General features: G+C 38.6%; 1 protein-coding gene across 1 annotated transcript; it reads right to left on the bottom strand.

Annotated features, from left to right (window-relative positions):
• Positions 1-14,102: 14,102 nt before the first annotated feature.
• LOC149227920 (uncharacterized) lies at positions 14,103-65,982 on the bottom strand. The gene is made up of 6 exons (XM_089380621.1): positions 65,661-65,982; positions 64,792-64,948; positions 64,359-64,448; positions 14,648-14,713; positions 14,489-14,554; positions 14,103-14,108 (listed from the first exon to the last, which is right to left on the bottom strand). Exons 2-6 carry the CDS (start codon positions 64,816-64,818, stop codon positions 14,103-14,105), a joined length of 255 nt encoding a protein of 84 aa, XP_089236747.1. The 5' UTR covers positions 64,819-64,948; positions 65,661-65,982.
• Between the last annotated feature and the right edge of the window lie 6,107 nt (positions 65,983-72,089).

Raw genomic sequence — 72,089 nt, 5'->3', positions numbered from 1 at the left:
GAGAGTTTGCAAACACCTAAGTTACAGCTCTTTCAAACACAACTCTAGAAGCCCACAAATTGAAAGATGTGAAGGCCAGACATAACATCGTGAATGTGTGAAGGATCATGTGATCCCTCACATATTAGATAAGAATAGTGCCCACGAGATGTGGACCACTTTGATGAACTTACAGTAGAGTGACAATCAAAATCAGAAAATGGTGTTGAGGGAGAAGCTTAGGAACACCAAAATGACTTAATGTCATCATATCACTAATTTCAACAAGTTCAAGATGAGCTTGGAGTTGTTGGGGTAGCCTTGCTAGATGATGAGCTATTAAGGATAACCCTAAGCAGGGTTTCAAAACCTTGGGCTACCTTTGCGACAACCATTCTAGAAAGAGAAAAGCTACCAGATTGGAACAGACTATGGGATGACCTCACCTAGAAGGAGATATGGGAGAAATCATTGTCTAGAGGACAGCAGAATAATGGGGATGATGAGAGCCTTGCTCTTGCCAATCAGGCAATGAGCAGCAAAGGTTCGAGTAATAGGGTTGAGGAGTCAACCTCACAATCCAAGAAAAAGAATGACTTAACTAAGGTCAAGTGTTTCCCCTGTCATAAGACAAGACACTATGCATCACAATGTGGAGGAAGAAAGAGGGAAAGGGCACACAGCCAATTGTAGTTGCATCGAAAAAAGCTCGGGAGGAGTTTGCTAGGAAATTCGAGGCCAAACTCATAGTTTCCTAACATACCTCAAGCACATTACCAGTGGATGTGTGGTTGCTAGATAGTGAAGCCAAAAGGCATATGATAGGAGCAAGGGATCAATTCAACAGCCTGACCAAGTGGGACTCAAAACTGCATGTAGAGTTTGGTGTTGATACCAAACCTATAGTTAAAGGAGTTGGAACAATGATATTCCAACTTGAATCAAAAGGCAGGATGGAAGTGAAGGATGTCTTGTGGGTATTGGAACTCAGGTAGAGCTTGCTCTGAATATCTGTGATTGACAAGAAGGGGTTTTGTGTTGCATTCCTGGATGGGAAAGTACTAATCAAACCCATTGGATCTAGCTTTGATGAGGGACATGCCATAGGAGTTAGAGAGAATAACAAGTATAGGCTAAAGGGCCAACCTATTCGAGCAATGGCACAAAGCAGAATAGTGAAAGAGAACAAAGAGCGAGTAGCTTCAATGGTTGAGCAGCCTTAGAGGGAGTCAGCCCTCAGGTTCAGGACGGGAGGAGCAGTCAACAAATTCCTCCAAATCTGTCAAGGTATCCTAGTATGAGATGACCTTAAAGAATGTTCAAGAGCAAGAGCTTCTAGGTACCAGGGAAGGAAACAAGATTTCAAGGTTGATTCTAGACCAAATGGCAGGGAAGCCTTCCAGTTCAGAGGGTGCGGCCATGGCAGCAGATGTACTTCCATAATCGAAGTTAGTTCCAAGTGGCAGAAGTACCTCCCCCGCTAAGAGGGAGTGTTGATGTTTGTAGCTCAGGCAGATACTTTGCACAGGCATAAGTGTCTAGGGATGCAAAAGTCACCCACAGTCTCCTTAGAACACTTGCTCAAGTGTAAGCAAGTTGCTATTGTATCTTAGCCTAAGTTAGACTTAGGAAAAGCACATAATTATTATGTTGGATTTTTGAGCTAAACTAAACTTAGGAAAAGTAAATTATTTACTTTCATGATTATGTTTTAATCATAGCCATTGATCTCAAAGTGAGGCGTTGATCTAATCTCGGTTGTCAAACACTTTGGAGATTAGGGTTAGGGATTTATCTCAATGTAAAGTTATAAAAGCACAGCTAAGGAGGGGGAAAAGTGTGGAATTCTTAATACTGTTGCAATTATTGGTTATTATTCACCTATCTGTAAAAACTATTTGTCTTCTGCAATTTTATATGGGGCAAATACTGAATAAAACACTACTACAACTTCACAGTAAAAGAAATAAACCACAGGAACTGAGAAAATATTGCACCCAGACACACACAATATAATGAACATCAATATTTTTGGACAAATGTCCCTGGAAAACCCCAAAGGGAAAACCAATGAAGCGGATGAGGATTTTTATTATTATTCTTCAGCAAAATCTGATTGAAATTATACAACTGCTTGCCATAAATTGGCAAAGCTCCGATAATTTATTTTCTCCAGTTAATAGCACATAAAAATACCTGAAAGAAACTCAACCTCTTGTTACCCACCACCTGTGGACAGTGTTGATTTCCGATAGCATCGGATGTGCTCTAAGTCTCAAATTTTGCAAGGAGGCTTGGGCACATGTATTCCAAAAAACCCAGAAAGCGTTTTGGGAAATTCCATTCGGAGACAGTTTTATTAAAATAGTTAATTATTTTTAATGGGTCCCTAAGTCTAAACTTAGGAAATTAAAATAATTAATGGGTATTAATCTAATTGCGGGTGTAACTTCTAGAAGAAGATGGGAATCAAGCAGAAATGATCTTAGCCATTGATTAAGATCTAATCTGAGTCTTTGAATGTCAACGAGGAGATTATTTATGAAGGCTTGAGGGTCAATTGGAAAACACACCGAGAGAGATCAAGAAGATCAAATTTCTCAGAGAGGGTAGCACAGCAGTTGCTAGAGGAATGATCGAAGTGATCTTTTGCAGTGAGGGGAATAGATAGTATCTTGAAGAAGGAAGTCTTCCTGGGCCGGAGAGTACAAGGGAGAGAGGGAAGAATGACGTCCATAGAGACGCAGACGCTGGCCCACGTAGAGCTGACGCAGTGGCAACGCAGGCCTTAGAGGGAAATCGAATTCTTGCTGAGGAAATCGAGTTTCAGAAGCTGGGAACCAAGGTGTGAGACCGGGATGCAGAAATTCGGAATTTCCAGCCAGTAGAGGGTCCAAAGGAGGAGCAGTGTGATTCCCAGAGGGGTGACACAGAGACTGCATGAGGCTTATGCAGTTCTGCGCAAAGGCCACGCAATGGGGACACACAGGCTCCAGTCCAACGTGATCAGACTTAGATTCTTCTAGTGACAAGGTCAGAGCATCTCTCTATTTGTTTTGTCCAATTTCTCTATGTACCGGATTGCTAGTTGAGCATCCAAGGAATTGTACGCAAATTTACTACTATGTCAGCTTCTGACAGAGGACTAACTATGTCAGCTTTTGAACGAGATCTGGTATGTTTAAAAGGTGCCAGCTTGGGAGTGTGGAGTCGCCTAGGTGAATGATTTTAACCTTTCTAAACCTTTAATCACCTTTAAAGGAAAATAATGAATGAATATCGTTGTCCCAAGGGAAACTTAAATGAAATTCGAATCCCCGGCAACAGTGCCAGTCTGATGTTGTACCTCTGAGATAGTAGTAGGTCAGCTACCAATGCCAGAGCATCTAAAATAATTGTTTTGGGGTTTTTGGTTTTAGTTTTGGAAGACCAATGAATGAAGACAGATGTAGAATTGAAGTAATTAATCCTTTGGGTTATATTAATATCTCAGCAAAGGGCTGCTATAAAGCTTTACATAGTGATATAGGTCAAAATAGTGGTGAGAAGAAGACAGCAAAAAATATGATTATCACAGTTTCCAGACTGTAAAACAGAACAATCATAAGTGTGAAAACCTTCTAAACTACATTCCAAAGGTTCAAGGCAGTATACTTAAGCTTACACAAGATGTTGATGATTTACTGATTAGAGGGGATTAGCTAAACAGACAGTTCATTAATCCATTCTCTTAATAGATGATCACTTCAGGAGCTTATAGGAATAAATTGAGACACAATTCTTCCTACCTAGATATCTCTATAAGTCATAAGCATATGAAGAAAGACATAATGATTGATAACTGGAAAAACTTACAGGATAACACAAACTGTGTAAAACCAGATTCAGAATCCTCTGCTTTGTATTAAGGTTCCAGAAAGACTGAGTACATCAAATGTCTACAAAAGATTCGATTCAAAGGTGGCTTCCAGGTTCAAAGTAGAATTGACAGTCAAGACTTAACAAGCAATGAACAATGAATCTTGAACTTCGAACCCATGATAACTCGAGAAGAGAGTTATTTATACAATAATGAAACTAATAAAATATCCTAAAACTGATTGAGATTTATTCTAGGAAAGGAAAGATCTTCATGCAAGAAGATAGGGGCAGCTGTTGAACTGCTTCTTGTTGTCCCTTTTATTCAAGTTGTGTTGGCTTTGTTGTTTGATATTTTGCCCCCTTAAGTTGCTTGATTGTTTGAATCCTTTGTGTTGGTTGACTCCTTCATTTGATCTTTGATCTGATACTCTTTAAACTCTGTAAATGTCCTTTGACCCTACTGAGTAACCTTTACTGTGTTCTTTTACCTTTACTGTGTTTTTCAACAGTAAATCCTTTTAGATTTTATGTCACATGGTAAAGTAATCTGATATAATCTTTGTATTTGTCTTCCAACTGTACGCAGGCTTTTTCCTTTGTAAGCCTGGAACAGGAGTCTTTACCTGCAAAACACAGAAACTGTTAAGAAAAACATAGGTGACAAAAGGTCTTCAATGGCTTTACTGAGCTTGAAAGGACATTGGAAGGAGTCTAGAGCGTATCGGAAGGTAAAACAACGACTCTATTTGGTCGTAGAGGCTTATGGAGGGTTTACTGTGTAAAACAGGCAAAACAGAGCAAAATGGTGTTTTTTGCTTTTAAACGGAAAAACAGTTCTTTTTTGAATTATGGCGCAAAATGAACAGTGGCTATTTTGTCATTATGCGGGTGGCGGTTTTGGTTTTCATCACACCGCTTATAAGGCATGGGCGATTTTGGGAGAGGTCACCCGATATGGTTTAAAGCCTGACACGTAGCAAAGGAGGATGGTGGAATACCACTTTTCGGGTGGGTAATGCCCATACAGAGAGCCAACCCGAAATCATTGAGGGTCGTTGGATTTGAATGCCTTAGATCGGACGGTGGTGGAGCAAAAAAGCAGTACGGAGGGGCTCAACGATCAATTATGGCAGCAATGGCTTTATTATGGGTTAAAACTGAGATTAGCGGGGTTTTATAGTTAAACAAAGGTTTAGGCTAGTTCTTCGTTAAAATCGTAAAAAACATTTTAACAAAGAAAACCTTCGCAAAACAGATATGGCGGACTTGAAATAATATGAACTTGGGCAGATAAATGGTGTCGGGTCCGGGTTCCCATCGCGATCGAAGATCGCAATGGCGGAGGGTATTGCTATTAACCGGGTCTTGCGATGGAGGCGGATGCAATATGGCATGAACTGTAATATATATTGCGTCAGGTTCGTCGCGCATCGCATATTGCAATGCGAAGGGTATATGTTATAGCTAGGACTTGCGATGGAGACGGATGCGATATGACATGAAATATGAAATATACTTGCGTCGGGTCCAGGTCCATCGCAATCACATATCGCAATGCGGGGAGAGTGGATGCACGTTGAAGGGCTTGTGATCCGCCGATGCGATGTTTTATTAAATATATAGTTTTTATAATAAAACTAAGGGTTTCGGGGTATTTTAATAAAGGGAATTAATAATATACAAGAAAAGGACCTTTTAGGGGTTTAATACTATAGTTAGCGTTAATATGAAAAGATGAGCGGAAAAGGGGAAATATAGGCAGAAAATCGAAATACACCAAGTATTATGCTTTTCAATAAGTTATTTGCCTTCACATATATATATCAATACCTAGGCTAAACCCCTTTTTGTGGGTTTTTTGGGTAAAAAGGGATTTTACATGGTAAAAAGGAATTTTACATGGTATTTTTCACTTTTCTTAGGTAAAAAGAAATTTAACCTGAGGAAAAGGGGTTTTTTATGGAAGATGAATGAATATGAATGTATGAAGGTAGGAAAGGGAAATTAGTAAATATAGGAATGAATGGGGATGGATGGGAAGTTAATTAATTGATCTTGTAGACCTTCATTTGCTTTGTGTAATTGAATCATGGACATAGAAACATATGGTAAAATATGATAATGTACCTTTTGCCCAATGAGTCATCAAACTTCTGCAACCTTTTTCTACTAACCCCTTGCTTATCCTATTATTTTTTCTTCACTTAATGGGTGCATTTAAGCTAGCAAACCCTTTTCCTTTCTTTTTATTTTACAAAAGCAAACTATCTAAATCTAGCCTCATAACCTCCAAGGGCTCAGATTAAACTGATGAGCACCTTACTATTCTCTACCTAACCATTGATCTGCCAAGATTAAACAATTTGGCCAGATTTTTATTCTCTAACTATAACATCAAATTTAAAGCATGAAGCAGTCAAGATTAAACTATTTGACTGTCATGGGTTGTGGCGTTTAAGACAAGCTGCACACAACCATTATTTTGCAGAAAAATAGTAGTGGCATTTAGACTTGCTTACTTTCAGAGTTTATTTGTTTTCTTTTCTTTTTAACCTAACATTCTCTTTTTGTCTTGATTTTTTATGACATCTAACCTAACATTTTCTTTGATATGAACATCATCATCAAGATATATTTTTTCAAAAACATTTTATTCACTATTGTTATGTCCATATCCTAACTTAACATTTTTTCAAATATTCTATCTTATCAAAACCAAAAAATGCTACAACATCACCATTAAGGAACATCACCTTGACATCCATGTGATGCATTTGCCATCCCGTTTGTGCTTCTAATGAGATCACAGCTCGTATAGAAGTATACCTAGCCACAGGAGCAAATGTCTCCTCATCTTCTATCCCCTCCTTCTGAGAGAACCCCTTGGCCACAAACCTCACCTTGTATTTTTCAATGTTGTCATTTGCATCGTGCTTGATCTTGAAGATCCAGCGTGATCCAACCACTGCTCTATCCATCAATCTAGGCACAAGCTCCCACACATCGTTATGCATGATTGAGGTATATTGCTCAACCATCGCATCTCGCCATTGTTTTTGTGCAGCCTCTTGATAGTTGGAAGGCTCACTATCAACTAACTAAATGACTAAAGCCATGTAGCCAGTGTACCTCTCTAGTTGTCTCCATTGCCTAAGGACTGTCCTAGGAGCTCCCACAAACTCCTGAGCATCCCTGAGTGTCTGTTGAACCTCACGGTTCCTCCTACCAACTATAGATGATGGAATATCCACCTTTGTGTCCTCCTGATGTATCTCTGTGATCTGTAGCATTTGTTGCTCCATACTCTGCGAACTCTCAGGAACTCCTGCACCTGAGCCTGTGCTCGTACTGGTAACCATACCCGTGGTTGTCCTTGATCTTGTTGCTCAAATCTAGGAGCTTTTGCTGGCTGCTCACTCTAATCATCAGCTGTTGACAAATCTCTAAACCCCTCTTATGCCTTGTCCTCTAGGAACTCGACATCTTGTATGACTATAATCCTCCTAGCCCCTAGAATGAAAATTCGATATGCCTTAGAGGTCTCACTGTACACCATACAGTACCCTCTCTCTGCAGTCTGATCTAGTTTGGAACGTGTATCTCCCAGAATGTGACAATACACTAGGCTGCCAAATACCCTGAAATGACTAACATCTAGCCTCTTCCCTGTAAATTCCTCCTCTGGTGTTATCTTGCCTAGTGCGTTATGTGTGATCCTGTTCTAAATGTAGACGGCCATACTACATGCCTTTGCCCATAAGTAGCGTGGCAAATCCTAGTCATACAGCACTCATTTCCTCTGATACAGAATGATTCTTCCTCTCAACAACCCCATTATGTTGTGGGTTGTAAGGAACCATCTATTCTCTCTTGATTCTTGCCTCGGCACAATACTCTTTATTGTGTACTCCCCTCCATTTTCTGACCGAAGAACCTTGATCTTCCTGCTTGTTGCATTCTCCACTAGATTTTTAAACTCCTAAAAGCGACTGAAGACCTCATCCTTGGTCTTTAGGAAGTATATCTAGGTATTCCTGGAGAAGTCTTCAATAAAAGTAGCAAAGTACTCATATCCCCTGAGAGACTTTGTCGACATCAGTCTGCATATATCTTAATGTACTATATCAAGAACACCCTTCGATCTAGTGTCACTCCTTGGAAAAGTTGCTTTCACGAACTTCCCAATACACATCCCCCTGCAAACATCGTCATGCTTTGTGCTCACCTTCTAAACACCTGTCACCATCTCACGAAGTAATCTAAGTGTTGCATGATGTATATGGCCCATCCTCCTATGCCATAGCTCCCCCTGATCCCTCAAATTACTGTTGCTAACCAGTGCCTTAGGAGTATCCATCTACAACCTGTACAATTGGCCGCTCCTAACTCCAATCGCTATAGGTGATTTCAAATATTTGTGCCTAATCAAAACCTACGCCCCTCTAAAGAGTATATCATACCCTTTATCTTGAAGGATAGATACGTAAGTCAGGTGCATACCCTATCTTAGCACATGCAACACATCATGAATTAGAATTGGCTTGCCATTCTCCCTCTGAAACAAAACAGTCCCTCTTGCAATTCGGTTGCATTTGGACTTGTTTTTTAAATTTAGGTATGTTCTATGCTTAGCGCAATTTACTTCAATTTTTCATATTAGCCCAATGTCAATATTCAGATTAGCAATCAAATTAGCATGATAGTAAAGTGCAAATAGAACATAAACATAAACAACAGAAGACAATCCAAGACAAGAGGACACAAGATGTGGCACCAGCCAGGGACAAACCCCAATGTGGGGAAACCCTTGATCAATTCTTCTTATATTCTTCAATAGTTCAGCAGAGAGAGAGAGATAGTACAAATATACAAATCTGAGATTTTGTGACAGCAGTAGTAAAGCCTTGACCAGAGAGGTCAAACAGGACTGAATCTTTTATCCAAGTGGCATCAACAGGATGCTCATCAAACTGAGCCAAACATAGTCAAATCTTGACCCAAAACATCTCCCAGAATTCTGATGTCTTCTTGTTGCACTAGTTGTCACTGCTTCATGAGATAGGACTTCAACATTCAGTCCTCTTCCTTCATACAGTCAACAATGCAGGTCTTCAAGGTGAGGCTCCACCACTTGTGCAATCCTTAGAACAAGCATTTGTTGTTGGCTATGGCCTACGGCCTAGCCCAGCAACAAGATAGGCCTATGATCTTCAACAATCAATAATATCAACGCAGCAGTCTTGACCCAATCTGAATATACTGATCTGATCTTGGACTAGGACAAATTTCTTCAATGTAATGACTGAGTTTTGCCAACCTTATAAACAAACCTCATCAATAGCCTCAATATTGCACTGTCACCATACTTCTAGGACACAGTCAATAAGAGCCTTGATGCTATCAACATGATGACTAGTTAGGGCACTTCTTGGTTGTAGCTTAGGGATCCAAATAGCCCTTAAACAATAGACCCTAGCTCCTCCTTTTTGAGGATTCTTCTGCCCCTCAAGAACAACACTAACATGCCCAAACAGTCCTCAAATAGGCCACGCTGTCACCTACAGCAATGTGGCATTATGGCAGCAGCTTAGATGACTGTAACTAGATCTTTTAGAGCTGCATATAAGGGTTTCTCCTACTGCGGCTTAAGGCACAACTAGACAACTGCTTGAGACCTCCATTTGTTGTGGCTGGAACCTCCTTCTTTGACTGCGGCTAGGGCAGATTAGGACTGTGGATTAGGGCCTTCATGAATTATGTATAGAGCCTCTTACTTGCTGCTAGTTAGGCCTCCTTAGACTCGGCTAGGGCACCCTTAAGTCTGTGGATTATATCTCTTCCTTAACGCTGCTAGAGCTCTCCTTTAACTGTGGCCAAATCTCTCCCTTACCTGCGGCTAAGACTCTTCCTTACTGCGGCTAGGGTAAGGCAAGATCTCCCTCCCTTTAGGACTGCGTATAGGGCAGCATTAGCCCTTCCTTGACAGCGGATTAGGGCACAACTTAACAGCAGCTTGAACTCCTAGTTTGGATTGCGGCTAGGGCATCTTATTACAATGGCTAGGTCTCCATTAAGACAGCGTATAGAACCCTTCTTGACTGCGGCCAGACAATCTCCTTTCCTCCTGCATCTAGGGCTTGATCATCTAGACCTCTCTTGCCACCAAAACCCAAAACGAGTGGAGAGAGGTCATGAGTGAAGTAAGTGACAAATGACTTGAAGTCCTCTTCTATTTATAATAAAACGTTGAGGATAGGTTGGGGTAATTTGGCTGCTGGTCAACCTTGATGAATTGTCACATGACACAAATAAATTCATATCGCCATGAATACATGTTGGAATCGGATGATCTTTAGATCAATCCTACACCTCTCGACGAGGAATCCAAGAAAAATATCAGCGACCATAAATAAGAAGACCCACATGAAGTTTGGCCCTAGTTGCCAATTTTAACATTGTTCCCCATCCGAAATCTAATGTCCTCCTCCCAATGTTATCAGAACCGAACCGGTGATCGAACCAAAAAACCTTGTGGACCGAGAACAGGTCAGAACCGGTAAAAAACCAATTAAAAAAACAAAAACAAAAAACAGTTTTACCAGAAACACATAAAATATTCATATTTTAAAGAAAAACATATATATTCATGTGCATCCATCTGAATCCAAACCATTTATATACAAATATGCAAAAGTTTTCATTTACATAGCATGTAAGGGTGCACATAACCAAGATAACATCGAGTGCAATCTATCTCTGAACCGAAAATACATCAACAACTATGCTCTAGATGGCCTCTAGCATCTAAAAAAATCGTGCTACAACAAATGCCCACATATCATCAAATCATTGCCTATATTTGGGTCTTCGCCATCAATATATCCATTTAGGCATTAAAATAAGATAGAAAAAGCGTAGCATGTCATGTCAAGATTTTGTTTGAGTGATGGGTACATTTTTAGTAGAGTCATGGTAGAGGAGTTTGACAACCAATGCCACTATCATCAAAGTACATAGAGGGTTTGGTGCTCTTTACTAAATACTAGCTACATACCTTCGTACATGACAATCCAATGGAAATGTTGCAACCCCCCAATCCTGAAATCTTGAAAAATTGTTAAGTCTGCTAGATTTTGAGTGAAATCTAAAATTCGACTTTCTCCATATGAAATCCAACAAAGTTGGAACCACTCTCAAACATCCTGAGTCATTTCATGGTAATGTTAAAAATTTAAGTAAAAGGATGAAAATGAAAATTTAAGGAAAATGTCACTTTTACTTTAAGAATTTAACATTACCATGAATTGCATAGCAATACTAGGGCCATAGGCTTGATTATTAGGCTGAGGGCCATAGGCTTGAATATTAGGCTAGCCTAGGGGAGAGTAAGAAGTGTGCCAACTAACTAAAAAATAAAAAAAGGCAATTTTTTTTGCACAAAACCAATCGGTTCAGTGAAATAGGCCGGTTCGGACTGGTTTTGCCTCCAAACCGGTCGGACCAGCTGATTTTTTCCAGAACCGGTTCGGTTGCGATAACACTACCTCCTCCTAATAGTTGGAGAAGTACTCACTAACTCCTGTCATATGAAATGACGCCCCACTGTCTATGACTCTATATACCAGAGTCCCTATGAGGTCGAGCTAGATAGGCAATCAATAAGTTTGAATTCTTGATCGATCCTGCTGGAGAGCTCATCTGCACTCACTAAAGTTGTTGCCTACTTCTTTCCCTTCTTTGCAATCTTCTTCCTCTGTAGACAACTGCTGACATGGTGGTCGAGCTCGTGATAACCATAGCATTTGACCTTGGAAAGGTCATTCTTCTTCTTCTCACCTTTTGGGTTCAATCCCTTGCTGGACCCCTTTTTCACTTTTTCTTTACGGGCCAGGGCCATGTTCTCCTACTACTCCTCAATCTTCTGAGTCCTATTGTTGCTGCCACTAACAAGACTAAGTCTCAGCTCCTCCTGAGTGAAATCGCTCCATAATTGATCCCAACTTGATAAGGTGTCTTGTCCATTAATGACTTGAATGAAGATATCCCCTTGCTTCATGAAGCCAATAAGGGCTATAAGGGCTATACACACCATCTCGTCATCATCTAGTTTATCTCCCACTGTAGCTAACTCGTCCTTTACCAATCTAATCCTGGTGAGGTAACTTGTAACATCTTCACCCTTGTTCATCTGAGCGATATGCGGAACTATATGGTCCTTGACTCCATCAAGGATTATCCTCCGTGTTTTGGCATCTTCCTTCTTGTATGTTGCAAGTTGTGTTGGATTTGTTGGTACGGCTATCACACTGGTCACATACTCCTTGAGACCATTTTCTTCCAACAAGGTAATTTTGGCTTCCCAGACACCAAAATAAGAGGCTCCATACAATTTGTTTTGATCTTTCAAACCAGCTGAGGCCATTTTACAAACCCTCAAAAATATAGTGAAACCCAAATAAACTGAAGAATATTATTAGGAACGAATTTGGTCGCTGAAATTTAATTGCGGGAGACACAATTACACTTGTAATAATATATATTTTATTCAATATTCAGATGATGGATTGCAATCCCTCGAACGGTATGCCTAAATAGGCAGTGACTGGTCACGAGGTTGATTGGTCACAACTTTTGACCATAAGCCCTTTCATAACTAATATTAATAAACCCTCGGCTTTTCTCTTCCTTTGTCTGCACAGAGCCTTCTTCTGCCCTCATATCTACTCTAATACCATGTCAAATTTTTAATATTGTTGCAGTTACTGGTTATTATTAAGCTATTTGTAAGGATCATTTGTCTTCAATTTTATATGCAGCAAATATTGAATAAAGCACTACTACAACTTCAAAGTGAAATAAATAAACCATGGGAACTGAGAAAATATTGCACACACACAAAATAATGACCACCATCGAACAAATGTCCTTGGAAAACCCCTGAAGGGAAAACTAGAGCAGCAAATGAGAATTTTTATTATTATTCTTCAACAAAATCTATGATTGAAATTTTACGACTACTTGTTGTAAACTGGCAAAGCTCTGGTAATTTATTTTCTCCAACTACCGGCACACAGAAATACCTCGAAGAAACTCAGCCTCCCTCTGCAAGATAACTCGGCCCTCCTAAGATAATTTGGCCTCCCTTTGCAAGATAACTTGGTCCTCCTAAGATAATTTGACCTCCCTCTGCAAGTGCATACGGCCTCACATGTGCAGCCCTCGCTGAAGGAAATTCAGCCTCACGACCTCTAGTAAACTCAGCTTCCTCTAGCAACTAAACTCGACCTCAACTCTCGGCCTTCCTAGGAAGAAATCGTGCTCAGAAACTACCTCTTTCTCCCATACGTGTGAATACAAACTCGACCTCCAAAGACCCTTGCGCACCAAGATAAAAATTAAAATTAAAATTAAAAAGATCAAATCAGCCAAGGAGGGCTCGATAATCTAGATCAAATCCAGTTGTTGTATGCATTTCCTTAGTTGGGCCATTTTCCCAAGAAGGGAGCCCGAGTAAGTCCTAAATCTTAATGAAGAACTATGATTGGGTAGAATTTGATGTGTCACTTATTTTGTAATTAAGATTGGTATATTTTGCTTTCACTAAATTTATTGTGTTAGGAACCTAGCTATGCAATTAATCAGTAGATTTGTAATCTGCTAAGAATTAAGTGTCGGGAGATAGATTTGCAGGAAATTCTAACAGATTGTACTCTTCTTCAATCCCATTGACCTACTTTTGTGGTCGTTTGTTGGAAATTAATGAAATTATCTTATCTAACCTTATCACACTAATGGGAGATTTTATAATTCTTTTGTTGGATAAGGTAGTTAAGAAAATTATGCCATTGATTTTGTGGTATTTATGACTCTCATTGCTAGTGCTTATGGCAGTTGCTCTTGAGGACACTCTTTTGTTCCATAAAAAGCTCATCTACATATTATGTTTATATTAAATGTTAATTAAAACATGTTTTACCAAAAGGGAAATAAACAATATTGCATTTGATTAATGACAATACATTTCTTCAAGGGAAAAAATCATCTCAAACAGGTATATCATGTATTAAACCTAGATGACTTGCTATAATGAAGAAAAAGTGCTCCTTATCTCATATTTATAGTCAATGTTTGGTTCTGTCTTTATCACCCTTCACCACACCTCTTTTTGGCAGTTGGTGGTCCCTTTTGATGGGCTTTGCATGAGAAGCACAAAATGTTGGATACTTAAAAAAAACTTAATTGCAGGTTTAAAAGCATACAACTTACCACTGCAAAAAGGACAAACGATATGGCATACAAGAATTTAAAAAATATATAAATGGAAGTTAAAAGTTATTTAAAAAAAAACATGTTGGATTTGGACAAAATTTCATAATGGCCATTCAAAAGTGGAATAAACAATGATGTCTTACTTTGTAAAATTTTATAGTAACATTGGTGGAATTGTCATATGCCATATAAAACTTGTATATAGAGTAGAGATAAATCACACAAGAGATGCAAGACTAATAACTATCAGCCACTATTTATCAAACAATTGTGCTTGAGAACGAATAAGATGAGATTTAGTGTTTTTTGCTAAAATAGCTCCAAGTAGATTATGAAAATGGTTCTTTCAAAAAACAGTAAGTATTAACAAATAAATTACCTTTGGGGTTGCTATTTTGACCTCAAGAGTCCTCCCTTGTAAAACATGTTGACCTGCCATTGCTTTCTACAGTCATTTGAACATATCAGTAAGAGAAATCATTTGCCAAGAAAAAATGAAGCTAGCAATGGTTAGAAATTCTCCTATGCAATCCCTTACCTGTGCACCTTCGTAAGAGGAGAAGGTAACATATCCAAATCCACGAGATTGTCTTGATACACGATCCTTATTAACACAGTAAACACAATACTTTTAGCTTTACAAACTATTGAAAATCAAAATGTTCCAACATGTCATAAAAGTAGTAATTCACATTTTGAACATGGAACATCAAAATCTTAAATTAACTTTTGTAATAGACATATTTATCTTGTAATGAAGTTTGCCATACCTTATCACATTACTATTTTCCCTTTTTTGGTAATTATCAAATGTTTATTACCATATTCCATATATTTGCCCATGGTGTCTTGCATACAATGTACATTCTGATATTGAAGAAAACTAAGATATCTTGTGAGCACCATTCATTTATCCTTGAAAAATGTGTTAGCAACTCTCAAGCAGGGAACTCCTTAAGCAATAGGCATTCAAACAACATGAGGCACAATTATCTCATAAACAAGATATAATCCTCTATCGAAGACAATAAGCCTAGTCTTTGTACTTTTCAAGCTGTGGGAATCCATAAGCAATAGACATTCAAACAACATGAAGTATCCTTTGCTCATAAACAAGATATAAGCCTCCATCGAAGACTATAAGCCTGGTCTTTGTACTTTTCATGACAAAAAAAAAATGACTACAAGAACCTCCCATAAAGAGATTGAAGAAAGATGAAGGCTCCAAAACGATCAAAGGCTCAAGTTACCTGTTGACCACACTTTGTCAACAATCCAAGGAAGCAGGGTACAAAGAAGTGAAGAAAAATTTTCGAAGATCAAAGTCATCAGCGAGCACAATCATATCATTCTAAACCCAATTTCTGCAAGTCGTATTGTAAATGATGTTAGTATGACCATTTAATTATGTAACAACACCTAGGTAAGCCTCTAATTTTGGCAAAGAATTTCATCCTAGGAAGTTTTTTAACCTCACCGAATTATGTGTGTTTCTAAACACGGATAATCGACAGAGTTTTTCTTCCAGCTTAAACCCCAAAGCTAGGGTGGAATTCATTGACAAGGTCTTAGGTGAGTCCTAATGTTATATCGAGTCTATTGTAAAAGTGTGTTTGGGAATTATTTTAGCACATTTGACTAAATTATTTTATTACAAGCACACTTGGTTTCATACTAAATCATATTGTGTCGCAGAATTGGGTAAGTTATTGAGGGTCTAGGTCTAAATGTGTATTTCCCCTTATAAGGGTTGAATTGGTAATTACTTGATGTAAAAAATATTTTAGTGCATGGTCCCTCACAATCAGAAACCATGGCTAAAATATTTGAAGGTCGAAAAAATTAAATTCCCTCTAGTGTCTATTAATTAATTTTTCTGGCTAAATTAAATTTAAATCCTAAGCCAGAAAATTAATTAATTTTGAGGCAAAAAAAATTATAGAGAAATCAATTTCTTTCCAAGTGGAAAATAATCAAAAATTCGTGGGTCAAAGAGAAATCAATTTTTGGAGGTCTCCCACCAAGGGAAAAATGGATATTTTAAGAAAATTTGAAACATTGAACCTTGGTGATTAAGTCAAAGTCAAAATTTTTAGGAAATTGATCCAAAATATTAATTAGTGGATTAATTAAAAGTGGGTTTTAGGAAAAAATCGAATTTTTCCTCAAAATAAAAAATTCAACAGTGGAGATTAAAAGATGATCAAGATATTTTCAACAGTCAAGATTATTTTGACAAGGATCAAGCCAACTAGCCGTTATTTTCCACTTAGAGGGGTTTCTCTATATAAAGAAGTCATTTTGTTTCTATTGAATATCTTTGGATGATGTAATTCTTGAATGTTGGTATTGAACTGCTACTCTGCTGGGAACATTTTGTATCATAATAGAAATACTTTGGGGTTCAGTTCATGGTGTTTTTCTTTTGTTGATCTGTGGTATGTGTTAGTTATGTGTGATCCTATATTGTGTTGAATATTGCTAAATAATTGTTATTTCATTTTTCGGTGATAAGAACATTCTATTGATACATGCTATCTTAGGTTTGATTCACCATATGATCTAACAATTTTCTTTGAGAATATTATAGATAATTGCAGGTACACTAACCCTTGGTCTCCAAGTTCACAAACTATGGGGAAGAGCTGACTATGTTTGGGCTTTGAGATTTCTTTATGGTATTTAATTTTGCAAGAGGGTTTGGCCAATATCTATTTTTCTAAATATATTCATCCATTGCCATTTATCCAAAATTATTTCTCCAAAAATTTACTATTTTGTAAATATTGTAAATGTGTAAATAATTTGTAAATTATTTCTAATCCATTTGTTGTGCAGCGCTTGGGGTTTTATATTTTGTATATATATTTGGGGTTTGGTATTCTTTGATTCATTTTTGTAGGTGAACTTCAAGTTGATCAAAAGAATTTTGTTGGGGTTTTGAGGCAAATCTAGGCCTAGGAAGGCTAGATCTAGCCTCTAAAATCAGTGTCCAATCCAAGAAGGAAGTCGTCCAACCCAATAAGGAAGTCATCCAACCTTTTTTGCAACAAATTTGTAGAAAAAAATTGTTTGCAGGGTTTCGAAATTTTTTTAGGCCCTAAGGGGCCTAATTGTCTATCCTTTTCTAGCCTTGTGGCCTCCTAGGGCCCTCGGCCCTCCTTCCTAGCCGTCATCCCCTCCTTGGACCTCTTTTCCCCTCAATCCCTTTGGTTTGGCTAGTCGCAGGCCTGAAAAGGCCTCGGCCTCCCTTGTTTAGCTTAGCCACAGGCTTGGGGAGCCTTCTAAGGCTTTCGGCCCCTCTCAAGCCCCTTGTTGCAGCCCCAAAGGGATCAAACCCTAGCCGTTGGCCCTTCTAGAGCCTTCCCTAGCCTTGCGTCAACCTCCAAGGGCTTGACGTCAGCCCTTGTGGGCTCATCTCTGCTCATTTCCCTCTTTTTCAGCCTCATTTGTGTTATCTTTGCCCTTCTTTGGCCTTTAGCCTTGTCTTGTGCCTCTTCTAGCCCTAGTCTTAGGGTTTCCTCGCCTTCTAGCCCTTGCCCTAGCCTTGTATTCAGTCATCTCTGAATTTTGCATTGTTTGAGTGGGCTAACATTGTGGTTTTGCAACAATATTAAAGCTAACTTGGTGGTTGTAGGTAGCCAAGCTCATTAACGCTCAACTAGGCCTTTAGGCTTCTTGGTTTGCCTCTCTTCCCCTCATTATCTTATCATCTAATAAATCACTTAACTTAATTGGATAATCATTGAAGCTTATTTGGTATTGATAATTTGGCATCTTGTTGGCTTATGAAGGATTGAATCATTAATTTTCTGAGTTGTTGCAAGTCTGATATATGTTATTTTGAGGTCTGATCTGAACATTAAAAGTCTGATCCATAGCTTCTAAGCAGTCTTATAATCAATTGGATATCATTGGGAAATTTAATGCATTGATTTTCTAGCTTATATTTGATATCTTGCATTGTTTCTTGACTGCTGATATAAATTTGCAAACCTCTGAAAAGGTTGCAGCAGTAATAAATCACATGTAAGTCTCTAAAATTGGCTAATGAACTTTTATAATTTATAATGATTTATGGTTGAAGTGATTTGGACTTAAAATTTGGTCATTGGCCTCTAATTGCACCTCTTGCATTCACACACAAAAGTGCTCTAATTGGATTGGTAATTGTTGATGAAATCTGCTCTAAGTAACATAGTGATCTTGCTTCTCATTGCTATTAACATTATTGGGTACATTGTTCATTATTAAATTGGATATCTCTTGTGGATGCTATTTTAATCATAGTTGTAATAAGAAATCTGAATCTCTCTCTTGTGTATCTAATTGGCATATTGGTGATTCATTGACATAATCTTGAATATTACTAATTGTCTTAAGAAGCATTGATCTTGTCGTATTTATCACTTGAGCAATCTGTCTATTGGCATTACCGGCAACATTTTCTGGCACCGTTAAGTTGTGCACTTTCTCTTGTGGTGAAGATTATCATTGTTTTCATTGTTCATAATTGAAGATCATTGTAACCAAATACTTAAGAAACTTAATAATCTAACCTTAAGAGCACTCATATCTTGCATTTGCATTTTAGGACTAGTCTCTTGCATTAATTAATTAACTTCCAAGCAAAAGCTTGGTCGATAAAGAGATAGGCCCACCTTTCTCATCTAATTTGAGGAGTCTAGCACCTCTTTAGCAGTTAACACAGTGACCTTGCAGCCGTCAGAGCCACAGTCTCTGCAGCGCTAGAGGCATCGGGTGGTTAGAACCTAAGGGGAGTTATCGTTAATTAAGCCTTAGCTTGCTTCCCCTTGGCTTCTCTCTCACGACCTACTCTAAAGAGTAAAGACTAAATTCGAAACAATTAATAGGAAGGGTACACTTAGATAGACATACAACTTAAAATTAACCAAGATTCTACATCTCATATAGAGTGTAGGATTTGCATTTCATATAGGATAGTGAAGCATCCATGAAGCAACAATTGTTCATTCGGTGACTTGGTAAATAATTTGTCTTAAGCAAGTAATTGACTCCATTTAAGGCACCTGTCTTCCATGATAATTTAATCAAAATCATTTAACTTGCTAATTCAACCAAGTTGCTAGACCATTCAATTGTGTATGCCGGACTTGTTGGTTGCCAACGAGTCTCCCATCTTCACATTTCATAGGGACTACCCCCCATAGCTTGTTGTAGGGAGACAGCTACAACGAAGAGGGAAGCAATCAGAGTGACAACCCCCACCCTGAACGTTGCCGCACATCAACTGTACAATTTCAGTGACAACATTACCCATTATTTACTTATGGATCATTTGAAGACATGACAATGGGGATTGTATTGTGATATGGCCATTTAAATAACTTAAAATAACTAGTTGGTAATAATCATTTACTAACTAGAGATACTAAGGATATTTGAATTGAGTAAGAACAACTATAACATTGTTGTGCTAATGTTTGTAGCTCGAACTAGTACTTTTGCACAGGTCTAAGCATCTAGACACGTGGAAGTTGTCTAATTGACTCTTAACCTTAGCAATTATTTTAATTATTAAAGTAATTAGTTTTATGAGAAGAGTTAATCTAATGAAATGCAAAGGTTATCTACATGAGTGAATTAGATATATCTCAACCAGTGATCTCAAGTGATGTTGAGATGTAATCTCACTCGTCGATCACTTTGGAGATTAGGGTTTTGGATTTAGTCATAATTTAAACTTATAATAAGAAGGTTGAGCTAAGGGAGAAGACACATCTTTGAGCACAAGACACAGTGAGATAGTCAAATCTTAGTGATTGGGTGAAGAAAGACTTGCATTCAAGCGTGCAAGGCTCGATGAAGAGTGCAAGGGGCAGCAAGGGAAGGATCCAAATTGTGAAAAATCAATAAAAATATCACTTATTGCAATCAATTGGAAATTATCCAATGTATTTAATTTTGAACAAAATTATTTTAGTGCAAATACTGAATAAAAACACGATTGAATATTCACAAAAGTAAATTGCGATCTAATAGAAAAGTAATCACAAAATGGACACAATTATTATTAATCTTCAACACATTATGCAATTGATAAATATTACAACTGCTTGCCAAAGCTCCGGCAAAATATTTCTTCACCTCCACGAGTTGATATGACCACTGGAAGGCTTACAGCCTTCCTCTGCAACATGACACAACCTTTCCTGCAATTTGCACTGATTTCCTACAATTCGCTCTCCAACTGGAAATCTCAATCTGCTAAATTGGCAACTCGTATGGCCTCCTCCTGGAAATCTCGTACAGCCTCCTTCTAGCAATCTCGGCCTCTCTGTCTACAGAATAACTCTGGGAGAACTCCTCCTCCGAATCTCAGAAACTAAAAGAATACTGATGAAAGAAAACTCTAGAAATATTTACTGCTTCAATTGTCGCTGAAACCCTCACTGGTGTCAAACCCCACGCTATCATCACACCCTCTTCACTGCAATAAATGATCTCCAAGACTACCCATCGATTTCCTTTATAATCTCTCGTTGATAAATCAATGACCAAGATCTAGATCTGAAATGATCTAATCGATGGCTAAGATCACTTAGAAACTTTACAAGAAGTCTATAGAGAAAAGCGACCATGTCTCAATTATCATTAATTAATTAATCTAGTTCCCTAAGTTAAAACTTAAGAAAATAATTAAAAACTGATTAATTAATTTAATTAAGACATTTCCATTCAAAAGAATAACTTGGGCTTGGAGATGTTTTTTTCTCTTGTGTTCCTAGCCCCGCTGACACCACTTGAGGCTAGAACACTTGTCCAAGCTACATCAGTCAGCACTCCCTCTTAGCGAGGAAGGTGTTCTACGTTAGACACCATCGTGCTTCGTACTCACATTTGGAACACCTGTCACCTTGAATACCCCATGGCTCATTTCACTACGCCACAACTCTCTCGGACTGTTGTTGCGAGCAATGAGTGCAAATTCATCCCCCATCTAACTAGAAAGCTCATATGCGACTACCGCAATCTGCTTCTTGCCCTTCTTGTCACCTTTCTTCTTGGGCTGGAAATTGCTACGGTAATGGCCAAACTCATGACAGCCATAGCACTTGATCTTCGATGTGTCCTTCTTTTCCTCCTTGGAGTTAGACCCTTTACTGAATCCCTTCTTCACTTTGCCCTTGCTAACAAGAGCAATTTTATCGCTATCATCTCCCTTTTGCTCAGAACTATTGCTAGTAGTAAGTACCAATGTTGCCTTTCACAAGGCTCAGTCGAAGCTCCTCCTGTGTGAAATCGTTCCACAAGCATTCCCAAGTAGGAAAATCTGATCTTCCTCTAATCACTTGCATGAAAACATCCCACTTCTTTTGAAACCCATTTAGGACTGATCTCCCAAGCTCTTCGTCCTCAACCTTCTCTCCAATGTCTACTAGCTCATCTCTGACTATCCTATTGCAGGCGAGATAACCGACAACGTTTTCTCCTTTATTTTGGCTAGTGCTTCTCAGTGTCTCTCTTAGGATCATTTTCTGATTCATATTTTTATCCTGGAAAAGTTGTTGATGGCATCCCACATCTTCTTGGTTGTATCTTCTTTTGCTAAATGTGGAACTATGTGGTCCTGGACCCCATCAAGAATAACATGCATGGCTTTGGCATCATCTTTCCTATACTCATGCAACATGATAGGATATGTTGGTACAGCAATATGTGTCGTAGCAAACTCTTTCAATCCATGCTCTTCCAAAATAAGAAGGCACTGGATTTTCCAGACACCAATCTTAGATGTGCCATCCAACCTATCTTGATCCCTCAATCCTTCTGAAGCGCTCTAGAGAAAATAAAATAATCTCTTCTGCCAGCTAACAAAAGTATCTAGAAAACCTCATGGTCTCCCCCTACAAGTTATCTTGACTATTATTGGACATCTCGCACTTCCTCTGTCAACTTGCACTGGCCCTCTCAGAAACTTGCACTGCCTCCAGAAAAACTGATCTGGCAACTGGAAAAGGAAACTATCTCTGGCAACACACACTGGTAAACTGGTAATTCGCACTAATTAATTCGGCCTCTTTCTTGCCAAAAATAACACTAGTAAAATTCCTCCAAGTAAATCTGAAGCAAACTGAAGAAATCGATCTGGGTATTAAACCCTTGGCTTTCTCTTCCAAACCCTTGCATTGATCTACTGCAGTGAACCTTAGCGATTCAGATCTGCTCTGTTACCATGTGAAAAATCGATAAAAATATCGCTTATTGCAATCAACTGATAATTATCCAATGTATTTAATTCTGAGCAAAATTAATTTTCTATAAATACTGAATAAAAGCACAATTGCAATATTCACATAAATAAATTGCGGAAACTCTGATAGAAAACCAACCGCAAAATGGACACAATTATTTTTGGACAAAACGTCCCTAGCAAAACCCCGAAGAGAAAACCAATTCTTCAAATCTGAGGGTTTTATTATTAATCTTCAACAAATTCTACAATTGATAAATATTACAATTGCTTGCCAAACCATGGCAACGCTTCGACAAAATATTTCTTCACCTCGACAAGTCTATCTGACCACTTGAAGGCTTAGGGGCTCCCTCAACAACCTCACACAGCAATTCACTCTGCAACTGGAAATCTTGATCTACTAAATTGGCAACTCGTACAGCCTCCTCCTAGCAATCTCGACCTCTCTGTCTAAAGAATAACTCTGGGAGAATTCCTCCTCCAGATCTCGAAAACTGGAAGAATAGTGATGAAAGAAAACTCCAAAAATATTTACTGCTTCAATTCCTTCTAAAACACTCATTAATGTCAAACCCCATGCTATCACTACTCCCTCTTCACTGCAACGAATGATCTCCAAGGCTGCCCATTGATTTCCTTTATAATCTCTCGTTGAGAAATCAATAGCCAAGATCTAGATCTGAAATGATCTAATCAATGGCTAAGATCACTTAGAAACTTTATTAGAAGTCTCTAAAGAAAATCGACCATATCTCAATTATTACTAATTAATTAAACTATTTCCCTAAGTTATAACTTAGGAAAATAATTAAAAACTGATTAATTAATTTAATTAAGACATTTCCATTCAAAAGAATAACTTGGGCTTAGAGATATTTTTTGCTCTTGTGTTCCTAGCCTCACTGACACCACTTGAGGCTAGAACACATGTCCGAGCTACATCAACCAACACAGATAAGCCAATAAATCAATGGGCAGGTCAAGGGTTTGATCAACCCTATGTTGCAGGAAACGCCAAAAATGGTGGCATACCAGTACTGAGGACAGCGCAAAATGACCTTGAAACAGGGCCGAAACGTTGTCGGTCGTACTGTATGGCGTTTCATGATTTCGAAACATTGTACCGTACAGGCGGTGGTGTTTTAGCCGCTACAGGCCAAGTTTTGGCCGCTGAAAGCAAAAAATAAAAAATAAAAATTAGACTTTTTGGGCCATCTCAAGGAGTGGAAAAAATGTGTGGGCCCCATCTAACACCAAAACACACAAATAAACCATTTTTAAGTGGTTGTTAACTAAATTTAATAAAAAAAATACAAATGGAATTCTCTAGAAAATGAAAAGAATAGAATTCTCTAGAAACCCTATGAGCCTCTTCTTTTCTTTAAAAAGGCACTTCATTCATTCATTTCTCACACATTGTTTTGCAAGAAGAGCTTCCTATAGCAGTAGCAAGGAATTTATTTGCCTTTTGCAGCGTGGGTAGCAAGAGGAAGAGCGTGGGCAACAGTGAGTTGGGTGAGTTTTTCATTTCCTAATTTTGCAGCATTCATGGCTTCTCAAAGTTGTGTTTCAAGTGCCCCTAAATTGGGTGAGTTTTTCATTTTGTATTATTGTAATTTTGCAACATTCATGGCTTCTCAAAGTTGTGTTTCAAGTGCCCCTAAATCCACTCAAGCAACCAGGGAGCAAGAATATTATCCTCTATGGAAGTATGTTACCAAAGTGAAGCAAATGGGTTCCGGTGGTACATGGGAATGGAAGTGCAATTTATGCAAAAATGAAAAGACCTTCAAGGGCTCTTACACAAGAGTGAAGGCTCACATTTTGCATGAAGAGATAAAGGGTATTGATGTGTGTGCACATACCAAAAATGTAGAGGTGAGGGCTATATTCAAGAACGAGAGCGATGATGCTCAAAATTTGAAGGAGCAAAGAAGCAAAATTAGCACGGGCACAGGCACTGGCAATCCTCGCATGTCTGATAGCATTGAACCAAGGATTGTTCAGGAAGCAAGAAAATGGAGGGCACTAGAAGTAGAAGCAAAGTTATCAAAGCCATCATCTACAACTCAAGAAAGTAGATTGTTGAAAATGCTTGATAGTCAAGGGAGAGAAGAAGTTGACTTGAGAGTGGCAAGGGCCATCTTTGCTTGTGGCATCCCTTTTAGCGTGGTTTGATCCCCATATTGGCAGGATTTGGTGAGAGTGATTAATAAATCTCCTCAAGGTTACAAGTGCCCAAGGCCCCAAACTATGAAAAATTCAAAACAGTTTTGTTGAAGAAAGAGAGGCAACTTCTTGATGATGTTCAAAGAACCAATTCATAACTCATGTGGTAGTACAGGGCTTTCCATTATCTCAGATGGTTGGACCGATACAAGACGTGGGCCTTTGATTAATGTCATTGCATCATCACCAAAAGGAGCCATGTTCATCAAAGCATAAAATTGTTCGAATGAGATAAAGGATAGTAAGTTCATTGTTGATATTTTAATTTCTGCTATTGAACAATTAGGGCCAGAACAATGTGGTGCAAGTTATCACAGATAATGCATCTGTTTGCAAAGTTGTAGGCTTGATTCTTGAGAGTAGATACAATCACATATTTGGATTCCTTGTATTATCCACAATTTGAATCTGATTTTAGAGGAGATTGAGGCAAAAACAGAATGGATTAAGGAGGTCACAGCATAGGCTAGGGAGATTATAAAATTCATCACCAACCACCACCAATCTCAAGCAATATGTCATCTAGGCTTCCTGCAGGTTTAACAATAGATTTGTCTACTAATTCCAATAAAGTTTGAGTGGGCCTTAAGCCTTCTAGCTGCAGCTTTTGCATGATATCCACAGTCATGACATTTATTGCTGCACCTAGATCAACAAGGGTGTTTGGTAAAGAGGTACCATTGATCTATATGGTCACTACCGGGTTCCCAGGATCAGTGTATTTAGAAGGCATCCCTAACATGGTTTCCGATAATTGGCCAACTAGCTTGATAACAGGGGGATCCTTCCTCTTTCTTCCTAGATTTTTAATGCAAAGGTCCCTTACAATCTTGGCATAAATGGGAATATATTTGATGGCTTGTAACAAGGGTATCCTCACACAGACATTTCGTAGTTCGGCCTCTAAGTCATATTCTGGTGGGACCTCAGGCTTTTTAACAAGCAACCTTTCTAGGTAAGGTGGCTGAGTAATTTCTTGAGATGGTTCAGGTTGTGTAGTAGAATTGATTACTACTTCAGGAGGGTTTTCTTCTTCACCAAGAGGAAAATCTTCCTCTTCATTTTCAAGAGGTGAATTTGTTGGTTGTTCTTCTTGAATAATGACTATAGGTCCTATTTTGTTTAATATCTTCCCAGATCTTAACCAAATCTCATTGATTGGAACTAAAGTGATGGTATAAGTAGGGAAGGTTTGCAACTCCACATTCTGCACAGGTTGAGTTGGTTTATTATTAGGGTTTGGAATAGGTTGTGCAGGCAATTGAGTAGGTCGAGGGGGATTTGGATTCGGTGGTACTTGTTGTTGACTCGGATTCATGGGCAGAGCAAGTTGTTGTGGGTTTGGGTTCATAGGCAACTGTTGTTGAGGAAGTGGATTCATGGGTAGAGCAGGTTGTTGTGAATTTGGATTCATGGGCAATTGTTGTTGTTGTTGTTGGAACGAAGGTAAGAGGGGTGGATTAAACCCTGGCAATAGCTGAGAAATATTTGAAGGATATTGTGTGTAGTTTGGATAAGAGGGTGCTTGGTAAGGTTGTGGAGGTATGTGTCCATACATAGTTCCCCTCCAACCTTGTTGCCAAGAATTTCCTTGTAATGATTGGGGTCCCCATTGAGAATAAGGCATCTGAGGGGCCCATTGTTGTTGAGTGAACTGCATGTAAGGATCTTGGGACATGGAGGGGTTTTGTTGCCTCCATGGTCTCCTAGAGGGATAGGATGAATCTTGCGGTTCTATCCCCCCTTTGTATATAGCTTGCAATCCTGGTAACGAAGGACATTCTTCAGTTGAGTGCTTATCCGTGCAAATTCTACAAACCTCTAGGGTATTAAGGGGACATTCCTTTTCAGGATGTTTCTTCCTACAACGAGGACAAAAGATAGCTAAAGCAACGTTTTCCTGTTCTTGCTTCCTTTTTCTATTGAGGGTATCTAGTTGGTTACTAATGGTACTAAGGATATCAGTTTTAAAATTGTCCAACAAATTCCCCAATTTTGTCCTAGTTACCCCACTTGTGGTTGGTTTGACAACTCTACTTGTAAGTTCTCTAGGACTTTTTCCAGCTTTGGCTTGACTGCGGGAGTACTTTTTACAATATTCAGCAATCTCGGCAAATAATTTTTGATAAACATCACCCGAACTCATAAGGTTAAGTACTTCTATGCAATCATCTCGTACTCCTTTTAGAAAAATGGTCTTAACTGTGGCTAGGTCAAGAGAAACTTGTTTGGATTTTTGGTAGTTGTAAAGGAACCTTTCTAAATAGTCTTCTAGGCTTTCATCTTCAGCTTGTTGCATTCTAAAGATGTCATTCTAGGCATCCCTAGGTCTACAGTAGTCTTGGTATTTTTGCAGAAAGGTTGATTTCATATCATCCCAAGATGTAATAGTATGCTCCCCTAGACTCATAAACCATCTTAATGTAGAGTTTTTTAAGGTGGCTAGGAAAAGTTTCAGTTTTGAGCATTATCTGTATAATTATAACTTCTACACAATATATCAAATTCAAATAAAAATGAATCAGGATCTTCGGATGTCATACCATTGAAATGAGGTAATGATGACAAGGGAATGTTCTTCATATTGACATTCCTGGTAATGTCAAGGATTGGAAATTTGAATGTTTTTGGTTCATTGTTTTCCGAGTTGTCGACTCTTCCTTCTTCTCCTTCCATTGTTCCTTCCCACACTTTAAGATTTGTGGCAGTTGGAGATGTCTCACTTGCAGAAGATGATGGTTCAGTCACTAGATTATTTGCAATGTTCCAAGGTATTGTCCCCACTACAGTCTAAACTTCCTCTACCACTGTCTTGATTTCTGTTGATGTCTCCTCTGCTACTATCACCGAACTTTCCTCCTTTAGTGTTTTCCTTGCATAACAATTAGCAGAATTAGTTGGGGTTACAATTTTAGGACCGTATATATTTTCTGTGGTTTTAGATGAAATAAATCTACCTTTCCTATCTCTAATTCTTTTCATAAAAACAAAATCATCAAACTTTAACTACTTACCAAAAGAGAGGACAACTTAACTTTGGAGTGACCCCACCAAAGTGGATGCGCAGGTTCTTACCTCTCGTCTTACCGTCTTCTCTCTGCCCTTAGGTCATCCTCAATATTACTCACAATCCATCAAACAAATCTATCACCATTTACAGCTCCCCGACAACGGCACCAAAAATGTTGGGGCAATTATATGAGTATATATATATAGGTATAAGTGTTTGCCTCAATACTTAATTATCGACTAGGGAATCGTAATCAGTAGAGCTGATGCACTATATGTGCCAATAATAGATAAGTTTTGTTGTCTGTTGTGTATAGTCTAGATAGTGAGTACTTCAAATTAACACTTCATTCTACAAACTTTAATTCATTTCATCACACAATTAATGAAAAGCCACACAATGCTCAAACACTGTAAACTGAATATTTTAAATCAGGTAACGAGTTCCTCCATTTATAGGCTCATGAAATAACAAGATGGACTTAACTTTGTTTCCTACAACTATTAATCTTAACCAAATCAATTCAATGCATTCAATTATTAAACAAGGCAATTGTAATATTCCTAATTAGCCATGGCTAATTGGAATATTCGATTTTGCTCAATTTTGCCTTCTATAGTTATTTATAAATAAAAAGGTGAGGAAAGGGGGACATAACTCACTTTTGAATAAAGTCACTCCCTAGTAGCACAACGTTGTAACTTAAAAGGGGAGCCAAGGGGGGGCCAAAGGACCACGTAGAGAAGGGGGCCCACGTAGACACTTGGAGGGACTGCGTAGATGGAGAGGAGCACGTGGCAAGAGAGAGGCTATGTTGGAGGAAGTGGGCCTTAGAGTTTTGAGAGAGGCCAACGCTATAAAGGAGAGAGGAGCCTCCTCATTTTGGCATTCGATTATGTTGCATTTGAGCTAGTCACTTCGACTTAGAGCACGCTGGTTGTTTAGCCTGTCTGCAGCACTGTTTAGTGCATCGAGTGTCTCCGTTCGAAGATCTCACCCTTAGCCCCGGGGGACTTCGAGTGCCTGCTCGGGCAAGGTAGTTTCATTAGTCTTTTGCAGGAGGATCGATCTTTGGAGTTGAGGAGGAACTGAGCATTTTGATGACTGCGCAGTCTTGAGAGAGGAAGATGCAGTCTCTTTTGGTAGGAGCTCCGGATTGGGTTTATGTGGAGAACAGTTCTCCGGCAGCTTGGACGCAGTTCAAAGAGAGGCCATTTCCTTACCATTCTGAGTGTATTTCTTCACTTGCCTTGTGCAAGTCGAGGTGTTATCTTTCTGATCACCTCTTGTACTCTTTCCATCACTCAGTATAATAAAATGGCATAGCATTTCTCTCTGCATTTCTGGTGTATCTGTTTATATTCCATGTATACATTATTATATGTTGCACTACTGTTATTCTAGATAACCGGATTCATCCTATAGGCCCCACGAATCCCGAATCCATCGTGTCTGACACGATTCTCTCCAGATTCATGTCCAAAAACCATGACACGTCGTGTCCTATTTTGACTCGTCGAATCCGACTGCGTGTCACGATTTTGGCAGCGTGTCCTGTTTTCAAGACTCGTTAGGCGGCAAAAGTGACCTGCACGGGTATGAAAAGGTCGCATTTGGTCATTATAGCCACGCATATTTTCATTTGGAAAGCGTTTTGGCAGCTTAATGATCAAGTCTAGGCCCTAGTATTGATATGGTATTCATGGTAATGTTAAATTCTGAAAGTAAAAGTGACATTCTCCTTAATCTTCATTTTCATCCTTTTACTTAAATTTTTAATATTACCATGAAATGACTCAGGATGTTTGAGAGTGGTTCCGGCCTCATTGGATTTCATATGGAGAAAGTAGATTTTAGATTTCATTCAAAATCCAGCAGACTTATCAGTTTTTCAGGATTTTAGGATTGAGGGATTGCAATGTTTCAGTGTTGCGGGGGAGCGCTCCCCCCCCTCGCTCCCGCTCCCAATCCGCGCGGGAGCGGCTCGGGAGCGCACTCCCGATAAAAAAAATTGTGCTCCCTGCCAATTTAGGGAGCGACATCGGGAGCGTCGCTCCCGGAGCGAATTTTTAACGCTCGGGAGCGATCGGGGAGCGAACGCTCCCGAGCATTAAAAATTCGCTCCGGGAGCGAATCGCCCGACGCCGAGAGCGATCCGGGCGGAAAAAAAGCCGCGGACGCGAAAAAAATTTCCAATTAAAAAAAAATAAAAAATAAATAAATAAATAAATGTTTTAAAAGCCCAATGGGGCAAACAAACATTTCATTATCACTTGAATGAGAGCCAGAGCAAGGAGAGCAAGAGCAAAGGAGCGAGGGGAAGCGAGGAGCAAGGAGCAAGCCTGCAGAGAGGTAAGTAACTTAGTAATTTAGTTAGTTTAGTGAGTTTAATTTAGATAGGCAGTAATTTAGGTAGTTTAATTTAGTTTATTAACTACATTTAGTAAAAAAAATTATGAATCTAAATTAAATTAATAGATTAAAAATATTAAATTAATTAATCTAAATAAATTAAATTAATTTGCAGATTCAAAAGCCTACAAATATCAAACATCATGGACCTGGCTATATTTCTTGGGATTTTCCTCTACTTGGTCCCTTTTATGGTTATTATGGTGCTGGAGAGTAGGAAACGGAGGGGCCAAAATGAAGAGGGGGATGAAGAAGTTGGAGAAAGTGGATTTGATGAAAACCCCGGTGAAGAGGAGTTGGAGGAGGGTGAACATGACTCTCAAAAAACTAAACAAGACCAAACCCCATTGTGGAAATATGTTAACAGGCCTAAAGCAGGGAAAGGGGGTGGAACCACTAAATTTCATTACCCCCATTGCAACAATGGTTACACAGGTTCATACACCCGTGCCAGAAAACACCTCTGCGGGAAAAGGCCATGGGATGGAGAGAAACAAATAGGAATCAAAACTTGTCCAGCGGTGTCAGCAGCAGATAGAGCCAAATACATAAAGGGAAGAGGAGGAAGCCCAATACAAATCAAAAAAATCAAGGGGTTTCTTTGAACCAAGCTCACAATCACAAGCACAAAGAACTCCTTCAGCGTCCTCCCAAGGCAGTGGATATGGAGGCACAGGGTCATCAGGTTTAAGGCATAGAACCATATCAGATTTCCTTGATGAGGGGTGTAGGAATGATGTGGATTCAAAGGTTTACAGGTTTCTCTATGCATGTGGGATACCATTCAATGTTCTTCGCTCACCTTATTGGCACGAAATGGTTTCTGCCATAAATGATGCCCCTAAAGGATACAAGAGCCCTGGGTATGACAAGGCAAGAACTGTTGGACTTGATCATGAAAAAGTAAAAATATCACATTCTTTGAATAGAATGACAAGTTCTTGGACTGACCATGGGGTGTCCATTGTATCTGACGGATGGACAAATGTAAAAGGCAAGCCATTGATAAGTGTTCTTGTTGTGTTTGTTAGTGGTGCCATCTTTCTAACTGCACATGATTACTCAGGCAAGTTCAAGACTAGCATCAACATTACAGAAGCATTACTTGAAACAATTGACCGTATTGGGCCATACAATGTCATCCAAGTCATCACTGATAATGCTCCTAATTGTAAGGCAGCGGGAGCAATTATTGAGGATAAATACCCCAACATATTTTGGTCTGGATGTTTGGTTCACACATTGAACCTTCTAATGCATGATGTTGTCAAGAACAAAAATGCACAATACCAATGGATTGGTGATTTGTACAAGAAAGACAAACAAATGATAAAATTTATTACAATCATAGCAATACACATGGCCTTTTCCGCAATCACTCGAGATTGGAGTTGTTGAAGATTGCGAAGACCAGATTTGGTAGTTATTACCTCACCTTCGGGCGCCTTTTGAAGGTAAGAGAGTCATTGGCTAGTATGGTATCAAGTCCACATTGGCAGGTATAAAAGGAAAGGGCTACAAATGCAGCTGACAGGCAAGGTTTTGAACTGGTCGAGGAGGCCGCTCTTGATGGTCAGTTTTGGACAAGTGTGAGGCAACTGTTGGATTTCACCAAGCCCATTTATCACATGATTCGGTTTGCAAATATAGACAAACCAGTGATTGGCGAGGTGTATGAGCAGATGGATAACATGTTGGGGCAAATAAAAGATATTGTTCATAACAAAGATCCCGACTTGTACAAAATGATTCACGATTTTGTGTGTGTACGGTGGAATAAACTTAATCTTCCACTACATTGCTTGGCGTATATCCTTACGCCAAAATACTACTCTACATCTTGGTTGGGCCAACCTGCACCAGGGGGTGGGATTAGGACCAAACCCCATTTAGATGCAGAGGTAACTAGTGGATATTTGCAAGCATTGGAAAAGTTGATACCTGACAGGGAGGAATGTGCAGCTGTGCGCCTTGAAATAGGCAGATACTTCAGTGGCACTGGTTTGTTTGGTACCTTCCATGCAATGGAAGACAGAGACAGATTTGATGCTCTCACATGGTGGGAAACATATGGCGGCCATGGACTTTTGCCAAAATTGGCAAAAAAAGTTCTATCACAGGTTGTGAATACTTCTTCTGCAGAGAGGTGTTGGAGCACCTACAGCTTCATACACAATGTGAAAAGAAACAGACTCAATGAAAACCGAGCAGAAAGCTTGGTTTATGTGCACTACAACTTGAGGTTGTTGAGTCATTACTGTGATCAGGCTTATGAGGATCCCACATATAGAATTTGGGACAATCACCCAGAGGATGACAATTTGGAGGATGGTATAGTGCATCTTGAAGAACTGGAAGAGGAACTTATAAGGGATGAAGATGAAGCAGCTGCAGCTGCAGCAGCCATGCCACCTCCACCTCCACCATCCAGTAGCAATGCTCGAGGTCTGAGTCTTGTTCCTTTGCTATCGCCAGCTCCATCTACACCCTCACGTGGAGGGCATGTGCCTTCTAGTTCTGGTCATCGGTCTGTGCGGGAGACTCCTAGAAGACCACCACGACCTGCTTATACTCCTGGAGACTCTCGTGGCAAGGGCCACATGTAGATTTACAGTTTACTTGTCTTTTCTAGTTTCTATTAGTTTTCATAACTGTTGAGTCTTGAGTCCTTGACTCTTGACTCTTGACTCTTTCATATCATAATGATATTTTTTGTAAACAATATATGACTGTGACAATGAAAATTTGAAGTTTGAAGTTGGCAATTATAACTCATTGGTAATGATTGTGAATTATGAATATGATGCTTCGTGAAAGACTAAAGTTGTTTCATTTCATTTCATTATTCATGTTTCATTTTATAACATTTCATTTCATGTTAACAGTTAGAAGTTAGGACTTAGAAATATCTAAGATATTACTTCTTGTAATGGTTAATCGTTAAACTTAGCTTACAAGTACAACTTTGGTGATCAATGATGATAAATGTTATATATTGAATTTTCAATTTTGAAAGCTTGAAGTTGAAACTTTAAGATTGAATTTGATGAATCATGATTCACGAGACTCATTATGTTGCAATTGTAATATGTATTTTACTAACTTGTGGACATGGTTGATGAAGATTATAATTTCTAGAATCTAGATGATTGATGTGATATGGTTCAATGATCAATCTATGTTTTTTTTATGTTTTTTATATCTAATTCATCATTCTACATGTTTTTGTTGACATATATGTATCAAAAATTAAAAAATATTAAAAATATATATATTTTTAAAAAATCGCTCCCGAATTCGCTCCCAAACTGGGAGCTTCTGAAAATGGTCGCTCCCGCTCCCCGCTCCCAAGTAACATTGCAATGTTTCCATTGAATTTTGTCATGTATTAGGGTATGGAACTCGTATTTAATCAAGAGCACCAATCCCTCTATGTACCTTGATGTTAGTGACATTGGTTGTCGAACTCCTGTATCATGACCCTCCCAAAAATGTACGCATCACTCAAACAAAATCTTGACTTGACATGTTATGCTTGTTCTATCTTATGTTAATGCTTAAAGGGTGATATTAATGACAAAGATCCCTATACAGATACAGAGGTAATGACAAAGATACCTCTAGATATTAATGCTTAGAGGGTGATATTAATGACAAAGATCCTGATTTTCCAACAAGACTAAAAAATTAGACATTTCTCGTGGTGACAAGAGGGCCAAGCATAAGAAATAGATAATAGATTGACATGTATTTGAATTTTGTAGGTACTATGCATGCTAATAGCTATAGATGAAGATCTATATTTGAAATCAATAAATTTGTATCATTAATTAAAATTTGTGTAAGAAATATCTAATTTTTAATATATATATATATAACGAATCCTACGTGTCCTGTTCTGGGGGGTCAACGTGTTCGAATCCGACACCACGAATCCCGAATCCCAGTGTCAGGTGACTTCGCTGTTATTTTTATCTCTTTGAGCTTCCCAGCTACTATACCACTTGTGTGTTTTTCTTCTATACTCTTAGACAGAGTCTGGGAAGGGCCAAGTAGCCTCCAGATCTCGTCCTCTTTTCAGATGCGACATATCTGGTAAACACCCTCCCAGTCCATCTCTGGTTGGAGTTTGCTTGTGTTTGAGGGATATTCCTGAAAAGGGATATTACAACAATCAAAACCAGTACAGGAAATATTTGATAAGAGTCTTCACTATTGGCACATGTAGGTGAATGGTGAGATCTCAAATCTTATCCTTCCTGTGCTTCAAACAATCAATCATTAAATTTGTAACTCAAATACAATTTAAACTAAGAAATTATCACTCAAACACTAAACTATTTAATAATTTAAAAAGAGGAAAACTTGCCTTGATGGCTTCAGTGGGCCCTTGTCGAGCTACCAAGGTAAGCTTGAAAACTTATAGAGCTAAGAAGTAAGTTAACACACTGATCTTAACAACTGTTGCTCATATTATTAATCAAAAAGAAGGATTACAACTTAACAATTCATCAACATTACAAATCTCAGAGTGCTAGTGCTCTGTTTCTAACTCTTTGATTCTCCAACCTAATCTCTCTCTGAAGACTAAAAGATTAAAAGACTAAGAGATTAAAAGATTAACTTAATCATTCGACAGACCTTTCTTTTATAAAGAAGAGGTTGTTACAATCAAAGTTACAGGAGATAATCATCAAATCTGTATAGTTAAATTGGGATTACATTTGTAACTTCGTCCTCATGACACGAAGTGCATGAGGAGGAAGTGAATCTCGACTGACTAAGTAAGGGAGATGTCTTCAACAACTTTCTTGGTTCCATCGTAGACTGTTTGTTGAAGTACTAAATCTAGAGATGCAACATCGACAAGGAAGAAAGGAAAATTTGGGAAGTTTGAGCCTGCATAAGAGAAGTCAGCCTACAAGTAGTGATAAGTCAACCTCATGAACAGTTATTTGACCACCATGAAGAAGCTTATATATAAAGAGCTCGACCTCATTTGTAGAAGGCATCCAACAAGTTCGTTGAAGTACAAGTATAACCAGCGAAGGAGAGAAGAATAAAAGAGGAAGAAACCAAAGTTTTGTATGGACTATTTGGGCAAATTCATTCCACACGTGTGAAAAGTTAGAGCATCAATTTGTTGCAAGAAGACCAAATTACAGACCTACTTAGAAGAAGTCAAAATCTGGAAGCAAAAGGATCAAGGAAGGTAGCCGAGTTGTTAAGAAAGAAGAAGCTCCTTGAGCGAAGGAAAGAGAAGGCGATTTCAGCCACTAATCCTCTCACACATGCGAAATTGAAGAAAGTACAGGCAAGCCGAAAAAGTGTAGTTCTGAAGGAATGACCGAATTCTAAAGTAAGGGCCGAAATTCTAAAGTGTAGATGCAGTTTTGACTAGCGTTGACTTTGTGGAAGAGTAGCTCATCAAGAAGAGGTTTTGACTTGGCCTTGGAGCGGTCTTTTTCTAAGGTCATAGTTCTTGGAATTCGTCATCTAAACATTCTATAAGAAGAGAAGAATTCTTGTGGGTTTTCCTCTCAGGAGGAGAGGTTTTGGCCTTTGCTAGCAGCCTACATTTTGTGTCCTTTTTTCTCATTGATTTTCATCGTTTGGTAGTTGTTTGATGATAAAAAACACAACAATAATCAAGTGAAAGAAAAAATTAATAGCAAGAACCTCAAGTTAAGTAAAATAACATCACAAGCATCTATCAAAGTAAGAGAAATCACCTAATCTAGCTGCTCCTATATTTCTCAACATATATCTAGTATCATTGGTCTTCATGTTTTGATTTGATGATTGTTTGATGAAAAGAAGATAAAAGAACATAAAGAAAGTTAATAACACTACAAGAATATCACAAATAATTATCAACATAAGAGAATCTTTCTGCCTTTCTAATTTTCTAACATGGTATCAGAGCTAAGGTAAAGGAGGAAAGAAAAAGGCAACTTGAAGATCTATTGAAAGGGTCAAAGAAAAGGATCATATAAGAAGAGGAAGGCCTACTATCTATATCAAGAAAAGACGACATTGTAAATTCTATGACAACCTCAATGAAGACAGAAAATAAGCTAGAAGGAGCCTCCAACTATAGGGAATGGAAGAAGAGGATAGATCTCATCCTTGCTAAGCACAAAGTATTGGATTTTGTTCTAGGAAAAGTTGTGAAACCAACAAATGATGCAGGAAAGGAAAAGTACAGGGAAACAGACATCTTGGCCATGAATCTAATAGTAGATGGAGTAAAGGACAATCTAATCCCCTACATATCCAACATAGATACTGCTCAAGAGATGTATGAAGCTCTCTCCAAACTATTCACCATCAAGAACATTGGACAAATAGCCAGTCTCAAGAATGAACTAAGAACAATGAAGATGAAAAAAGATGATATTGTTTCTTCATATTTTGTGAGGATCTCCCAAATAAGAGATGAACTACAAGCCATTGATGAAGCTATACCAAAAAAGGAACTTGTGATTGCTGCACTATTAGGTCTACCAAAATCATGGAGCTCTTTTGCATCAAGTATTAGTAGTTGGAAGGACACACCATCCTTTGAACAAATGTGGAATGCTTGCAGTCAAGAAGAAGCCTGCATCTCATTAGCAAATAATAAGAAGGAAGAAGATGAGGACAACACCTCCAATGCATACTCTGCTAATCACAAGAAGAAGGGAGGATATAAGAAATTCAAAGGACCAAAGAAGAAGGTTGATCTATCAAAGATTGAATGCTACAATTGTCATAAGATGGGACATTACAAGAGTCAATGTCCTGAAAATCCAAGGAATAAAAAGAGAGAAAGAGAACATGCAAATGTTGTTGATGAAGCTCCACCAAAGAAGAACAAGACTGAAGAATCTGAAGTCAAAGACTTATACTATTAAGTCTTTCCTTGCATCTAAGTCACTGGGTTCGCCGAATTTTGTCCTTGGGATTCGAAATTCACCGAACCTCAAACGATTTCAAAAAAATTTGATTGTGTACGCCAAACTCGAACTTAATGCCGAATTTGAACCCGAACTAAATGCTAAACTCCAACAAAAAAAATTAATTCAGTTAAAAATTTGTTTAGATTCAGTTAATAAAATTTAATTCGTTAAAAATTCGTTTAGGTTCAGGTTAGGTTTTTCGGTAGGTAACATTATAAAAAAACGAGGTAAAAACCTGGGTTTTCGACATACAGTATACCTTCACTACTCAACACTTGACCGATGACCATCGACCCTCCTACTCAATGCTCGCTCGACCCTCATTGCTCCTGCTTGGCGGCTCAACCGTTGACTTAGCTCAACCCTCCTGCTCAATGTTCGGCGACTCGACCCTCCTGCTCCTGCTCAGCGGCTCGACCGGTCCCTCACTGGTTCAATAGTCAGCCCCCTCGGCTCAACCCTCGTTGCTTCAACACTCACGCTCACAATCTCGAGTCACCACTCACCAGTCTCACGCTCACGCTCATAGGCAGTGGGCACAGCCGCACAACCACAGCACACAAGCTCGTCACCCACACGATGTTATGCAACATAGCCACGCTCACAGTCACGACTCAGTGTGCTCAATTTTGTTCCAACTTCCAGCCTCCAGCTCCAAGTAGCCAAACTACATTTTTTTTAATTGGTTAATATATATAAATTAGTAGTTAAAATTTAGTTTTTTTAATATATTGTGTATGGATTGTCAGGCATCAACCTTAGCAGATCCAAACTATTTAAAATTTAAACAGCCTAGATCTGCTAAGGTTGATGCCTGACAGTCCAAACACAATATATTAAAGAAAACCCTAAATTACAGTCTACAAAAAATTCTGCAAAAAATTTAAAACTAATTCAAATGTAAATTAAAAAAAAAAATAAACTGCAGAAATTTCAGGCTTCACTTCAGCAATCAAAACCTTCAAATTTCAATGGCACGCCCAAAATCAACTATTGTAGCATGGAATTTTGTCAAAAAATAAGGGAAAAATCTTGTGTTAGTTGTGTGGACATCACTTCACTGGCTCTTTAACTAGAGCAGTGGATCACCTTCTTAGTATTAGCAATGGAAGTGGAAGTGGCGTTGAAGGCTGCACTAAGATCTCTGACGAACAAAAAACCGCAGTGGAGAAAGACTATTTCACTTCAAAGATGAAAAAGGAAAAAATGGAAAATAAGAGTCAGCGAATTGAGAGGGAGATTGCCATGTCTTCCTCAAACACCATTAATTCAATCTTAACCATTGGTGGATCAAGTTCTACTCTAGCAAAAACAGGTGGAACCAAAACATTAAATCAATTCTGGAAACTTGTGGAGGGACAAAAAGTTGATGATGTTGTTGCAGAATTCTTTTATGCATATGCAATTCCCTTTAATGTGATCAGGTGTCCATATTTTAAAAATATAATTAAAAAGGCCATTGATTTTGGGAAGGGCTATGTTTCTCCTGGATCTGAAGCTTTAAGGACCACTTTGCTAAAGAAAACAAGAGATAGAGTGACAGAAAAGTTGGTTCAAATTAAAGAGTCTTGGAAGCATATAGGATGCACAATTTTGAGTGATGGTTGGTCAGATTTGTGTCATCGCCCATTGATCAATGTGCTTGTTTATAGTCCTCAAGGGGTACTTTTATTGAAGGCAGTTAATGCAATGGATCGAGTGAAGACATCAGAATTTATTTTTGGAATTTTGGATGAAGCAATTCAAGAGGTTGGGGAGAAAAATGTGGTCCATGTTATTACAGATAATGCATCAAATTGTGTTGGTGCAGGGAAGATGATTATGGAAAAGTATAATCACATTTATTGGACAACTTGTGCAGCTCACCACTTGGATTTAATGTTGCATGATTTAGCCAAATTTCCTTGGGTCAATGAGACAATCCGAAGAGCCAAAACAATTGCAAACTTCATCATCAACCATCGTCTCACTTTGAGCATATATAGGAAGAATGCATCTAAAGAGTTGTTGAGGCCTTGTGATACAAAGTTTGCCACTTTTTAAATTACTCTAAAAAGATTTGTTGAGGAAAAAGCAAGCCTAACAACTGTTTTCTGCAATACTGAGTGGGAGAGATCTCCCCTTTCAAAAGAAACTAAGGGGAAAAATGTTGAACAAATAGTGCTCAATAATGGCTTTTGGTAAAATGCAAACAAGGTTTTAAAAATATGTGGCCCAATTGTTAATGTGTTCTGCATGGTCGATGGTGAGATTACCAGGAGATATGGAAGGTAATTGATCAAAGATGGAAGATGATGCATAGTCCATTACATGTAGCAACATGTTATTTGGACCCTAGATTGTTTGGGTTATCAAGACATAGGGATGAAGAAGTCATGAATGGACTTATCCAGGCTATTGAGAAGCTAAATCCAAATACAGCAATAGCAGGTTTGGCCAGATGTCAATTGAGGGCATACAGGTTAGAAGGGTTATTTGGAACACAATCAGCAAAGTATGATAGGAGCATAAGTGATCTAGTAGTATGGTGGGAATTTTATGGATCAAGGGCACCAAAATTGCAAAATTTTGCAATTCATATCTTAACCCAGGGATAAACTGCATCAGCGTGTGAAAGGAATTGGAGTTCTTTTGACCACATTCATTCCAAGAAAAGAAATAGATTTCTATCTAGAAGATTAGAAGATCTTATTTATGCTCGTAGTAACTTGCAGTTGACTTTGAAAAATGTGGCTAAAGAGTCATTAAATTCCTCTACTCTGTGGATCGATCTTGTTCCTAATGCATCAAGGGATGAAGCTTATTTTTACATTGATAGTGACATTGACAGGGAATTGAGTGATGAATCTGATATTGAAGCATCTAGCAGATTCACAACCCCTATTGCTCTTGATGATATAGAAATTTTTGATATAACAAGTGGCCCACAAGAACATCAAGAATAAAACTTGTGTTCCGTTTTAGACTTCTAGTTTACTTTTTGCATGAACAATTTTCTCAAACTGCCAAGCTACTTTAAACTTTAAAGTTCATATATTTTGAATATTTTTTTATCAGATTGCTTTTCAATATATGAAATCTGATATGGCCCATGGTTTTGTTGAATTTGATATGGGTGCCAATGTCTACGATGAATTTCTCACCTTGTTTACTATGTATGGAAGTTGGTTCTTTATTGGCACTCGCTTTCATGGTTTATATGTGGAAATGATTTAAATGTTTGAGCAATAATCCTATGTGTTTGCAATGTGCATTATGGACTTTGAAAATTGACATGCCACAACCCACCTCTGCATCCTTCCATAGCAACAGATTTGTTATATAAATTTATGTTTTATGAGAAATAAACATCTATTTGATTGATGTTGGATAGTTTGTAACTTTGAATGTAAAATTTCACAATTTCAAAATTTTCAATGTGCTCTAGCAGCTAGCTGTCATAAATTTGATTGATGTTTGGCAAATTTCTCTAGCTCTCATAAATTTCATAATTCTTTTTATGGAATAGTTCTTTAAATTTTTATGCAAATTTTTCGAGTTGTCATAAATTTTTAGATTCTTTGAGATATGCCCAATGTACATACAATAGAATCTATAAAGATGAATTGTAGGAATTTACAGGGTAAGTTCCTTATATAGAACACCAAAGGACACCGCTCACAAACAGATCACTGATCAATACACTAATATTCTTGACGTGGTTAAAACTCTCAAAGAGGGAAACAGTCCACGACCTGAGCCAACAAAGCCACTTTAGGCAATTTATTAATATAAAAGAAAGAAAATTTACATAAGCTTCTCTCGTGAACGGTCACCTAACAAATGACCCTCCATGCTCTTTAAATAGAGATCATGGACCAATCGGGTGTTAAGCCACAGATCAAGTTTTGGTAATACCAAGGAGAGAATGAACCATCGGATCACTTCATGTCTAGAACATATCGTGACCGTCGGATTGTAAGTTACAAAAAGTACATACTAAAGAAACACACTTTACCTAACTATACACTAGACCAAGTTATACTTAATTATTTCCTATGTGTCAGAATATCCTAACATCCCCCCTTAAGAACAACTTGGGATAGGATTGAAGGATGTACAAAGATGACACAATAGGAGAAGGAAGGAGGCATTAGATCCTATCCCCCCTTAGTGACAACTTCCTGAACTCCAACCATAAATCAAATTTTAGTAAACTTCATCTCTGTGAGAGCCTTTGTAAAGACGTTTGCAACTTGATCATCTGTTGAACAATATTGCACTTCAAGAACATGGTCATGAATGAGATTTCTCATGAAGTGCATGTGTAGTTCAATGTGTTTGTTGCGCTGATGTTGGACTGGATCTTTGCATAGTTGAATGGCACTTTGATTATCACACCAAAGTGTAGTCAGATGTTGTTGTTGAAAACCAAACTCTGACAAGATCTGACGAAGCCACAGGGCTTCCTTACTAGCTTCAACGGCGCCACGATACTCTGCTTCTGCTGAAGAAAGAGAAATGGCACCTTGTTTTTTGCAAGCCCGTGTAATAGGTCTAGAACCAAGAGTGAAGACATAACCTGCAGTAGACTTCCGATCATCAGGGTCACCAGCCCAATCAGAATCAGTGAAACCAACCAATAGAGGAGATGCTTCTGCACTGTAATGAATCCCAAACTGAATTGTACCTCGAACATAACGAAGTATTCTTTTAGCTACTTTCCAATGAATTTCATGTGGGTTTTTCATAAACCGAGCAACAAGACCAACAGCAAAAGAAAGGTCAAGACGGCTATGGGTCAGTTACAAAAGTTTTCCAACAAGCTGACGGTATAACGTAGCATCAACTTCAGGGGAAGTACAAGTCACTGAAAGTTTGGCTCCAAACTGAAAGGGAGAAGAGGCTGGCTTACAGTCTTCCATGTGGAAGTGGCGTAGAAGATCACAGGCATACTTGGACTAGGAAAGGAAAATACTTTCTTTGGATTGCAAGACTTGAAGACCAAGAAAATAATGCAAGTGTCCTAAGTCTGTCATTTCAAACTGTTTTTTAAGGCTGGACTTCACATGGTTTATAAGGTTGGGATCACTACCAGTAAGGATAAGATCATCAACATAAAGAACAAGAATGATAAGCGACTTACCCACTTTCTTGGTGTAGATAGTATTGTTAGAATGACACCTAGAAAAGCCAGTATCTAAAAGAAAGTTATCCATTTTGGCATACCAAGCCTGAGGAGCTTGCTTGAGACCGTAAAGGGATTTCTTAAGACGACGTACAAGGTTGGAGTTTGTTTATATAAATCCAGGAGGTTGTTCCATATAGATTTCTTCATGCAAGTCCCCATGCAAGAAGGCGGATTTAACTTCCATCTGATGGATTTCCCATTTGAAAGAGGCAGCGAGGGAAAGAACATGGCGGATAGAGTTCATTTTGGCAACAGGGGAAAAGGTTTCAGCATAGTCAATGCCTTCAACTTGTGAAAAACCCTTAGCAACAAGACGAGCTTTATGTTCATCAACTTTTCCATCTGGTCCAAACTTGGTTCTGTAAACCACATTGCATCTAACAAGTTTTCGTCAATTTGGAAGAGGTACAAAGTCCCATGTATCATTTGCCAATAATGAACGATATTCTTCATTCATAGCTGCATCCCAATCTGTATGACCTGAAGCTTTTGCAAAGGTGTCAGGATCATAATTCCCTAAAGCTTGAGCCAGTAAAGAAGAGGCTCTATCGAACTGAGAATGTGTACAACATTGATCTGTAGAATCACCTGCAAGAGCACCTGCTGCATCCTGAGTAGCGCGGACCCATTTTGGAAGGTGAGGAGCTGAAGGAAGATCCTGAGAAGGTGGGGGAGGATTGTCATCCTCGCTGTCATCATCTGAAGAATAAATATTTTCAGAAGTAGAAGGGATATAGAGAGGTGGCACATCCGATGAACTAGGCTCATAGGCTGATATATTTTCAGCAAACTTTACATCTCTTCTAATAATAACACTTTTGGATTTTGGTTGAAGAAGTCTATATCCTTTGACATCTTCAGAATATCCAACAAAAATACATTTTTCACTCTTAGGTTCTAAGGCTTTATGTTTCTCATCTGGAATATGGACCCATGATTCACTTCCAAAAACACGAAAGTGACTTACATCTGATTTAATTGAGCTTCATGCTTCTTCTGGAGTGATATTCTTTAATACCTTAGTAGGAGTGCGATTTACTATGTAATTTGCAAAGTTAATTGCTTCTGCCCAAAATTTAAGAATAGGTCCTTTAGATTGAAGCATACAATTAGCCATTTCCTTTTAGGTGCGATTCTTCCTTTCAGCTACACCATTTTGCTGTGGAGTATATGGAACAGAATGTTGCAATTGAATTCCATGCTCAGTGCAAAATTTGATGAATTTGTTGTTACCATATTCTCCGACATTATCAGATCTTAGCTTAAGAATTTGATGTCCAGATTGTTTCTCAACAAAGACCTTAAAGGCCAAGCACATGTTAAAGACTTCATTCATGAGTTTTAAGAAGTACACCCAAGTGCATATGGAGAAATCATCAATGAAAGTTAACAAATACTTATAGCCAGAGAAAGAAACAATTGGAAGTGGACCACGTAAATCACTATGCACAAGCTGTAAAGGGGCTGAGGCATGCCAAGAGGTGCATTTTTCAAAACTATCCCGATGATGTTTTCCAAATACACATCCGGAACAAACATCATCTCTGCAAGATACCATAGGAAGACTTATCACCATATTTTCTTTACATAGATTTTGAAGGGAGCAATAGTTTAAGTGACCAAATCGTTCATGCCAAAGTTTGCTCACTTCATCATTATGAGCAACAAATACCGAGGGAAGAGTTGATGACCCAAAGTTGTTAAACTTATACAACCTTGTAGAATCATCAACAATGCCAGTAGCTAAAATCTGTCTAGGATCTCTTAGGTCCTTAATTACAACATCATGAGGTGAAAATTCAACGGTTTTACCTTCACCTGAATGAGTTATCTGATATACAGATAGAAGGTTGCAGGATAAGGTAGGAACACATAATACATCATTAAATTGACCATTGTCTAGATGAATAGTTCCAATCCCTACAACACTAAGAGATCTATCATCACCAACATAGATATTTTTGGTGTTACAATCATTTAAAGAAGAAAACATGGCTTTGTTTTTGGCCATGTGATAAGAAGCTCCAGAATCAATGAGCCACTCATGAGAATGAGAAGAAGAAGATACATTTAGTGCATAACCAGACCGAGATGCTTGACAACCACATACAGAAAGTGCTATTCCTAAAGATGAAGTTGAAGTTGGAGTGCTCCAAATGGATGTTATGCTTCATCATTCTTGCTTCCAAGGCTTCCATCTTTTTAAAGCATTTGGATTCTAAGTGGCCATCACGATTACAAAACTTGCAATGTCTATCAGTCTTCTTCTCTTTGCTTTTATTTGTCTTATCATTTTGTTGAATTGATTTTTCATTTTGAGACTGAAATTGCTTAGGACCCTTGTTTCGTTTAGGACCATTCTTTTTAGGATGTTGCTTCTTAAAATTCTTTGAACTTGGTTGTTGTTAAGCTGTTAAGGCTTTCTTAGAAGAGTTTCCAGTATTAAGAAGACCAAGATGTAAGAGTTTTTCTTGCTCTCTTATTAAAGAATCACAAAAGGCATCAAAAGAGGGGGGCTTGTAGTCTTGTTGTTGAGAAATAAAGGTTTCTCTAGTAGAATGGAAGGTGGAAACAAACACAAAGCAGGCTGGTCTTAACTTAGTAAGAATGGAATAGACACTGTCTTCTTTCTTAACCTTAACACCTTCCAAGAGAATTCTAAGGGTCTGGAACTTGGACAGAAAATCTTCAATGGAAGAAAAATTATTGGGATCTAACGTAAGCAACTCATTTTCGAGTTGATGGGCTCTAATTTCATTTGTAATTCCAAAACTTTATTGAGTTGTTTCATTGCTTCATCGAGGGTATCAATTTCTGCAATATGGAATCTAAGGTCTAGAAAAATAGACATCCCTATCAACCAATGTTGTGAAAATCGCGATTTAATGAAAAAATCGCGATTTTTTCCTTTTGTCGATCAAATCGCGATTTTTATACGAAAAAATCGCCGGTATTTTTTTTGCCGATTTTTACTGAAAAAATAGCGATTTTATGAAAAATCGCGATAAAAGCTTAAAAAATCGTCGGGGGTCGCGACAACATAGTTTTATAACGTTTTTTGGGGTATTTTTCATGCAATTTTTTTTGAAAGAAACAAATAATTTTTTAGTGGGGCAGCTTAATGATCAAGTCTAGGCCCTAGTATGGATATGCTATTCATGGTAATGTTAAATTCTTAAAGTAAAAGTGACATTCTCCTTAATTTTCATTTTCATCCTTTTACTTAAATTTTTAGCATTACCATGAAATGACTCAGGATGTTTGAGAGTGGTTACAGCCTCATTGGATTTCATATGGAGAAAGTAGAATTTTAGATTTCATTTAAAATCCAGCAGACTTATCAGTTTTTCAAGATTTCAGGATTGGGAGATTGTAATGTTTCCAGGTGACACCACCTGCCCGGGCTAACCCTGCCACCAGTAGAGGACGTGGTCTACCTCCTATAGCTCCTACTTCTAGTTCTTCAGCTTCTAGAGCACATCAGACTCCACTGCCATCTCCACCAGCACAGGCACCAGCATCTACATCTAGAGGGAAAGGGAAAGCTGTGGCATTTTCTCGCAAGAGGGGCAGAGGAAATCAATAGGATTAGACTTTCATTTTATTGTATATGACATTATGACATGATGAGATACATTATCATATTTTTTGTTGATGTTTTGAGGCTAAGTTGGGACTCAGGAGTCAGGACTTACTATTTAAGAGATGATTCAATGTTATGTGTGATTTTAGCGCTAGAAATGATATTAAACATCTTATATATCAGTTTTTTTATCATATTTATGTGTCAATGTATTTATTTTATGTTGTAGATGGTTTAGATATTAAAAAAATTGAAAAAAAAAATGAATATTTTTGTACCAAACGATTTTTTCCCGATTTTTCCTATTTTTTCCGATTTGTTCCCCGCGGCGATTTAATCCCGATCGCGATTTTCACAACATTGCTATCAACGCACGTGCTTGATCTTGCTTATTTTCCCATTTGACTTGCTTATCTTCATATTTAGGTTTAGACTCTTGGCATGAGGCTATTCTATAAAGACATTTATTTCTAAGTAAATCCACAATGTAGGATAGCCATTGGAAGTAGTCGGTGTTGTCAAGAATAACTATGCATGGACTTTCCATTTTAAAAGAAACTGAAGTTGTAGATGCTGAAACTAACTATTCCAATGGAAAGATCTCGAAAAATTATGGCGATTCAAAAAAAGGCTCTGAAAACAGTTTCCGGATGAAAAAGTTATGGCTTTTTGAAGAAAAGTTGTTGAAGATGCCAACAAACTACGTGAATGATAATGTTATGTTACAAAAAAAAAACCTCCAAACTTAATCTAATTAGCTCACTTTAAAAAAAGATTAATTTATGTGACCCACTTTTATAAATAAGTGAAAGTCACTTTTACAATGGTACTTTATGAACTATCCACTAAATTGTAACTTAAATAAAAGATAAAGTGACTTTAAAATTATAAGTGACTCACTTTTTATAATGGGTGAGAACATTTTTACATAAAGTAACTTTAAACATAAGTTACATGTGTTTTTTGAAAAAGTAACTCAACAAAAAGAAAGACTTGAACCCAAGACCTCTATTCTCATAAAGTAACTTTGGACCAAGTGAGCTAGTTTAAAAGGTTAGTAATTTTTGGAAAGGAGGAAGGGGTTTTTTTTTTGCTCACTGAAGCTTTGGAGTGTGTGCTTACTTGGAAAACCTCTTTTTGCCTACAAAACAAACAAAAACAACCACACAACCCAAAACGAACAAGCAAAAGAAATCCAAGCCTTACGGCTTAAAGTTAGATTTGGCCGGAAACTATATATTTTCCTCAATGTTTCTGATTTTCTGAGATCACACTAAGGCGCAGCGGAAAAGAGCATACACATGAGAAAAATCCTTTCTTTTTGTTTTTGGTTTGCCCAGATCGCACAGAGTCGTGGGGCAAAGAGCATACACAGAAATGAAAGGTATAGATTTGGTAAAAAAAATTATAGAGGACCGTAAACCGAAATAAACAGAGAGATAAATAACTATGACTACAAATAAAGGTTGTATACCTCCAGATCGCAAAGATGACGTAGCTAGGGCCACCGAAACCTTTTTGCGTGAAACGAAAGGGGTTCCTCACTGGAACAGATACTCCTAACACAATAGAGCAGTTCTCTCGGCGTGAAAGCGGTCAGAAATAGTAGATCTAGGAAACGGCAATCGGACACAGTTTTACCAACTTCGGGTTGGATCACCAACAAATGCGGCCCTCGAATAGCTCTGATACCATGTAGGAATTTACAGGGTAAGTTCCTTGGATAGAACACCAAAGGACACTGCTCACAAACAGAGCACAGATCAGTACACCAATATTCTTGATGTGGTTAAAACCCTCAAAGAGGGAAACAGTCCACGACCTGAGCCAACGCGGCCACTTCAGGCAATTTATTAATGTAAAAAAAAAAAAAAAAAAATTACATAAGCTTCTCTCATGAACGGTCACCTAACAAATGACCCTCCATGCTCTTTAAATAGAGATTGTGGACCAATCAAGTGTTAAGTCACGGATCAAGCGTCGGTAATACCAAAGGGAAAATGAACGATCGGATCACTTCATGTCTAGAACATATTGTGACCATCGGATTGTAAGTTACAAAAAGTGCATACTAAAGAAATACATTTTACCTAACTATACACTAGACCAAGTTATACTTAATTATTTCCTATGTGTCGGAATATCCTAACATGAATGTCACATTTATTTTTCAGCCTGATTAAAATTGATTTTATATATATATATATATATATATATATATACATATTTTTTTCAAATTTCTATATGTCGAATTTTATGGCGAACTTTATCGGCAAAATTTTAGTTGCCGAACTTTATTCGAATTTCAAGGTCTTCAAACTCGAACACGAACACGAACATGGTGACTTAGCCTTGCATATCCTTCTAGGACACTATTTTAAGTTTTGTATAATTTGTCTTTTATGTTTTGATCTAATATGTCTTGTTATAAATTCTTGAATTGTTTTGATAAGTTATAGGTATCCCTCAAAAAGATTGGATTAAGAGGAAGCTTTCACCATTTTACCAAAAGATTAGTATATTGTTCTTTGTTTCCTCTTTCATGTTCGATTTCCTCCACACACCTAAATTTATTTGTATTGTATACTCTTAAACCTTTCATATTCTCCTTGGTAGGAAAGCTTGCAGGATTACACAAAGTTTATGGAGGAAACTTCAAGAAAAGACTTGTGTCATGAAATTAGGCTTGTTGCTAAAAGAAACTCTACAAGGTTTGTTAAAGAACAACTCAAGGTATGTTTTGATTTAGCTTGTTGCAAAAGAAGGTATGAATATTCTTCATTTTAAAATTTGCTTCATACTACTAACTCTCTTATGTCTAGGGTTTTGAATCATAAGGATTCTTGTTTGGGTGATTAATCTTTAGATTGAATCTACCCTTATCACTCTATCTCTTGTTGTTTGCTCATTTTGGTGAAACCCTAACCTTTAGGGTTCACTATAAAACCCTAGCCTTTTGATGCTTAGGGTATACTAATGATGAAACCCTAATCTTCTTAGGGTTTATTGATAAAGTTTAGATCTCTTGTTGAAATCCTACTCTCTTAATGTTTAGGAATGTTATGGTAAAACCCTAATCGTTTAGGGTTTGTTGTTGATGTCTAGAAACCCTAGTTTTTCTTAGGGTTTGGTATATTAGGGATTATGACTAAACCCTTGTAATAGTCAATATAAAATCCTAGAAATGGATCTCTAGGTATATGTGCTTTTGTATAATTGAAACCCTAGCCTGGTCAAAATTGTTGTATATCTAATTTTGGAGTTTGATGTTTGTATCTAGGGTTTACGATAAAACCCTAGTATGAGACTGATATAAGTCTCTAGGAAATAATAATGGAACCCTAGAAATGAAATGTTGGTATTGTTGTTATTCATGATTTAGTTTTTGAAATCTAGGGTTTGTAATAAAACCCTAGTAGTTGATTTTCTAGGGCATGATAATGAAACTCTAGAAGTATAATGTTTTCGATTATTGATATGATTTAGTTTTGATGATGAAATCTAGGGTCTGTGATGAAACCCTAGTAAATGTTGCTACAAGAAGTCTAATGGATGAATTTCTTGATTGATAAAACCTAACTAGGTTTAGGTCTTGAATGTCTAAAATCTGATTTATTATGCTCCTATTATAATGACATGCTTCATGCTCTTGTACATATATATTTGTGTTTGGTTGCACTTGTTGTTGAAAGATTACAAGTACATAGTCTTCAAGATGATGAAGATGCTTACCTCGTATTTGATGATGTTGAGCATGATGGAAAGAGGGACTTGTCAGAACCTCGATGACATTAAAGTTTGATAGATAATCTTGTTGCCATGTGAAGGAAGATTTAAATTCTTCAATGAATTGTTGTTGCGAAAGGAAGAGTTTGTATGACTAGAAGAATAAGACAGTTGATGGACTTGGAAAGTGTATATATCCCTAGTTGAGAGGGAGCTTGAAGAGAAGTGAACGACCTGATGAAAAGGCCATGAGGATGTTTGAAATCGAAGAATAGCTGAAGCAATACTAATGGTTATTCGTGATTGATAAAGTTGTGAACAAGACTTGGATGTTTTTGGAAGAAAGTGCTAAGGTTGAGTTTGGTGTTGTTGAAAAGTTGAAGAAGTAAAGCTTCTAAGTAGATATGTTTGATATGATGATGAGTAGATGTGTTTGATATGATGATGATCTAAGCAGCATCAGAATAATTAAGAACCCCGAAGGTTTGTGTTAAATATGTATAGTGAAAGTTTATTACTAATTGGGGTTGTGTTTGTGCAAATCTCTCCATAAGAAGGTTGAATGTTTGAAGCATGCTTGGATTGGTGGATATATCTGGTTTAGTTGATAAGGAGAGATGAAGCATCTTGGGGTGACAAGATGCTTGGGAGGACATTTGGTCAACCTGTGATGATGTCTAGATCCCGAAGTAGGGAAGGTGGCGTTGATATTAGAGCTCTAACCTTGGATACGCACCTAGATCCATGGGTTGGTGTTAGAGCTAAAGCCTGATGGTACCTATAGAGGTTGAAGCTTGGAACACACCTTAGTCCCCCCTGATTAGAATACCATGGTCAAGGATCTAATCTGTAGCACTGCGTGCGTTGTGACTCTTCATAGAGCATATCATTTTGAGATCTTTCATGTATCTATGTATATATGTATAATGAATACATCCCTAGTTAAGATGTAACTAGTGTCGATCTTTATTAAATTATGGTATGTTCTATGCTTAGAACAGTTTACTTATTTTTCTTCTTATTAGCCACAGATTAGCAATCACATATACATTAAGTAAGGTGCAGATAGAACATTAAAAGATCAACAGAAAACAAGCCAAGACAAGAGACACAAGATGTGGCAGCTAGCCAGGGACAAACCCCAATGCGGGGAAACCCTTTGATCAAATCTTCTTTTATCTTCAATAGTTCAGCAGAGAGAAATAGTACAAAATCTGAATTCTATAGTTTTATATCAGTAGCAGCAAACCCTAGATCAGCGAAGTCAAACTTGGTCAAACTAGCTGAAATTGACCTCTAAAATACTTGGTCAATTTCCAGTCAACTTGTCCTCGAACAGCCTGAAGAAACAGCCCTTGAACAGCCCCAAAAGTTCAGTCAATTTGCAGATTTCTAAAGTCAACTTGCAGCCCTAAACTAGGGCAGTCAACACCGGTCAAACCAGAGGTCAGATCACCTCGATTTTCGTGCCAAAAATTGCAGCCTGCCTAGGAGAGGCAACCACACCCAATCCGCACTTCTGGAAGGTCAATGCTTGGTCAACATTGGTCAAAGAGATGACCTGCTGCCCTAGCGTCCTTCTTTATGCGTCTTCCTTGCCCTAGGACGTCTTCCTTTCAGCCACACATGTGAGAGAGAGAGAGAGGCTCCTTTTATGCGTAGGAGAAAGAGAGAGAAGATAAGTGAATTTTAATTGTCCAAATGAGGAGAATGCTCCTTGTATTTATATGCAAACGTTGAGGTTGAATAGACATGACTGTTGGGCTTCTGAGCCTACATAAGTTTGCTGGCCGACCTTGACAATTTGTCCATAATCAAAATAAATTCACATCTCCATAAATACTTATCGGAATCGGATGATCTTTAGATCAATCCTACACCTCTCGATGAGAGGAATCTAGGAAACATATCAGAAGCCATAAATAAGGTGATCCACATGGATTTTGGCCCTAGTTGCCAATTTTAACACTCCCTCTCAGCTAGGGAGAACTTCATCTACAATCCGTCAGACCGTCACTACTATCCATCCATCAAATGCACTGTCCTGTACAGCTTGACCCCACTCTGCTTTTCTCTGCTCGAACTATGAAGAAGAAGAAATGATCGAGGATGTATCATACCATCCTCCACTGACCCGAATTCAGTCTCAGAGTGTGAACCACTCTCACTGATCCCAGATCAATGGAGGTCATCCTAGCATAGGGAGTATGGTAGATACAGCGATGCGTCCATCAATAGTACTACTGTGGTCCCTATCCTCATTTCCCTGCTCATTGATCAGATGAGAGGTACTTCCCATGAGTCCCAAACCGCATGGGTAGGATGCCTCGACAAGGGAACTAATCATCCTGTCCACAGGAGAACGAATCATCCTGTCTAGTGGATGCCACGGAGAACTAATCATCCTGACCTACAGGAGAACTAATCATCCTGCTCCACAGTCGCCACAGAGAACGAATCATCCTGGCCCACAGGTGAACTAATCATCCTGTTCCACAGTCGCCACGGGGTGTCACAAGGGAAGGTTGAACCTTTACCCTGTACATAGTGCACCACCAGGGGATGGTGAGTCGCCCTGTGGTCACATGTCGCTCCAAGAAGTACCCCGCGCCCCCTTGGAGCTCCCAGAGCTCAATACATCATACTCGACCCTCATAAGAGGGTCTCTGAACGACACCAAGTCGTTCTCGAAAAGTCAGGAATTTGACCTTTCTTAGGGGCTTTGTCAAAATGTCAGCGACCTGTTCATCTATATCGATATGTTGGAGCCTTATTGCTCCTCGCTGCACCATATCTCGAATATAGTGGTACCTGATATCGATATGCTTGGAGCGATCATGAAATACGGGATTCTCTGATAAACGGATCCCGCTCTGGTTGTCACACAGAATCACGATGGTATCCAATGTAAATCCAAACAGCTCACTGAAGAGCTTTCGCAACCAGACTACCTCACAGGAGGCCATGCTAGCAGCAATGTACTCTGCCTCGGCGGTGCTCAAAGCCACTGACTTCTGCTTCCTGCTCATCCAGGATATCGAGGCAGATCCCAAAGAGAAACAACACCCAGAAGTGCTCTTTCGGTCCACCACACTACCTGCCCAATTAACATCAATATACCCAAGTAATCTCACATCTCCAGCAGTGTATCTCAACCCATGAGTGATTGGGCCACGAAGATATCTCAACAGATTCTTGGCACCAATCCAATGTGAGTGGTGAGGTTCAACCATATGTTGACTCAATGTGTTGACTACAAAGCATATATCCGGACGACAGTTCACCAAGAACATTAATCATTTAATGCTCCGATGAGTTGACGATACTCGGTAGCATTTCGTAAAACAGGTCTGACAGCACTACTGCTTAACTTCTTGAAGTCAAGCTCCATCGGGGTAGTTACGGGCTTGCATTCCACCATGCCGAATCTCTCCAATATCTTCACCACATATTTTCCTTGAGATAGGAAAATCTCCCTTGGTTTCTGCCAGACTTCCAGTCCTAAGAAATAGTGCATAAGTCCTAGGTCTTTCATCTCGAACTCAGAAGCCAGCTCCCTCTTACATTCGTGAATGAAAGGGTCTGCACCTGTTAGAAAGAGGTCGTCAACATATAGCACCAGTATGAGAGTCTTGTCATCTATAACCTTAAAGTAAAGGTTAGGGTCAACTTCACTCCTAGTGAATCCCAGCTTCATCAAGTAGCTATCGATCCTCTCATACCATGGTCGAGGTGCTTGCTTTAGCCCATAGAGGGCCTTCTTCAACCTGCACACATGAGATTCTCGATCATAAATCTCAAATCCTTCAGGTTGCTCCACATAGACCTCCTATTTGATCGAACCATGTAAGAATGTAGTCTTGACATCCATCTGATGTAGGTTCCATGATCGAGCGGATGGTGGTATATCGGGCAACAGGTGCAAATATCTCATCATAGTCTATACCTTCCTTCTAGGAGAAGCCACGAGTGACAAAACGAGCCTTATACTTTTCTGCACTTCTGTCAACTACATGCTTTATCTTGTAAAGCCATTTTGAAGTGACAACTGCTTTGTCCTGGGGTCTGGGGACCACATCCCAAACATCGTTTTTCATAATGGACTCAAATTCCTCAGTCATAGCATCCTTCCATACTTGATGCTTGACGGCATTTGTGAATGACGAAGGCGCATTTTGGATGATCGTGCTCATGATGGTCAGGTATCCCTGATACCTGTTTGGCTTCTTACTTTCACAGAAGGTTCCTCGGGGTGCAATATGTCCTTTAGCATCATCAAGTGTCCCCCTAAGCCATGAAGGCCTCTTCCTAGAAGAGGAAGGCTCTTGCAGAGGAGGATCAATAGGATCCATAGGTTCTTCCACATCGGGCATCATCTCATCTTCTTTTTCTTTCGGTTCCCCAGTGTCAGCTTCTTTAGATCCCCTTAAAGTAGGAAGATTGTCTACCTTGCTAAGAGCCATATCTTCGTCAAAGGTGACATCATGACTAATCTCGACTTCCCTTTGACCAGCTACATAGATTCTATAGCCCTTAGTATTTTCGCTATAGCCCACGAAGATTCCTTTCTTTCCAGATGCACCCAATTTATTCCTTTTTTCTTTAGGCACATGAAAATATACAGGGCTTCCAAAAATTCTAAAATGAGATACGTCAGGTTTCTTACTGGTGAACATTTCTTCGGGAGTCTTGGAACCCAATGCTTGATGAGGGCATCGGTTTTGTACATATACGGCGGTATTTGCAGCTTCGGCCCATAGAAACTTCAAAAGTCTTTGATCATGGAGCATAGCACGGACAGCTTCCACAATTGTACGATTCTTCCTTTCCGCCACACCATTCTGTTCAGGAGTATATGGCGTAGTAGTCTCCCTCTTAATGCCAGCCTCTTTGCAAAAGTCATGAAACTCATTGGATTCATATTCAGTGCCATTATCAGTCCTTAAGATCTTGATGTTCTTTTCAGTTTGATTCTCGATCAAGGCTTTGAAGTGCTGAAACCAGGAAAACACTTCATCCTTCTTTTTCAAGAAGTATATCCAAGTCTTGCGAGAATAATCATCTGTAAAAGTGAGGTAATATAAATATCCTCCCAAGGAGTTCACAGGCATCATACCGGATATGTCTAAGTGAACCAACTGCAATATATCGAAGGTCTTGCTTTGGCTTGAGGGGAATGGTCCCCTTTTGAGCTTCCCTTCGGCACATCTTGGACATACACCTTCTTGCTCTAATCTGAACTCGGGCATCCCGGTCACCATTTTTCTTACATCAGGTAGAGCTTTATAATGAAGGTGAGCAAACCTCCGATGCCATAGTTCGGACTGAAGAGATGTGTCACAAGACATGACACCCAGCGGACTTCCACCGACCTGATATAATGAATCAACTCGAAACCCAAGAGTAAAAGCATCTTTAAAGTTCTTTTTCCATACACGTACCTTGCCATCGCTGAAGGCCACCTTGTAGCCTTTGTCTTCCATTGCCGAAATGGACACCAGGTTCTTTTTGAGATCAGGTACATATAATACATCTTGTAAGTGGATGGTATTACCTTGATTCAATTGAAGAGTGACATTTCCTATGCCTTTCACGGGATATTTTGAATTATCTCCAAGAACAATTTCCAGGTTGGTTTCCTTCTCTATCAGATTATAGAGAGCTTCTTTGTAACCAGTGAAGTGCCTTGAGGCACCACTATCAATAAGCCAATTTCCCAGCGAGTCCGAGGAAGCAGTGGTAGATAGAGCTGCCGATAGATAATATTCATCTTGCTTATTGTTAACAGTGTTAGATTCATACCTGGAATTTCTTGCCTTCTTGAGTGGTTGTCCTCTTCCTTGATTTCCAACACTTCTTTCACCTCTGCCATTTGACTTGCCATTCCTTTGATTGCCTTGAGAGGGATTTTGATCATCGTCCCGGTGTGAGTCCCTTTTATCAGGGCACTCCCTAGCACATTGTCCTGTTTTATTGCAATTGTAACATCATCCTTTTCTTCCACCCTTTGGTCCAGCCTTTCCTTTGAATTTAGCCCCGGAATTGTTTCTTCTTTTAGTATGAGAAGAAAAGGCAAAGGGATGACCTTTAGGTATGGGCATTTCTTGCTCTTCCATCCTTGTTTCTTCTTGAATGCATCTGGCCATTAATTCCTCAAATCCAGGAATTACGTTATTGTTGAGAAGAGTAATCCTGAATATATACCATTCAAATGGCAGTCCTCCAAGAGTTGTGAGTGTCATTTCCCTGTCAGGAATTACTTCCCCAATAGATAGGAGATCGCTCTTGATCTCGCTGATCCTTAAGAAATATGCTTGCATACTCTCATCTTTGCCCTTCTTAATTTCCTTCAGCTTATTTCTAAGAAACAAACTTGATTTGCATCATTAACTTTAAATAAACCCACCAGTCTATCGTAGATTTCCTTGGAGGTGTTCAACTTGGAAACATAGGCCACCAAGCGTTTGTCAATAGAGTCATGAATGATCTTTCTTGCTTTGACTTCTCCCTTGGTCCATTTGTTCCTAGCAGCAGCGAATGCATTTGATGGAGGGTCAACAATCCCGCCTCTCACATGGTCCAACACTTCCTGCTCTTCTAATGTTAGATCGAGAGACATCTTCCATCCGTGATAGTCAGACTTCTCACGGAGTTTGTCTTCAGCAGGGAAGTGTGTTGAGGACCCCATGATTTCTTTAAGATAGCCTTGCCAACCGTCTCTTCAGTAATTGCTCTTGCTCTTGCTTGGGCTTTGTCTTCACCTCAACTCCAATACCATGTAAATTATGGTATGTTCTATGCTTAGAGCAGTTTACTTATTTTTCTTCTTATTAGCCACAGATTAGCAATCACATATACATTAAGTAAAGTGGAGATAGAAAATTAAATGATCAACAGAAAACAAGCCAAGACAAGAGACACAAGATGTGGCGGCTAGCCAGGGACAAACCCCAATGCGGGGAAACCCTTTGATCAAATCTTCTTTTATCTTCAATAGTTCAGCAGAGAGAAATAGTACAAAATCTGAATTCTGTAATTTTATATCAGCAGCAGCAAACCCTAGATCAGCAAAGTCAAACTTGGTCAAACTAGCTGAAATTGACCTCTAAAATACTCGGTCAATTTCCGGTCAACTTGTCCTCGAACAGCCTGAAGAAATAGCCCTTGAACAGCCCCAAAAGTTTAGTCAATTTGCAGATTTTTGAAATCAACTTGCAGCCCTAAACAAGGGCAATCAACACCGATCAAACAAGAGGTCAGTTTACCTCGATTTTCGTGCCAAAAATTGTGGCCTGCCTAGGAGAGCCAACAACACCCATGGTCAGCACTGGTCAAAGAGATGACCTACTGCCCTAGCGTCCTTTCTGCGTCTTCCTTGCCCTAGGACGTCTTCCTTTCAGCCACACGTGTGAGAGAGAGAGAGGCTCCTTTTATGCGTAGGAGAGAGAGAGAAGATGAGTGAATTTTAATTGTCCAAATGAGGAGAATGCTCCTTGTATTTATACGCAAACATTGAGGTTGAATAGACATGACTATTGGGCTTCTGAGCCTACATAAGTTTGCTGACCGACCTTGACAATTTGTCCATAATCAAAATAAATTCATATCTCCATTAATACTTATCGGAATCGGATGATCTTTAGGTCAATCCTACACCTCTCGATGAGAGGAATCTAGGAAAAATATCAAAAGCCATAAATAAGGTGATTCACATGGAGTTTGGCCCTAGTTGCCAATTTTAACAGCCTTCATAATTATATTTGAATCATGTACTTGTCAAAAGAAAGAAAAAGAAATTTTATTATGAAAGAAACAAAAAAAAAAATTAACTAGGAAGAGTATTGTATATATATTAATCCGCGCCCGATCGCGGCTAAAAACGTGAGATTTAAAATTTCAGTACATTGTCATTGATAGGCTTCATAAGCTACAGACTGACTATCCATGCCCAATTTTCCTTCAAAATTACAAAAAATAGTTGAGTGGCTACTAATGTACTAGTGTAGTCTTTAAGGTACTACGATAATAGCAAAATACATTTAAAACTAGACATTTTTAACAGACATGATGAGGCAGACTGATCCGCTGGGTCGGTTGGACGGTTGAGATCAAAGCCAGTGCTTTCTTCTGCTGGCTTAGAGTGTTGCATAACCAGTTGAATTTGGAGATCTTCAATCTTGTTTCTAAGTGCATTGACTTTGTCCTCCAGCGACCGGATTTTCTTGCTTTTCTCGACATTCATCCCCTGCATTTTGCATGCCTCGGTCCTCTAATGTTGCAATTCCTGCAATTCGGCCATACCCGCTTGCAATTCCATGTGTTCCCTTTCACATATACCACATGCGAAAGGGGAAAAAGAGTCCAGAGGAGGGCATTTTTTCCAATTAAGTTTAGCACGGCCTGCCACCCTACCCAAGCGCGGGCGGCGGCACTCCTAGGAGCCAGCGTCCATGACAATTGACACAGTGAGACCTTTCACGCAGAGAGACAATTGACATAGTGAGGTCGTTGGACCTTTCACAGTGAAACAATTGATGCGGGGGACAGTAGACACAGGGAAACCGCAAGACCTTTCACAGTGGGCCTTAACAAAATTCCTGTTCCAATTTTGCTCTCCCAGCCACATCTAGAATAACATGTGAGTGACTCTCACCAGACTGGGGGGATGGGCTTCCCCCAACCTCCAAGACCATCCACTAGCAGCCCAAACCCTGCCAAAGAAACCTATCTCCCACGACCCACTAGACTAAGTAGGACACATTCAAAATGCAAAGTTTCATATAGAGGGATCTGAACAGGAGCTTCGAGCGGCATTGAGAGGCGTCCTACTTACCTTCGGGATCCCACTAAGCTTCCATGATTACCCTGTTATCTGAAACGACCTTCACCTCACGCATTCGAACCTTCAAGTAAGCGAACCATCCGATTCGAACCAGGTTGATTAAATGCAGCTCACTCTCTTGAGGGGTTTCGCATGGAGTTTGCTTGCTTCTTCAGGCAATGGACCGTGATACGATGGTCGAACTAAGGCGTTCCCACACTTAACATATCCACCACACCAAGTGACCTTGCATGTCCAGGATTACAGCCTCGTGTTGAGGGATGAGGGAGGGTATAAATCATATGATGCCAGATGGGAGGGGAGGGTATAAATCATATGATGCCAGATGGGAGGGGAGGGGGGAGACATACAGGAGGCGGGATGGAAGGATGAACTGGAGGTGAGGAGATTGGGGGGGGGGGGGAAGGATGATGTGGAGACAGGGGGGAAGGTCAGGAGAGGGAAACCGGAGGGGGGTGAGGTGGAACCGTGGAGGATATGTGGAGGCGAGGGGGGGAGGGTGAAGAGCAAACAGGGAGGGAGGATGAGCACGCCCAAGGGGAGGGAGGGTGAGAATATTGAAATTATAAATTCCCGTTCCAATTTCGCTCTCCTTGCCCAACCAGAATAACATGTGAGTGACTCTCACCAAACTGGGGGGATGGGCTTCCCCCAACCTCTGAGACCATCCACTGGCAGCCCAGACCTTGCCAAAGAAACCTATCTCCCACGACCCACTAGACTAAGTCGGACACATTCAGAATGCAAAGTTTCAAACAGTTATCCAGCAATTTATAAAGGGATCCGAATAGGAGCTTCGAGTGGCATTGAGAGGCGGCATGCTTACCTCCGAGATCCCATTGAGCTTCCATGATTACCTTGTTATCTGAAACAACCTTCACCTCACGCATTCAAACCTTTAAGCGAACGAACCATCCAATCAGAACCAGGCCGATTAAATGTGCTCGCTCTCTAAGGGGTTTCGCATGGAGTTTTTCTTGTTTCTTCAAGCAATGGACCATGATACAATGGCCAGACTGAGGCGTTCCCACACTTAACATATCCACCACGCTAAGTGGCCTTGCATGCCCAGGAATACAGCCTCGTGTTAAGGGATGAGGAAGGGTATAAATCATATGATGCCAAATGGGAAGGGCAGGGGGGACACACAGGGGGGCGGGATGGAAGGATGAGCTAGAGGCGAGGAGGTTGGGAGCGAGGGGAGGATGATGTGGAGACGGGGGGGAAGGTCGAGAGAGGGAGACCAGAGGGGGGGTGAGGTGGAGGATGATGTGGAGGCGGGGGGGAGGGTGAAGAGAAAATGGGGAGGGAGGATAAGCATGACCAAGGGGAGGGAGGGTGAGACTATTGAAATTATAAATTCCCTTGTTACCTTGCTTTGAGACTTTAGGAAAAGATTCTTGGAGGAGTAGTGGAATTTTAACATCGAATTTGAGACATTCATTCGAAGACTTAAGGGATGGTTAAATAACCTTCAATTTCGTTGACCATGTTATGACCTTCTTTCATTTGGCATGCCATATTGGCTTGTGTATCCACTTCCTTATTAAGGCCTCTTAGAATGTGAAAAAAATGCAGTTTCTCAAAGGGAGGGAGCATGCCAAGGGCTCTTTTGAGGATTTGATTGAGCTTGTTATTCTGGGTTGGAGAGTTGGAGCTCATGTGCTTTATGACCAAGAATGAATCATTTCCTTTATTCCCTTTTGTTGTGCTAAAATGAGGCCAAGATATAAACCATAAGCCTCCGCTTGGTTGTTGGTCTTCCTTCCCAAGCCCTAGGCATAATGATCAACAATTATTCCTTTGGGATTAATGAGAATCCCTCCCCCTCCTACCACCCCATGAAAGAAAATTATTTATAAGCATGGGTTTCATGTTTTATTATTTTTTATTTTAGGTCAAAGCCTCCATTGTAGGCTTCTAGGGTTTATGTCTTGGGTCATAGTCCTTATCATTATGTAATAGACCCTTCTTGGGCTTTTTTCTATCACGAAAGAAATTCATTTTGATGTAAAATAAGTCAATTAGGTCTCCTCCACCAAGTCAACCTCAAAGAAGACAAGTCAGCCTAATTGGGAGCAAGAAACTACTATATAAAAGAAACAACTTGACATCATTTAGAGCATACAACAAGCTAGTTCGATCTGCAATTCGTGGAAGAGAAAAAGGTGTGAAAAATACTAGAAGAGAAGAAGGAAACATAAAGCAAAGGAGAAGCCCTAGCGGAGGAAGAAGATCAATTTTATCTTGTCTCTATCCCACACGTGTGAGGAAACTGAAGTTGCGGAAGAGTCGAAACTGCTAGGTTGCAGGGGGGCTGAAATTTTAGAGTAGCTAGGCCAAAATTCTGGAGTAGCTGGGTCATAATTCTATCTATGATGCAGTGTTGATGCAATATTGTTGCAGTTAATCTTTTGGAAGGACAGATTGAGGGTTGACTTGGTGGAGTGAGAGAAGTCTTTTGGTCTAAGGTCTTGGTCTATCTCAATTTGATTTACTAGTGGAAGAGTTTCACTGGGATTTCCCCTATAGAGGGGTTTTTGCCCTGGCTGAGTGCCTATATCTAGTGTCATCGATGTTCATGTTTTGATTTGATGATTGCTTGATGAAAAGAAGATAAAAGAACATAAAGAAAGTTAATAAGACTACAAGAATATCACAAGTAATTATAAACATAATAGAATCTTTCTGCCTTTCTAATTTTCTAACATTTACTAGGATTTGCGTAAGGATTTTGGAGTTCATCCAGGCAAGGAAAGAAGGCAAGCAGGTCAAGGGTCTTGAAGATTGTTTCAAGCTTAGTTCAAGAAGGGAGATTATTGTATTCTTTATTGAAGCTATATTGTATTGTAAGAGATCTATTGCTCATCTCCTTCAATAAGATTCTCAATCAAGCAGAGGGTTTTCCCAATTGGATTCCTTAGAAAATTTGTGTTGTTGAAGTGTGTGATTGTGTATTTATTTATGTTCCTATTCTGCTGCAAAATAAGTAGAAAAATTTTGTGTCTATATGAAAAGAAACTAGTTTTCAGATTGTTCATATTAGTAGTTGCAGAATTTCGTGGATTTTCTACATGTTCCAGTCATTGCATTTTTTTGCGTATTTCTCTCTTGGTTGAAACAAAGATTTTCCGGAGATTATTGAATAAGGAGAATTGTTATAGGTGTACATTTGTTGTTGTGGTGTGATTGATCTATCTGTTTATATTTTTCCGTTGCATACTAATTTTTGAAAGTCAAAAATATTAGTGATTTTATTTTTCAGCAATTCAAAAATTATTTGGGTAATAAAATATTTCTGGGGAATAAATAATTGTTAGAGAAACTACATCTGGGTTGGTATTAGAAATTTAACATGGTATCAGAGCTACAAAAACTCTGAAGGAGAGATCCAATATCACAAGGGTTTTACAGTAGCAAGTTATTCCTTTTTACAACAGCAGAATTTTTATTTTGCAGCTAGGCTTTTGTGGCCAAGGTTGATTTGTGAAATGGCATCAATAAGCTTGAGATATGAAGACATAATGGATAGGGCCGCTAATTTTAGTCCATGGAAGGAGCAGATCACTATTGTTCTAAAAATGAATGGTTTGTGGGATTTTGCAAACACAAAAATCCAGATTCCATTTGACCCTACCCAAGCAATCGAGCACAATCTGAAGCATGTGAAAGCGATGGGTATTATCTTGGTTGGTGTGAGGGATCATATAATTCCTCATATAACAGGTAAGGACACAGCGCATCAAATGTGGGTAGCCTTTATCAGAGTAAAAATCAGAATAGGCTAATGGTGCAGCGGGAGAAGTTGAACAGCATCTGAATGAATAGATCAGAGACCATAACCTCATATCTCACTAGGATCTAGAATGCTCGTGATGAGCTATCAGTTATGGGGGAACCAGTTAGTGATTCAGAGCTAGTGAAAGTAGCTCTAATGGTTTGCACTAAGAAATGGACCACCTTTGTGGAGGAGATCCTTGCAAGACAACAGCTTCCTGATTGGAGCTGGTTGTAGGATGACTTCATCCAAAAAGAAATATGGAAGAGTGCAATAACTAGCGAACAACGTAGGAGTCATGGTGGGATGAGGAACTGCTCTTGTTGTGCAAGCGAAGAAGGGCAAAGGGGAGGACATGTAGAACTAGGGTAGAGGAGGATCTTCACAAGGTAAAAAGGAGAAACACTTGAGCAAAGTAAAATGCTTTGCATGTCGTAAGTTCGGTCACTTTACTAGACAATGTCCAAACAAGGGCAAGGAAAAGGCATCTACAACAGCCACAGCACAGATGGATGAGTTGACCAAGAAGTTTGAGAAGAACTCTGTCTTGGTGTCATGCCTTTCTAACACCATTACGAGAGAGGTGTGGTTTGTGGACAATGGAGCATCTTGTCACATGATGGGATATCAAGATATCTTCACCAACATGGCCAAAGAGCCTAGAGACCTACATGTGGAGCTTGGAGACGACACCAAGTATGTAGTAGAGGGCATTGGCAGCATTAAGTTTCAGATGGAATCAGGGTGTTTCATGGAGGTGAACCAAGTGATTTTTGTACTGGGGTTGGAAAAGAATCTCCATCAGTTTCATCCATGGAGGATAAAGGACTAGAGTTCAGCTTCACGGGAGGTGAAGTAGCTGTTGGGGAGAAAGGAGTTGATCCCAGCAAGAGGCTAGTAATTGGGAGTAGGGAGAACAACCTATATCTGTTGAGAGGACAGCCAGTGAAGGCACTTGTACGTGAGAGTGATAGCCACTATGAGACTTGGCATAGAAGTTGGACTGACATAGGTTGATTTATAGGTTTATGAGGGTTTAAAATACAGACATTGCAACAATCTCTACCTGGATTGCAAAAATTTGGAAGTTCAAAGGTATAACTGAGATAACCATTGTTGCTAGAGGTTATTTCATAGTTACTTTCATGAAGTAATTTCACTGCAGCTTTGAATTTATTGAGAGGCTCAATATTTTAATGGATTTTGGGAGATAAGCTTTAAAACTGTGAATGAGATTCCTCAAAACAGTCCCAGCTTGTATTAATTCTTCAAGACTGCCCATGGAATTTTAATGAGTAGGTATTTAAGTCCACCGACATAATTTTGGAGAGATTCAATTCAATTTTATATTGTGTCGATATATAGTTGGAAAAGAAGAAATGGCTTCCGAATTTAGTGACCCTCAAAATTTTTAATCACATTTGAAAGCGTGCAGTTGATTATAAAAATACTCCCTTAAAGTGCAGGGTATGTTTTCAACATTGCCATTTAAGCAGATCTTTTCCAAAATTAGAGCAACAAGACCTTTAAAGGAATGATTAGATTACAACAGCAGAAATAGGAGAGGGGAAGAAGCCAAGGGGCCAAAAAAAATAATCAATTTGAAGAGAAGGATAACTCCTTCAGGGTTCTTGCACAAGTACAAGAAAGCACCAGATACTAGCAAGAAGAACCAAGTTTAGCAAGTGACCGAGCATAGACAGATCCATAAACCCAGCAACAGCCAAAGAAATCCAACTCAAATAGAAATCCAATGAGTTTTGAGTGGGTGACGAGGTGAAACCTTCATGGCAACATGCAGACCAACCAATTTCTGAGGATGAGAAGATTCATAGAACATTGATGAAGATAAGTACCCTTTAGGCATAGACTCACATGTCTATCCCAAACAATTAGCACAGGGGAAAAGAGGAAGAAAATCAAAAAACAAAGTCCTGTGAGCTCGTGGAGGTAATCCACTATCACTGGGTTAGCAACATATACTGAAGAAAAAGAATTAAGCTAATGAATTCAGCTTAAGAACTTTCTCAACAGCATTTTATTGTGTTGGGTGTAGAGAATTTTGTTTCTTCAAGGAATCTGTCATCATCCACTGACTACTAGATCAAACACATTTCTTTGCAGATATTGCTAAAAGCCTTAAAAAGGTATGGAATAAAACCTCTTTGGGTGTGCCTAATTCTAATCTATCCATATCAATTACCCGATCTCTTCCAAATTTTCCTGACGGTAATAATGTGTACATAAAACATAAAGAAATATTGCATACCAATTTAATAATTTATCACTATGGTAAGAGAAAATTCAAATGTGGCTAACCTTCATTACAATTACATCCTCCAAGTCACCAAATTGGCACATGTATCGTCTCAAGCCTTCAGTATCCACATCCCAGGGAATGCCTAAAACCTGTAATTGATGGCAATGTTCAGAATCATATACAAAGAATAACATACACAGCCATGAAAAAATTCAAGATGGAACGGGACCAAAGATTGACAACGTATCATTGGACCCTCCCCACACCAAAAAAATTACTGGATATGTAAATAAATCAATTCTGAATGACAAATATGAAGAGAAAACTGTGATTGCTCTGTTATTATGAGAAGAAAGCCTCTACTTTTCTCTGTTGCAAACTATGTCGAGAAGGAACTCAAGTCCTCATTAAGGCATCAGTGCACTGAGTGGACAATAGAAATTCTTGCAGCAAAATTGACCAATGATATATATATGTAAGGATTTGACATACCACAAGCTTTCTGTTGCCAAGAGTCATTGTGGAAAATGTTGTAACCAAAGACTGAAGTAGAAAGTATGTGTCCGAGTTGTGTTCGAGCCTGTCACTCCTCTCATCTCCTATCTCTCTCCCTATCTATCTCTCTTTCACTCTCTGGTTCTCCTCTTCCCTGCACATACACATTTCACATACTAAATTCACTCCTTGCTGAGGCCAACCTTTCAAACTGAACAAGGCTAAGCTCAAAGGAATGGAATACAAAGTATACGCAAAAGGGCACCTACAGTTTGCTCAAACAGAAGCTTGGAAGTATCAGAACAGCCAACTGGGTAGCTTAAAAGCCCAAATCAGCCACATGGGTGACTGAGAAGCTGCTGAACTCAGACCCTATAATTGAGATATCTAGGCCTATGTCAAATATACAAAAACTCTGCCCAGAAACAAATGGAGTATTCATGCGAAAGGAAAACTCAACATAGGGATATAACTTCCAAACATCAAATAGATAAACAAGCATAAACCAAAGATGGTTCACAAAGCATGACAGTACGCAGAGTATATTAGTACAGGGGTAAGGAAAGATGCTATCGCATCACATCAAATCAAGGACTTGCACCCCTCAGTATGTTGGCAATGAAAGGTATCGCCTTATAAACCAATTTTTTTTCCAATTTACAATATTCAAAGAAGAAGAAAAAATTGTACACAGCTTGGCAGGTTTAAGCAATCTAACGGACAAAATCCTCCATGGTATAGTTGAGCAACAGGTTTGATAACAAGGAAACTGCCCACTTTGGTCTGTATCATTGAATAAATGAAGCAAAGTATGAGTATGAGATGCAGATATGAGGAGACATTCATTTATCTGTAATCTGACTAACCCAAATCACATAAAATCCATGAGTATTCAATGTCCTGTGCTTGATCACTCCATCTGCTTGCGTTCGTTTTTCTATTCTGTGAATGAGAACGTAGCCCTCTTTCCGCTCCAATCTGCTTTCCCCAGAGCTATCAACATTTAAAAAAATAAGTTTTTTTGCAAAATTTTCCAATGGAAATTATAGCAATGGTGTGATAATATCACGTCGTCGTTAGAATCCTTATTGAAATACTGATGAGGTAAAGCGCCGATCGCATGGAATGTGAGCCTTGACTAACAGAAGTAGGCTTTCGATCGCTTTCGAAGTGAGCTTTGTGTTAGGTTCGATAGTGAAAATATTGTGATGATTAGAATATACCATTAACTTTATATATGTGTTAAGTATTTCTATTTGTTATGGGTTGAGAGTGATTAAAACAAAATTTTTAATATATATTTGTTGTATTTAAAAAAAAAAACAAAACAAAACTATTTGTTAAGTGTTGAGGGTGATTAAAACTATTTTTAAATGTATATTTTTGTATTTTAAAAATTTAAGATGAATTTATTTGTGTTGATGTAGTGGTTATAATTAAAAAGTAAGTATTGATTCATAGTTTCATTAATATGAGTGTTAATTGGGGTTATTTTGGGTAGTTGGATAAAATGGTTGTTATCTTTCTCATTTAGGTTTAAATCTCCACTAGTGGTATGATGAGCTATAAGTTTATCATGGGAGTCATCCATTGAATTGAATTTCCCTGAGAAATTGTGAAATTATGAAGAAAAAAATGTAAAGAAATAAGATATTAGGTTTTTAAATTATGGTATATAAACAACTTACATCTTAAACATCACATTTTGGTTTCGGTTTATTAATAGGGTGATTGTAATGTGACAAATGATGTGATAAATGTCTCCATTTTTTATGTGCATAAACCATATAAGGTAACCTATAATTTTCAGTAAAGGGTAAATATAAATATTTCAAATGAACGATTTAAAAATTAATATGACTATGATGAATACCAACCTCTAAAACTAACAAGGTTTTATGGAAAAATAAAAAAGAATTACACTTTTGGAGATTGTCATTTCTATATTTAAATGTAGTGGGGATGAAGTGTCAAGGTCATTATGGTTTTCATAAGCCATGATTCCTTAAAGAGTAGCTAAGTTATTAAACTGGGTAAAATTATCTCTTTTATTTTTATTTTCTTAACACTAATTATAATAATTTGTTAGTAAATTCTTATGCTCTATGCAGAACAAAATACATCCAAAATTGGAAGAGTTGTTCTTATCTAAATTATTCATAAAGAGTTTGAAGCTATCTAGTCTGTTGTACCAAATTCCTCTTATATATCTCCATAAAATTATATATGTAAACTATTTGTAGTAGATTCTAGGATTTTTACAACATTTGGTTGTTATTCTCAAAATTGAAAGATAAAGAGAAAAATAGTCATCCAAAATTATGATCTCTTCCATCAGTGCTACTCGATTCAAGTTTGGAACAACAGGTGCCATTAATTGTGTTGAATTAGTTGGAGAGGCTATGAACTAGGCTCCTTGTCCTCCTTGTTGAAAAGCTTGAATTAAGGATAGTTCAGAATTAATCATGACAATATCCTCACCCAAACTATGAATCTAGCTCCTTTGTGCCGACAAAATCTCTATTATGATCCATGCTCCTTAAAAATGATAAGAAATCAATAAATATAGTCCTCTTTGAGGAGGAAACCACCTTTTACAATGAATACAATGTACAAGAAAACATTTGGTGATCCTAAGACTGGGTCTCGATATGTGTGTGTGTGTGTGAGACAAAGGGTGAAATTACAATAAAATGGACCGTGATAGGTGTTAGCCTACATAACAATATAACGATATAAATGTAATCACTCCATATCTAGGGCTTAATAAGGGGTTTTTGGGTTAACATGAGGCTTATATGGGGCTTACCATGCCCCTCTCCTTCAAAGAAGTGTTTTCCTCAACACTCAACTATATATGGGTATTTTGGCAAGAACAACTCATCTCCCCATGTCACTTCTTCCATTGTTAGGTTCATCCATTTGACAAGGTACTCAGTAACTACTCGATTTCTACATTGCTTAGTCCTTGTTTCCAAAAAAAAAATATGGTTCTAGTATTATTTTCCCTTCTTCATTAATCTCTAGTGGAATAGTTTGAACTGGGATCTTGTCACTAATTACATTCTTTAAGCAAGAAACATAGAAGATTGGATGTACACGTGAAGATGGAGGCAACTCCAAATTGTAAACCATACTTTCAATCATTTGCAACACCTTATAGGGGACATAATACACTGGAGCTAATTTATTATCCTTCTTTTGTTGCTTGAGGGACATCTGTTTACATGGTTATAGTCTCACAAATACTCAATCTCCCACTTCAAATTCCCTTTCACTACGATGTTGATCTACTTGTTGTTTCATCCTATTTTGTGTCATAACCAAGTTGGAAGTGGACCTTCCAATGTAACCAATCCAGCAGATGGCTACTTACTGAAATTCTGCTCTCACTTTCCCCGAGCAGGTAGAACGATGTACATGTAGGCAACTCACAATAGCAATTGAAATCAAGGATTATGCTAACGAACCAATCAACATTCATCTTTTCTAATGCTTGTAAAAGAATGCTGAAGGGATCTTGAAAATCCTGAAGCACTAGCTTGTCTTGAGATCCAACAGCAAAAATACAAGTACTCCCTTCATTCTGATCTGAAAGAACAGTTGGTTGCTGATTGATAGGAAGGCATAGAGTAGCATAAGCTTCTGTTATCTGAGCGTTGGTTGTAAATTCCTCAACCATGAGAAATTCTGACTCAAATTCTAGCATACTATCTCTCTTAGGCTCATACTCCTCAATTTCATAGTATAAGCCTTTCTTAAACAAAAACAATCTTCAAGATTATCCAACATGACAAACTTATCATTTTCATGAAGCAAAACAGTATCTGTTCATTGATCTATAAATCTAATTTCAAGACTGTCCTCATTTTCAAAAGTGGAAGAAGCATCATCTACACCTTCTTGACGATGTGAACACTGCAAACCTGCATTAGCTTGGGTTGTAACTTGACCTTTCAGGAGTTGATCTATCTCATCTTCAAACAGAGGAGATAATACTTTTTGTTTTCTTTTACTCAAACAATTATTTTCTTCTTGAAATAACATGAAAAACCTGAATGACAGTCCTCAATTCTTTGGTCTTCTGAAATTTGAAAACATTGTTGATCATCTTCATATGACATGGAAATCAAATTGTCATGTTTCTTATCGCACTCATCAGTCATACGAGGGAAAACTTCATATAGTTCTTGAAACTCAAAACTAACACTTCTATCATTTACCACTGAGTTATCCAAAGAATATTTTTCACTTACAAGAACAAAGATCTCATCTTGTTTTTCATAAAAGGACTGGATTACCGCCTCGTGAAGACTTTGTTCTAATGAAATGAGAAAACTTGGGTCAATAACTTTGTCTTCTTCTTTCCAGAAGATATCAACAACAGAGCTCTCCTTCATGGGATTCAAAACAGGGTACTCTTCATCATCATGATCTGAATCTAGATCTAAAATAGCCAACTTGACTTTATCACAATCTAAAATTGAAACTTGATTTCCCTGCATACTATCTTCTGCTATGAGCAGATCTGAAATAAGACCTTCTCTTTCATCATTTTCCATTGTACTAAGATCTTGATCCTACTGCAAATTTTCCTGAGCATCTTGATAAGTATCCTCTAAGCTCTCTTTATGCTGTTGAAATGGATTTTCATACAGGGCTTCCATGATCTCATCGTCCATGAAGTCATCATCTTCATAAACTTTCTCAAGATTTTCAATAAAACTATAAGCATGTCTACAACAATTCTGAACTAATATTAAGGATGGACAAGATTCTTTATACCTTTCAAAGAACATGGTATGAAAATCCTTCAAACAGTAAATACTAGTAGGCGGTAAACTTTCATACCAAGATCAGGATTCATCTTCCAGAGTGGCCATGAATATCTTCATCAAGAAGTCTTCAGGGAAATCAGCCTTCAACTTGCAAATATGCATGTGGAATCTAACAAAGTGTAAAGCAACATCATTCCTATCATCATCTTTAAACATAGGCAAATTCCTTTGCCAATCTATCTTAGGAATTTTATTTGGGAAACCTAGAATGTGATCTCAGCTCATGGGAGCATACCTTCAATCCAGTGAATCCATTTTGATAACAATGAATTCACCAAGAAATTGTTTAGGCTACTGATTCTTGAAGAGTAGAGTTGCCATAAAAATTCTGAACGTTGGGATTCTTCGACACTGGAGTCGCCAGGTGAACGATTTCAGCCTTCCGGTGTCTAATCGTTGTCCACCATCAACAATCAGATCTAAACTTGATATGTTTTGCTGAGGAACATAAAACTACATTCCCCAGTACGGTCGCCACTATGTTAGAGCCTAGATTGACCTCAGGCTGAAGGGAGTTAATCCTAGGATAACCATAAACCAAGCTTAACTAGGTAGCTAGCCCTACCAGGTCGGGAGAGGGCTCTCTCCTTGTCAATCTCAATCGAGATGACGGCAAATATGTATTTTAGGCTAGGTATAGTAGCACTAGGTTTTTTTTATTGATTTTGATGGTTTTGCTGGATCAAATGGAGCAGGCAGCTTTGGGTTCGGGAAATCAAGTCAAGAATGCAGGGTGTTCTATGGGGGAAGGTAGGTAGGTGTTTTGGCACTTGTAATCGAGTGAGATGGCTGGTCTAAGACTGATGAGGAGCTGAGGATGGCATGCAGAGATCATGTATCCTCTTCAAACTGTAGAAAACATCAAAAACTAAATGGATTCCCAAGGCAGAGCACTGTAGCCAATGTATTCTACCTATATATCTTGATTTCATTTAGTTTAGAAGAAAGAATAATATTTTGGCACACATAAAAAATGAGAAAAACTAATTACAGAAGGAGAAACTATGCAAAAACACATTACCACAAGAATCCCACAAAAATATCTGCAAATCCTGGTATATTTCCTTGCCAAACTGCTGTAGAGATGTACAATGTAGCTCAGAGCATCCAAGAGAGTTCAACCTTTGCTAATAACTGAAAAATAAATAATATAGACAATCAAACCACCTATGCTAGCCATCAGGGGTCGAATCCAAGAGATAAGGAACTATTACAACCATTTCCAAACAAGGAGCAGGAATATAAGCAGTGGAACAACTAGCCTCTATAAGCATGGAAACTGATTCATTAACCCGCAAACCACCTCAAAATGATGAATCTACCTTCTAAGGTCATTTTACAATTACATTACATAGCATAACATCATTTACAATAATAAATTCATCCATGAAGAGAGAAAAAGTCAACTTGCAGAGAAACTAGGCGAAAACTGGATTTTTGGGCAAACTGACTCTATGCGTAGCGCCATTGGCCAAGTACGTAGCGCCACTTCATAGCTACTTTTGGAGGTCTTCCCCTTAGCTAAATTGAGCCCCAGATAGTGCATTGGAAAGGTCTTCCTATCTAGCTTTCGAAACATCTTGAATTTTTGCATTTCAAGGTCTTTTTCCCCCCAAAAAGTGGAATCTCGAAAGGCTGTTTTTGTGTGTCCTAAAAGGGGTAGAGAGGTCATTTTTTTTATGGTTTTTTGACCTTTTGGTGACCAAGTTTTGCTCTAAAATTGCTGAGATTTTTTGGGTTTGATGCTCTCATCATACTGAATCCAAATATACAATCCATTTCTCCAAAAAGTCTTCAAGTGAAAAATTTTCTGTGTTGGAAAATTTCAAAATTTCAAAATGACAAAAACTTACCAAAACTTGCCCAGATTTGGCACAAGGCACCACCATTAGTTGCTTTGATGGGCTAGTGAGGCTTCAGCCAAGATTTTTAACTTGTCTTGCTCCTTTTTGCTCCTTAAGGCCTTCCTCAACCTAGCCTTAAGCTTCCTTATCCTTATGTTTCATATTTTGTTTCAGGTCATGTAGTGGTAGGCCATGTGGCAAAGCATCTTCTTGTCTCTATTGGCCTTCTCAAGCAGCCTCTCAAGGTGTATGTTGACCCTCTCAAGCCAATTTTCTCAGTCATTCTTGATCTCATGTTCAATTGGAGTCAACTTAACCTTTGCCTTCTTAGCCTTTTGCCTATTCTCCTTGATCATTTACAGCTCCATGAGGACTTGCTTGTCAATCAATTGTTTGTTTTCTTGTTCTAGATATTTGATGACCCATTTAGCCCTCTGTAAGTTGTCAGACAAGGCTTATATCTCAGTCTCTTGTTCCTTTATGATCATGTCTTTGACAGTCTTTTGATCTTGAGCATCCAAGTCAATGACATCAACTCCTTGTGCCTCCTCATGATCAACAAGGAAAAAATCTCTCTCTTGCCCATCACTAGGATCCTTCTCATGCATCTTTT

The sequence above is a fragment of the Pinus tabuliformis genome, chromosome J, assembly GCF_031772625.1.
Source record: "Pinus tabuliformis cultivar Carrire ecotype Pingquan chromosome J, CPIR1, whole genome shotgun sequence".
In the NCBI taxonomy this organism is placed as follows: Eukaryota; Viridiplantae; Streptophyta; class Pinopsida; order Pinales; family Pinaceae; genus Pinus; species Pinus tabuliformis.
This window is presented reverse-complemented; position numbering and strand designations above follow the sequence as displayed.

Bases quoted from the DNA above. Each gene is read 5' to 3' on its own strand.
- LOC149227920 (XM_089380621.1), bottom strand. From the start codon at position 64,818: ATGACTCTTGGCAACAGAAAGCTTGTG. The intron at 64,449-64,791 runs GTATGTCAAATC...CATCAATTACAG, and splicing joins TTGGCAACAGAAAGCTTGTG to GTTTTAGGCATTCCCTGGGA. The intron at 14,714-64,358 runs GTTAGCCACATT...TGTGTTAATAAG, and splicing joins AGGATGTAATTGTAATGAAG to GATCGTGTATCAAGACAATC.